The sequence below is a fragment of the Rissa tridactyla genome, chromosome 1 (genome assembly GCF_028500815.1).
Source record: "Rissa tridactyla isolate bRisTri1 chromosome 1, bRisTri1.patW.cur.20221130, whole genome shotgun sequence".
Lineage (NCBI taxonomy): Eukaryota > Metazoa > Chordata > Aves > Charadriiformes > Laridae > Rissa > Rissa tridactyla.
The window spans coordinates 23065979-23138067 of record NC_071466.1 but is presented as its reverse complement, the minus strand read 5'-3'; the positions used below and the strand labels follow the sequence as shown (position 1 = coordinate 23138067).

General features: G+C 40.4%; 1 long non-coding RNA gene across 1 annotated transcript; it reads left to right on the top strand.

The window, feature by feature from the left end:
- Positions 1-15759: 15759 nt before the first annotated feature.
- Positions 15760-54177, top strand: LOC128904566 (uncharacterized). The gene is made up of 3 exons (XR_008464541.1): positions 15760-16036; positions 18273-18452; positions 53480-54177. It is a non-coding gene; the product is annotated as an uncharacterized LOC128904566 (long non-coding RNA).
- The last annotated feature ends 17912 nt before the right edge of the window (positions 54178-72089 follow it).

Genomic DNA, 72089 nt, shown 5'->3' with positions numbered 1-72089 from the left:
CAGAGCCACTTATCTCCCACTTCTTTGCAAAAAAGACAAGACAATCAGGTACTGAGACTGGATTAAAAGAGAATCCCGAGAGACCTGGAAAGCTTCTGTGGTTCACAGAGACTGAAGGAGCTGAGACAAAGCAGAAAAATACTAGGAAAATTTTCAGCAAAAGAGCATCTATGATTTGGAAGTAAGGTTTTGGAAAACTTTGACCAAAATCCTAAGTGACAAAATATTGAAAAGGACATGGAAATTGAGGCAGGGGAATGTATACAGTCCTTTTTTTCTAGCTATCAATATTCCATACACCAATTCCATTTGATTTCTGGAACTATGCAAAGCCTGCATGTTTGTTTGTTTTGGCTGTTGTATGCCCCTGAAGAGATAATCAGGTGTCCAAAAAATCATCTGACTTGGAGAAGAGCATCTGTATTTAACCTATTGTGATAAGTCTCTTAGTCTGAAGAAAAACTATTCATGATTCACAGCAGATAGTAGATTCAATTGAGTCTATTTTGCAAATTAAATTCCCAAGTGTGTTTGCAATTACACTGGATTTAACTACCTAAATAATCTGGGGACAGGTTACATATGAGCATTTTGGTTTTTTACAAGTCATGACAGAAAACCTGCCTCATAACTTAGATGTGGCTTAAAATACACAAACAAATAATAAATAAGGTTTTTTTCTACAACAATAATGTATAAAATCTGATTTCTTCAATTCACATTGTTTTTGTCAAACACCATTGTTAACAGCCAAATTAAGAATTTATCATCATGTTTGCTTTATGCTGAGTGTAAACGATTTATTTCAGACACAGTGAATCACTTAGTAGGTAGCAATTTGTAAGCCTTATGAGTCACTGTTGATATTTTGATGCTGTGGGGGTTTTGTTGGTTTGTTTGTTCTGTTGCTGTTGCCACCTCCAGTGTATTCTGCCTGTTCAGTGTTCAGAAAGAGCAAATCCTTGGAAATTAAATGCTTTTGATTTCTCATCACTGCTTAGAGAATACAGCAGTTAAAGTCACTTCAAAACCACCAGAAAATAAAGCTCAAAATAAAAGCAAAGATAGTTCATAGTAAAGAAGGCGTTAGCCCAGTCCTGGGGGAATGCCCCCACATGCAGCCCTCCTTCGAGCTTCACAGGTCTAGATCCAAACTGGAACCCATACTGGCTGGATTTGGGGGGCAAGAATTGCTACATAAGCCAGAACTGTTAATGGTCTAGATAATCACCACTAAAAGAAAGAGCACAGAAAACTGCAGCACTGGTGCATTAACACTATCCTCAGCTGTACAGCCAGATTCTCATTTGATGTCAACTGGAAATGTTGCAGTGCAGCTAAGATGACTTATCCTTGCTGAAGATCTCTTGCTTTACTGCTTTGGGCTACCCTGGTGAGTTACAGCTACACGCTTATACATATAAGAGGATTTGTTCTACACAAGAGTTATTGATTGATATTTCATTAACATAAGAAAGAAAAGTATGTTGATGTATTGAATGTAACCTCTAAAATCTGGCTCAGAGGAGTTACTGAGATTCCTGGAGTTTTTTAACTCTTCATACCTGCTCTACTTACAGCTGTTACTTACTCTTGAGGAGGAAAAGAGCCTACCTTTGCCACAACTTTTCCTTCCTTAACACAGAAGTCAGGAAGAAGACCTTGGATTCCTGCAGAACCTCTTGCCAGAGTTGCTGTATATAGCAATCTTTTTCAAGAACCATATTCTTAACATCTGAAAGTGAGTCACCCTGCTCATGCCCTGACTCTGTTCGGACTAGCTCGGCACACAAAGATTTGAGTGGGAGTCTGGCGGGTATAAATGCTCGGGGAAATTCAGTCAAGTAGCTGGATGACGGCTTATGCTACAGAGAAGTTCAGACGAGTGCTGGGATTCTCAGCCTGTGAAATGTGAGCCACTCGTGTCCCACAGGCTACATTCAAAACGGAAGAAAAATTTGATCGAGTTGCCTTTTTCCTTCCTGTGAAAAGGAAAAGCCTCTTCTTAGCAGCTGCATGCCTGTCAGAGGACCTGGCAACTCTCAAGGAACATCTCTGCCTACATGAGCCCAGGGCCTGACAGAAAGCCAGGAGATAGTGCTGCCACCACTGTGGGACAACACACCTCCCTCTCCACACTGGTGGTGTCCAAATAAAGTTGGGGCGCCAATGACCTTGAGGATGTGATGATGGTCCTCTCTGCTTTTCAGGTGTATCTGTGAGTCTAAGAGGGAACCTCTGAAGACGAATGTCATTGACCAAAAGGAGCGAGATTTTGTTATTCACAGCAAAGTGTTCTCCGTCGCTCCAAATCAAGTGTGTGTCAGATCAGTCAGACATTCTCGCTGGCTGACCCAACTCAGCTATTCAGCCACACCGATTACTGGAGTCGGTCATCAGATGATGCATTAGAGCTATTACCTTCTGGAGCCTTTCTATCACACACAGTGTCCCAGCCTTTCCTTCAGGGAACACGGCTACAGCCTCTCTGGGTGCTGGGAGGCACTGTGACATTCTAGATACAGTCCAAATAGAGTTAACCTCAGCAGCCAATCTCATTTGCAAATGCAAGTAATCCCACTTCTGCATTTCATGCACACAAATGTTGCATGAAAACAATTTACACATTCATAGGTAAAGAAATACCAAACTGTAACTCTCAGTAACCTGCAAAAAAGTTGGACACAACCTTTATGTTGACAGCGAGAGTTTCGGAGCAATCAAAAATACCTACAGCTCTGCCTGTGTGAGTGGTGGCAGCTCACAGGGTCAGTGAGGTTGGTTTAATAGGGTGCATATGCATATATGAGTCTGTGGATTAGAGACATCTGCAAATGAAGAAAATGGCATTCAGTGCAGATATTCATGATTTGTATAAGTGACTTCTTTTCAATCAATGCCAGTTTTTTGATTAATTGGATACTGTTTAAATTCTAGTCTTTAATTCAAGGTGTTGTTTTTAAGGGGGGGAAAGCAAACACTTTATTAAACGAAACATAGAAAATGACTGTGCTTACATTTCTTAAAAGCAGTTGAAGTGGGACTAGAGAGTGAGCGAAGATGGAAATGCAAGATTTGGTAAGGAAAGATTCTCTTCAGTGAGCCAAGTCCAAACACTGCGATGCTGCACGAGCTCTCTAGCATGATATGGTGAGTCCCGCTGTTTAAGCTGAACACAGAGGAGTGCATAAGCTGAATCTTAACTACAGTGAAAAGAAAATTTTTACTTCCAGTCCCTCTTAATAACCTTCAGTGACAGAAATACAGATAAAAAGATTAAGGAAGGTAAGTAAGATTTTTATCCAGAAAAATCTTTATATCCAACCGAAAAACCTAATTTGAACTTTTCTAGTATCAGTATTAAAATCTTTGTGCAAAGCATATTGTATTTCATTATTCTGTGTTAGTAGTATTTTTGGATGACATAAGCCAATTCCCTGTATACCAGTCTTTCATGACTTTTTTAGGTTCATTAGATACTATTCAAGGCATTCATCAAAGGTTTTGAACTGACCTGTCTGTGATTGGTAATACTGTTTTCAAGACCATCAGGTTCTGTGAGGGTGAGGTTTGAATGCTTCTGTATTACCCACATACCACAGCCCTCAGAAAGCAAAGGGGAATGCTCTTTAAGACTTTATTAATAACAATACTATGTATGTCTGTTAGTTAAGCACCAAGACTGCTTAAATGCCAACAGTACATTCAAATGAGATTTTTCTGTCCAGCCTGAGGAAGGTCTCAGATGTGTGCTCCTCCCCACTAGCAGATTTTTCCTACTGTTGACATTCACTGCTGGGGGTGTGGGGGGAAGCTGTTTAAGGTTTGGGGCTGTTAGGAAGTGGTTTGATGCTAATTCAGCCAGTCTGGGTTCTTCCTCTGAGCCCAGCTGGCAGTGCACTCAGGTGTAAGAGGAGCCTGTAGCCCGGTGTCTGGGTCCTGAGTCCTGAAGCTCCCCAAGTGCATCACAGCATTGTGAAATCCAGGGCCAAGCAAACTCTCTCGCTGCCTCCATTCTTCTGAGATTAGCAGATCTCTTGGGAATGAGGGGAATTTGGAATATTCCAGTACCACCTTCTATGGTATAAATGTGAGAGTGCCTTCTGCATTTGAAAGCTGAGGTATTTGTGAGGATACATTATTGCGCCTTGCTATATCAGAGAAAAATGCCTTGATCAAACAGTTCCTTCTTCTTTTTTCATGTAAAATAGCACAGTACATAACAAGGGCAAAAATATATGCTGGAACTAGTCTTTGTGATAAATTTCAGATCTAGAAACTATTGTGGGGTAGGGGAAAGTGTATGAGCAGAGGTGGCTCACTGGAGTACTAAGAATGTAAAAGACATAAAAATGGAGGCAGTTGCTTTCAGCCTCCTTTACCAGAATTGCTCACCCTTCCCAGGGCTGTACGGAATACAGCTGCACAGCACTGAGGTTTTCAGGTGCATTTCTCATGGAAAAACTGGCTGCTCATGGCCTGGATGAGCATACGATCTGCTGGATCAAGCACTGGCTGGATGGGCGGTCCCAAAGAGTGGTGGTCAATAGAGTTATATCCAGCTGGCAGCCGGTCACAAGTGGAGTTCCTGAGGGCTCAGTGTTGGGACCATTTGTCTTTAACATCTTGTCCTGGTTCCAGCAGGGATAGGGTTAATTTTCCCTGGTATTCCATGCCGCGTGAGCCATGCCCACCCTGAGCTGCCGGGGGAGGGGGCAGGACAGGAAGTCATGGTTTGGAGTGGGCTGGGGCGTCCTAGGTCCTGGCGGTTCCATCATCGTGTTTGTATTCCTCTATCCCTGTTATTGTTGTTTGCTTGTTCCCTTTGCTGTTCTGTTAAACTGCCTTTGTCTCAACCCAAGAGTCTTGCCTTTTTCTTCTGATTCTTCCTGTATTGGGAAGGCCCGAGTGAGCGGCATGTGGATCTCTGTTGCCCTCTGAAGCCAAACCACGACACATCTTTATTGATGATCTTGATAAGGACATAGAGTGTATCATCAGCAAGTTTGCAGATGACACCAAGTTAAGCAGGAGTGTTGGTCTGCATGAGGATAGGGAGGCTCTACAGAGAGACTTGGATAGATTGGATCGATGGGCCAGCATTAACCGTATGAGCTTCAACAGGGCCAAGTGCCAGGTCCTGCACTTGGGCCACAACAACCCCATGCGTCGCTACAGGCTTGGGGAAGTGTGGCTGGAGAGCTGCCTGGCAGAAAAGGACCTGGGGGTTCTCATTGACAAGCGGCTGAACATGAGCCAGCAGTGTGCCCAGGTGGCCAAGAAAGCCAATGGCATCCTGGCTTGTATTAGAAATAGTGTGACCAGCAGAAGGAGGGAGGTGATTGTCCCCCTGTACTCAGCACTGGTGAGGCCACACCTTGAGTATTGTGTCCAGTTCTGGGCACCTCAATATGAGAGAGATACCGAGGTGCTGGAGTGAGTGCAGAGGAGGGCAACGAAGCTGGTGAAGGGCCTGCAGAATAAATCTTATGAGGAGCAATTGGAGGAGCTGGGACTGTTTAGTTTGAGGAAGAGGAGGCTGAGGGGAGACCTCATCACTCTCTACAACTACTGGAAAGGACATTGTAGAGAGGTTGGTGCTGGTCTCATCCCACAGGTAATTAGCGATAGAACAAGAGGGAATGGCTTCAAGTTACAACAGGGTAAGTTTAGACTGGACATTAGGAAAAAATTCTTCACAGAAAGAGTGATTAGACACTGGAATAGGCTGCCCAGGGAGGTGGTGGAGTCACCATCCCTGAGTGTGTTTAAGACTCATTTAGATGTGGTGTTAAGGGATATGGTGTAGGGGAGAACTTTGTAGAGTGGGGTTGATGGTTGGACTTGATGATCCCAAGGGTCTTTTCCAACATAAATGATTCTACAATTCTATGATTTTTTTTTAATCTTTGAAGACATCAGTGGCCACATGAGGACTACCCATACATGTCACTTCAGCAAATACACACTCAAATTCTCTGCTTCCTGGAAAAAGATGTAGTGAAGAAGGTGCCCTTCGCTGGGATTCAGCAGGGGGACTGATTTCAAGCAGAGACAGAGCCTTCTTACTTGATTTGAGACTAAACACTTCATAACTCTCTTCTCCAATTTACCCATTTAGTTAATGCTGGACACCAAATGCTTCCCCAGCCATGGGTACTGCAAGAGTAATTTTGGTTTTACTTGTGATCCACTCAGAGATTTATGGCGATGGGACCATATAAGTACAGAGAGAACAGCTGGGCTAGACATATGCTACAGCATGTGATTCAAAACTGTTTCATATGTGAAGATGCAAAACCATAAAAACAGCTTCCATGAGAGTGCAAATAAGAATTCCATATCCTTCAAGGAAAACCCAAACATTGTGAAAAATAAAGATGGTTCTAGTTCTAGGCTGTGAATTTGCTATTCCTCAGTACCCATTTAAGATATATATGTAATTCAGATATTTTTGAGATATTATGTCTTTCCCTTCTCACTTCCTTGAGGTGACAAATTAAACAATTCCAGTCACTTACTGAAATAAATTTATTTTCTTGCCTGTTCTCATGACACGAGAGCTTCTTCCACACCAAAGAAGGATAAAAAATGTGAAATAAAAATATTACCCATTGCTGTAAGTCTTCAGCATGATGGTCTTGGATAAACTGTGAGGAATTTATTATTCACCCTATGAAATTTATGCTAACATTTCCTTATGCAAACTCTGGCATTTATGCTTCATGAACATCGTGGTATTTGTTTTTCATGCACCAGGTGATGTTTGCAGATTTAAATTGTTGTCATCTTTTTTTTTGTTTGTTTGTAGGTATGTGCCATCTTACTGCAGGTAAAAGCTAAAATATGCTTATTTATTATTCAAAAAGTCATGATGGAAGTTTAGGATAATCTTGAGATTTCAGGGTGGAGGTGTGGATGAGAACATCTGCATAAGCCTTGCTCATGAAGCAACGGGTCAGACCAAACCACAATATTGGCAGGGTTCAAAATGTATGGTATATGCCAATATGACATAATATTTGTTTTACAGTACTCTGTAGCATTGACTGTAAGAGACTTATAGCTCTCACTGGAACCACAGAATCATGAAGCATTTAACAATTTAAACAGTTGAACAAACTTCTTGAGAGCCCTTAACATACCCACATTGGGCTGGAAGCGAACAGCAAGGAATCAACAGTAGCAAAACTTCAGGAAGAGAAAAAGATCAGAAGTCACTCTGTTATGACAGAGACCATTACCTCACATTTATCATCATTATAATATTATAACAATATCCTTTCACTCTGTTGAAAATATCATATCCATTACCCTGCGGTAAAACTCATCTACCTTCAATGATTTTACCCATTGTGACAGACATCAGACTGTGGCTATTTCTTGGCTTTTCTAAAAGGACACTTACATTTCCCACTTTGCCAATTCATTTCCAGGAAAAAATAAAAAAAGAGGTCATGCAATAAGCTCATTTTGAATATAAAAAAATGTGTTATAGTATCACTTACTTTCAGTCTAACTCATGAGTCACTACCTAAAACGGGATGACACCACCACATCACAGGTATACCTGAGTTGAGAATGAGGCACCAGGTGCTTCCAGAAGGACAAGACTGTATTTAATGTGAAAAGGTGGCTAAAGCAACCTTCATTTCAGTTTTGGGAGTATCCACTTAGCTATAATTAGAGGTGCCAGCTGCTAACAAAAAACGGCTTTGCACAAAATTTCTCCATGGAAACGAAGAAGCCTTGCAAAGAAGGTGTCAAAAAATGAGAGATTTTTCTGAGCTTGGGAGCAATAATTGCCTTAATAGGAACTCCTCCTTACAATGGAAAATAAGCATAAGATATGAAAGCCAGCTTCAGCTGCCAACCAGGCAACAGCCGGACGCGAACACTGCTCTTGCCACAGAAGTTTGCGTTTCTGAGTCCTTGTTTCTGCTGACAGTATAGATGTAGCTGGAGAGAGAGAGAGAAAGAGAGAGATTCATAGGGAATTTTTATTTTACAAATCTGGAGAATGTAGGGGTAAAGGGTCTCTTTTTTGTTGGTTTTTTTTTTTTTTTCTTCCTTCTGGTGATCTAACAGGAAACGTGAGACTGGGAGATCTTGCTTTGGGCTGCATGTGCTCCCGGGGAGGCTCAGAGATCCAAGGGCAGAAGTCTGCCTCAGTGCCTGAGTCACTGACATTTGGATGAGACAAAACACTGTTTTTCCTCTCCCTTTTCCTTAGTTACATTTTTTTAACCTTTTTCTCCTCCAAATTCTTTCTTTCCTCCAGAGTTGGCCTTTTCTTGCGCCATCTTTGGCTTCTTCGCATAAAAATTATGGTTGTTGCATGATAGGCGTTTGCCACACAGATGTCCTGTCATTTAAGCAGAAAGACTGAAGGTACAGATTGTGTCTGCAGATCTGTCCCTGGCACACTCCATATGCAGGTATCTGCCAGTGCTAACTACCACTTTGTTTCAGAGTTCTCCTTCCTTTAAAATTTTGCTGTAAAAGAAGAATTTCGAGAAAACAACCTAGGATGTCACCTGGAAGTGAAGAGGTGGTGCTGAGCCGACAATATCTGGAACTTGGACTTTATTTGATTTGAGTGACAGTACAGTGGGTTTTTCAACCCTGGTTTGTCTCCATGTTTACGTTCCCTCAGATGTGAATGCTCGCTTTGCAGAAACTAATATGACAACTTATTAACGCTTCAGTCCTTGATGTGAGCTCAATTTATAAGTGTTTGAGACAGCTATTCTTTACCAGTTTCACTAAATGGTTTCTTCTGAGACTGATTGTTTCATGCTCTTTACACACTTTCCACACCAGCATAACCAGCCTGTTAAATTCCACTTGGCTTTTGCTGGCTCACTGGTCACATTGGTTTCTGAAAGGCTTGAGGCTGGACGGTTTTCCTTGACAAGGAATCAAACCAGGTAAAGGCCTAATAACACTAAATCCTGTCCCACAGACCATCAGGAGAGGCGTATTTGTAATAGCAAATCTGGTAATAACCAGATGCAATTACCGGAGTACTGAGAAGAACGCAAAGGGTATAAATCTCCCTGATGGAAACAGTAGGCTTACAATAGGTGCTACACGCTTTGATCAAATTAAAAATTTTATTACATTTTAATTAAGACCAGCAATTTATGACTGGCAAGCAAAACCGTTGACATTTCCTCTTTGTTCCAATCCATACTGGTAGTACAACCTGCACTTTTAAATCTAATTTGACATTTGTTCATGGAGTACTAGTCATTCAGTAAGACTCATGGTTTTACTTTCCTGGAAGGAGATAAAACTAGCTGTCTTCAGACTTAATTCAGAACTGTAAATGTCAGACTCTATGAGCCAGGACAGTGTAATGGATGTGTTAAAAAGGTTTTTATCAGATCCTACCATCATCACAACACAGTTCTGTGCCCTCCACCTCTGAGTGCAAAGAAATGACCTATTTCGTGAAGTAAATGAAGTCTGTGTAACTCACACAACTGGAAACATGCCAGAAAATAAATAATATATTTAGCCACCCTCAAGAAGTTATTTCAAGTGGTTTATGTGTTGCTGAAAAAATAACTCAAAAAAGACAGTTTTAAGAAACCATTAACTGGAGTGAACTAATTAGAAACAGATCACATGATGATAAATGAGGTAATTTAATCTGTTGACTGGACTGCTAGCCTGTAAGTATGTAGAGTGACCCTGTAGATAATTGTATCAGTACCTGTGCTAATAAGGGTTTATGGAGATCAAAGCTATACAATATTCCCAGACCCTTAAGCCCCTGCATTGTACTAAGATTAAGTTAGTAAATACATATCAGCTAATTTAAAGCAGTGCTATTACAATGTTGCAGTTATGAAATAAAGAGGTCTTGAAAGCTTTGAAATTTGGCAACCAACCTTAACTCTGACCCGGTCCTGCTGCCCTCATTCCACTGAACATGATGGAATGACAGCGAGACAGGAGGAAAGGGGTAGTCCAGCACTGGAAAGTTTTGGTGTTGCTATCTGGAGGTGACCTTCCAAATCTTACACAAAGATACTTCAGAGATCATGCATGTCATAATGGCTTCTGCGGATGACCTGGCAAAGAAATTAAAATTTAGAACATGCAACATTCAGTCCTATTAACTCTCTTTCTGCCTGTTTGGCACAGTGGCCCCACTTCAATAGGATGGGTGAAGACGGCACCGTCCCAGCCTCGCGAGCAGCTGTAATGGGTGTTCTCAAGAGAAGAGAAAGGTGAGTTTGGGACCCACAGCCTGAGTGGCTACTCACTTTCTGCCTGCAGTAGCATTGGCAGTCTTTGAGACCAACATGTTTCATAGAAAAGAGCAAGACCAAGAACAAAATACTGATTTAAGCATCTGCAAATGAAGTTCCAGTGTCCTTTTACATAAGGACATGTCTCAGGATTGCAGGTAGGCACTTAAACCCATGAGAAAAGCAGCATTTCAGACACATTTGTCCCATCAACATTTTCTATGGCCTGGTTTCATTATCTTTCCATCCAGTGTGTTTGCCTTTGTTAGACTCACTTTGAAGTGCTGAACTCTTCTTGCCAGGGATCTTCGTGGCCTACCTTATATTTGTGAGTGCTTTCTCTGATGATTGTCCTCAGCATAGCAACGCTGCCAGTCTCTGGCTATGTCTGCCTCAGTAAATTTGTGTATGTCCAGAACTAATCCCTGGCACTGAGGTCAACCAATACAGAATGATCCACATCCATACTACTAAACTCTCTTACTCACTGAAAATAGCGTAGTCACATGCAGACTGCATTTTGGGAATCCTCCCTACCAAACTGCCTAAACTTGCTTGGGAGGATGCCAGTCTGCAGGGCTGCACATGGCAGAGACCAGTCTCACGTCGCAGCATTCAATCAGGCTCCAGCACTCAGGGTTATTTGCTGGAACTGTGTGATTTACCAGTACAGGAGTAGCCTTTGTGAATCTGGACTTTTACTGATGAGAGCAAAGGGAGTTTGGTGGAACTTCTGCTCTCAGATCTCCAGGACATCTCTGAAAATTGCACTTGCTTTCAATGCTTTTTTCTCTGTTGGGAGCTTTGTAATACTTCAGCCACCATTTTATTAATTTCTTATCCTATGCACCTGTGTAAAACAATGTGCTGAAGAACTGTTAGCAGGAGCCACTTCATGTTGTGATTGTTGATGGCATTAATAGCTCCTCCTCAAGTCACAGATAAAGAGAAAAATGAGCTACAAAGCAAGGACCTGGGAAAAATTTATTCTGAAGTGAGATGTTGCTTCTGCCTCCTCCTCAGTCTATGTTGTTGACATAAATGACCCATAAGGGATATTTATTAAGTGTGACATGAAATACAAGGACCTGGAAGGAAGGCCGCAACGGGGATATTCAGCATGGAGGAACACAAACCAGCTCAAACACACCCAATAAGCTATCTTCCCCACCATGTATGGGCCAGAGAGGGTCAGCAGTAGGCAAACCATTTACTTTGACTCGCACCAATTTGTGTGAAGCAGCTCCCTCCAAGCAGTACAATAAAACTGTCTGAAGAAGTAGACAGCAGAGCAGCATAGTTACTAGACATGCAAATGTACAGGAATTCCAGCTCCATGCATTTTGAAAATCTTCTCAAAATTGCAGCAGCTGACAAAGACATAAAGGCCTTGCAGAAAGTATAGGCAAAGTTACTTCTTCTTGGCTTACTGGCATTGATTTGGATATTCTGTTATTTGAGATGGTCACATATTGCCCAGTATTGCCTTTATCTTCCTCTTTAATATGAAGCTACATTGTAATTTAACATCTTCAGTTGCTGGTGAGGAGCTGAAAATCATAACTTGTTCAGTTTTCCTTCCCCCCCGCCCCTACCCCCCGAGATTTTGACCCTAGAAAACAATGAACACTTCCAAGATATTGTATTTCATATATTATCACCAAAAAATACTTATTCTCATTTCTGATACATAAACAGTTGTCTGTTTTCTTAATCTGTCGTCCAAACACCATGCAGCAATGCAGAATTTTGTTGGTAAAATATGTGTAAAGCGAAGGTCCCCAGTCCTCTGGACCATTTTCAAGTGGCGGGGAGAGACCATTCATCATAGCACCTCCTTTCTCAACTGACAGGACCGTCTGCTCAATCTCATCTCTCATGATCTACATATGCACACAGATCAGCAGCCTCCCTTCAGTGCCAGATTCACTGCTCATGTATTGATCGACACGGAGGGATATTTTAGAAACCTTGTATCCAGGGTCTGGATGTCATTACCTGAGCTATTCACAGGAACTGCTTTGCCACATTTTCCCTAGGGATTCCTATGACTTGCATAAGAATCAAGCAGGAATCCATATCAGTTGTTCTGGCAATGACATCCTACTCTCAACCACGTTTTCGCTTGGCTGCTTCTCAAATTCAAGCTGTGTTGTATGATGGACAGAGTCCCGTGGGACACTCAGAAAGACAGTAGTCAGAAATGTGGTTTTGATCTCATCAAAGCAATAGATGCAACCCAAAACTCACTTCAAGGAGGTTCCTGGGAAACATAATCACCAGAGCAGGCTCTTGACCCGGTTACTTATTCTAGGAGACCATACATGGCTTCATAAGTCATACCTTGAGCCCATTTATTCTGAAAGATGCAAAATCAGGTAGTACTGGAAGAGTTTCCAAATGCTGTTAAAAAGTCCTATTGCAAGGAAATTTGTCTGAATGATAAAACTCTCTAGAGCAGATAAAATCATAATAGAAATTCAGATTATAATGTCCCCCAAAACCTTCAGCTTTCATTTGGAGGCAGAGCCCCGTACTACCTGGTCCGAATACTCCTTGGAACGTCACAACTGCAATACTGTGAGACCTCCTAATCCGACTGCTTTTCCTAGGCATTTCTGGAGCTCCACCAAACAGGGTGGCTGCATGGAAGCTATTACATTTTGCAGAGATTAACTGTGCTGAACATTAATGCAGACTTTCTTCCAGAAAATATTTGGAAATGGTGTATTTGAAAAACTCCCTCCTCTGCTTTTAAAAAAATAATTTGATTGAAGGTTAAAAAGTGCATGTCTGTTATTCAAAGCCACACAAAGGGCATCAAAGCAGATGCCAGTTCTGAAAGGGATCCAGACAACTGTAGCAGGAACACTGGAAACAATAACATTACACAGAACTGTCTTCTTATTAAGTTAATAGTAACAGTGTAAGAGTTAGGAAAACAAAATTCAGAAACTCCACAAAGCACCCATTCTAAAAGATGAAAAGATTTTAGGTCTGCTATTCCCAGCCTGGTATAAACCAGGTATAAACCAATCTATGCCATTTAACCAAGTAATTGTAACAGAGGAGGAGGAAATCATCTTTTTATTTTACCACAGAATCATTTTGTGTGAAGCATGAAGTGTCCACCTGTCAATGACTGTATCACATCTTTCAGTGCAGGTTCCAGACCTGTACTCTCCTCCTGTGTCTACAACTGCATTTTTTTTTTTACCTTTAGCACCCAGTCACTGGGTCTTGGCAAGAGAAGGCAAAATAAAAAAAAGGTGTCAGTAATTTCTAATAATATATTCTTAATCAGGTTTGCTCATTGTAATGGACTGAGTCACTGCCTCAGGGACCACATAAGTGGATATACTTTGCAGGGTTTTGTTATTCAAAGGGAAAATTATGTTAACCTTTGGGTCCCTCTGCATTTTGGGAAATTATTGTACATGTTAGTAGAAAACGGACATGGAGACCAAGTCACAACAAAGTCCTAAAACTTGCCCTACAGGCATAATATTAATTTGTCCATGATGGAGATGAAGGCTAACCTTTCTACCCACCGTCTCTGTGGGAGGCACAACCCTACTCTGAGCTCTGGTGACCACATTCTTCACAGCTATAATAATGCTTTTTAACACATCTGTTACAATGTCGGTATATAAATATGCACAATAGCCTGTTGCTATATCACTGTACTGAAAGAGGGTATCACATTTGTTCCTTCTGCTCCCTGTTCTTCCAGCACAGGGGCAGGTATTTACAGCCAGGACTTTCTTAGACTACAAGTATTCTTGCTTTCTGCACGTTGGCAGCACCTATGGCCCCTCTCTCTTGAACGATACCTGGAAGTGAAGTCCTCTCTTCAAGGGATCCAGGCTGGGTTTACACCATGTGCCTAATCGTGGGCAGGGATTAGGCTGGTAATGTCTTCTGCAGGACACCCAGCCCTGCAGGTGGAAATCCTGCTAGCCATCAGGATGGCTGTACCTTGCACACAGCCTCAAAACAGCTCTTCATATCACCATGTAGATATGGCCCAGAATTAACTATTTGCACAATTTCAGTTTTCCTTTCCTCAGAACATATGCTGCATAAGCTGCAAAGTAGAAATAAAGTCTACTTTATGATTAAAGAAGGGATTGATTTGAAAAAAAAACCAAAACACAACAAAACCTTACAAAAGCAGATATTCTAGTTGTCTACGCATATTGAATATGACATTTCCAAAGAAAACAACCAGAGCAATAGAAGAAGCATACCATCGAGAACACCTGCACCAGAGAGTTTAAAATCAGATCACATGCCACTATAGTGAACATAGTTTGTTTTCCATTATTGCTTAAATATGATGATAACCAATTTAGGGATTGACATAAAACCCATATTGTATTATTCTGAGGCTTTGTTAAGAGCAAAGAATGTGTGACCAAATCAAAGGCTTCACTAAAGCTAATAAACACAGCTTCAGTCATATATGTGGCCTTTATCCACAGCTTGATTAATATCACATTTAACCTAGAATAAGGCTGAGGTTATGGAGTGCTTTAAACAAAAGCCAGATTTGAAATAGGGTAGGGTGAGGGGAGTAATATGTTTAAATTAATAAAGCCATTGATCTGTCCACACACCAAACATTTGGAAATGTAAGCTAATGGCATTAAAGCAGCTGAAAGCCTACGTGTTTTTAAATCCAAGAAAACACTACCTTTCTGGTACACGAAAAGTGTTCCAAATTGTTCAGAGATTCAGAAAGCACTGAGACATGCTGAAGGAATCATGAAGGAAAATGATTGCAGATTTGAGCTGCAAAAGGGGGATTTCATCCACCCGTCTCTTCAAAGGGTAATTAATTGTTTTCAGTACTTCATTTAAATGTATAATTTCAAAAGAGTAAAACCTGATTATTGATTTTTTTTAAAAAAACAAACAACACAACAAATTAGATTAACTTGACTTATCAAAGGTCAGAAGGTTTCTAAATCTGTTAACAGGCCCAGTGATGATTATTTAATGCCTTAACTATTTGTTATGTCTGTTACAATTTAGCCCAAATCTTTAATTCATTAATATGAGTTGTTCTAGCTCTGCTAAAACCTCCTTTAATTCCTTTCCAAATGCTCTCAGATTCCTCAGTCTTTTTTAAAATGGTAATCTAAATAAAATGCAGTTTTTGCTTTTCTCAACTCATCTTTATTTCCATTTCAAAGTTGAGTATAATACCCGAATCATCTGCTATGTCTATTATTTTTGCCATGTCTTATCTCCCTGCTGAGATACTTCAATTTGTCATGGGTCGTTTGAGGATAACAGTTCCTTGCTTTAACGTGACTAGTTGTTACAAATCTGAGCTGACTGGGAATGATCACCATGCAGAAGTTAAGCAGTTACATCCATAGCGAGTGGCATACATCCATTGGTATGCCAACCAGTCCAAGAGCTCGGGGTGGCAGGGCAGACATGTAATATGAGAGCAAATATTTTCCCACTAAAACAGCAGCTCCCAGAATTGCCATAAGTAAAGTTGCTTCTGCTAGAAAATTTCTGTCCTTTAGACAAGATTTTAGAATAAGTCAATCAAAGGAATTTGCAATAAATAGCCGGGGGTGGTTGGCATTTGCTTAGGAGCTTGAATACAATATTGCTGGACCAGCAAGGAAAAATAAAATGGGAGACAGCATGGACTGAACAGAGACACTGAGAATTCACAAACAAGGTGGGAAGAGCCTGACTTGCATCAGCCACAGAGGAGGCGAGCAACTACAACTTTTGGAAGGTCAAACCAGGTAAGTTTATCCCCAAAGTGCTCTCTTCATTCACAGGTGCCCAAAAACACCCAAGAAGGCATAAGCTTACTCCTGCGTCCAATGCATATACTGCACCCAGCCGCCCACACACTTTTATATAACCTGCACAGCTCTTTAATGACAGGCATTTGTATATAAAGCTCACTGACTAGGTTTGTGAAGAGTTGGTTAAAATCATAACTTAGATGCAATGGAATGGGTAACAACAGTCAAGGCATTCACACGAGACCTAAATATATAGTTTAAATTCAGTGACCTGACTGGCTGTGTAATTTGGGGGCTTTTTTTATTTCTAGTGTCCTTCTGCCACTAACCACTCATCTATTTAGTGCACAAGAAATGAGTAACTGAAAAAAGGCAAAATTCTATGCTTTCAGTCAAATCCAAACATAACTGGACAGATTTCATTACTAATGAGAGCCAGCATCCATAGTGCTCAGATAAAATATTAAAAATTTATTAAAAGCATCTCCTCAGAGTTGAAAGCAGAAAATATTTAATCAATCCTGACAATCAAAGCATGATCTAGTGGAAACATACACAAGATTAACTCCAGCAAAGAAAAGATGGGTGGGCACGTCTTCTTAACTTGCACTGATTTATTTCATATGTTTTGCTATGTGCACAGCTCCATTCCCGGGTCTCTAATTGTACCTGTGGACACACTGGAACACAGATCATCCAAAGTGATTCTCTTTATTCTCCTGTTTGAGAAGTTCTGATTAAAAAGCAAATCCAGGAAATTCTATTCAAATGGAGGTGCCAGTATTCTGCACATAGTTCTGTCCCAGATTTGGATGAGAAGATGAAATAGCAGTTTCCCTTTTCTTCCCGTTCTTACTCCTCCCAATGTATCCTGTTCTCCATCCAAATGGGTGAACCTATAGCAAACCCATGAAGTGGACGTTGCAAGGCCAAAATGAACGGTAGTGGTGGGATGACCTGGCTCTACAGGACATTATGGTGGCTCACACCAAAGCCTTCCTTACCGTGCACTTTTGGTTGTTGCACTTGGAGAGCTGCACAAGACGGCTCTGATCACATCAGTTCACACTGCCATTTGTGCTCCAGCCATCCCATACAGAGGCTGGCAGATTAACGGCTTTTCTCTTAGGCCTTCAGTTCCCCCATGATCTACCAAACACTGTCATCCTCAAAGACCTTGTTTAGAGCACTGCTCATCAAGAAGTCCTACCAAACCGAGACCAACGAGTTTAATGTCTCTGCAAGCACATTCATATATTGCAATACGAGCCAGGCTGCTGTATTAGGCCTTTCCCTATAGATGGGACAGGAGCCTGTCCCATCTATAATTTTTATTCCTGAAAGATGTTTGAGTCACTGTCATCGCCACTGATGTTAAAATATTAAAATATAGTTAATACATTTCATAAAAACAAAATGGTCATTTAAAAATATTTTATGTATATGCATGGATTTTCAATGGATCTAGAAAATTAGCAGTGCAAATCTCCTTGATTTTCCAAGACAGTTTGGTTCCTGAGAATATAATTCCAAATCATTAACCTCAAATACATTCGTGCTATGAACTTCAATGAAAACAGGATTACATCTTAAGCAGAAATCAAAAATCCTATTTCACACATTGCTTATAGAGATATGTATATAATTTACTCAGAGAAATAACTTTAAGGCACAACTATAAAAATGTTGGGGGTGTGTGAATATTCATGTGTCTCTAAAAAAGGAAAAACAATCAAATTAATTATATATTCAGAGGAAACAATTAAGATGCAATGATGAAAAGCACTACAAAATTCTGCATATGGGAATCATTGTGGTCACAGGGAAAGTTGGAGGGTATTCTTTGAGAAATTATATGCTAATGGATAATTAAAGACCCATTGAAGACATGATACATCAAATAACACACTAAAGGTTTTATGTTTAATCTCCATGCCTCAACTTTGCTATTCCCTCGTTTATGAATGACTAAATAGGCAAGTCTGATGCCTTATAGACTGCTCTAATGCTTTTTTCAAAGAGTATCCATAATAGACTTGGCTCTGCCATGCAAAAATTTACTCGTGTTGTGTGCTGGCCTGTTTACTGAGATGTTTTCTGAATGACTACACTGGCCTAACACACCAAGCCTCAGCCTGGAAAAAACCCTAATACTTAAAAATCTTTAAGAGACTTAGCCAGAACTGATAGCTTTGATGATGGTTCCACCTCTGGCTCTGTCTAATAACAGCCAGGGACCCACAGCCATCCAAGGACAGAAGAACAAAGGACACTGGTAACATTTCATGTGAGTGCCTCCAGAGACAGCGAGCTGTTGCTTGGGAGAAACAACGGAGGAGCAGAAACTCTTTGGCACGTCTCGGGGGTCAGCCTGCAAGCCTAACGAGCACGGCGGGACTGGGGGCTCTAGGTAAGTGAAACGTATGTAAAATCCACCGTTTAATTTCAATTCTTTTTGGCTAATATCTTTATGGCTACTGCTAAACAACTAAATAGTAGGTGTTTTTTTAAACAGCTTCTGGGTCACAAAATCCTGAGACAGGGTGGCAAACCTGCTTTGCCACTCTGCTGCAGCGGCGCATCAGGCCCACAGGTGCAGGAACGCTGTATTTAAGATAAGACTGAATACAATTATATTGTAAAAGCAGAGAGTCACATAAAGACTGAGTGGGTTATAAAGTAGCTGCTATATATTTTATTTTCTCCTGCTTCGGATGCACACTCTCTCATCTTACTGAAATAAAACTGTGCAGTGGGATGCACTTGCGAAAGAGCAAGTTCTACTCAGAAAATCTGCATCTGCACTTCATTGCCGAAACCTGGGTGTGTTTGCATCTCTGACTGCCTCGGTGGGAATATAAATCGGAGTAGAAGTGACACATGCTGAGGTTCACATCTATAACTCATTTTGTAGCCACAAAAATGTGGGCACACGTTTGGCAGGTGCAAATTGCCAGACTCTAAAAATTGTGGGCCCTTTTATTTATCGGTTTCTATGCCACGCATGGGCTGGATGGGAGCTGGCTCCTGCCCAGCCCACTCACAGCTCAGCTGAGTTGTGTCACATCTCTCGTCTCCCCTTGGCACAAGACACGGGATTACAGCACCTTAACAGAAAGCTGGGGCAGATCTTTCTGAAAACAGACCCCCCAGATGCAGTCCTGTTTTCAGAACATGTCTTCCTTTTTTCTTCCCCTCTTGCACACAGACATCTATAGGTAAGTAATGAAAAATCCTGGGCAGGACACACAGATAATTAAATATTTCATCATTCTTTTGATTTCAAAGCTTGAAACAAGAAGAGGTTACAGAGGGTTTTACGTAAAATACTTCAGATGGAGTCTAGCTGTATAAGAAAATACTGGGATGGATCCAGATACAGATGTGCTATCTACCCAGAAACTATTTGGCAAGTCAGCGAACTGTGATATTGTAAGAAAGTCTGGGCTTCGGTACAAGTTTTCAAAAAAGTGCCTGTTGGCTGAGCTACGATAGTAAAGCTGTTTATTGGCAAAGAAGTTATATGGGAAGCTGAAATGAAGACCCTGCTTCTTTTCCCACTGTGATTTTTTTCTCACCACAATTAATTTATTATAGGTAGTTCAGTCCAGACCTTCTGCATAGTGGTTGAGGGACAAAGTCTAGACATAATTTATTGGCCAGTGCCTGGTGAAAACAGAATTGCAGCATCCACATTTTCCCTCTGTTTCTCTTTTTTCTTCTGCCAGACACATCAAGTACACTATATGCTAACTATCTGGTACGTGAGCCCAAACCAACCGAGGAAGGGTTTCCTTTGCTAGAGCTGTCCTCTATCATATTGTGATATTTTTCCATCATGCTAAAGAGTAAATATCAAACTAAACAATAACAGCAGTAACATTTTGATTACTTGGCATATTTTTTCGGTCTTTCACATGAGCCCATAAAAACATGCAGCAACGTTTATCAAGTCCCTCTATTTCACAATTCCTGTTAGTTGGCTAGATGTTTTTATAACCACTGTACACATTGACAAAGCAAAGCACGGAGCAGTTAAATGACATGAGCACAAGATATCAATGGCAAACTCAGGAACAGAGACCCCCAAACCTACCTGTGTTGTACAGGGTAGTACCTTGGTGTTGCAGAGAAATATCAGAGTAGCAAACACTGTGGTATGGAAAGAAGCCAAGAACAGCAGAAGCTTGGCACTTGGAGGGTCCGCTTCCCGTCTTCAGAATGCTTTACAAATATTAATTTGACAATTCGCTAAATAATCTTTAGACGAAGGCCTAGTATAGGTTTGTACTAAGTGGGAAGACAGCTGGGATTGAGCATCTGCTCCGGGGTCATCTGTCAAATCAGCAGCACAGATGAAATTAGAACTAAGCCTCTCTGCATCCCAGGGCCACCATGCAGAAGGTTAAATAGCCCTGCTTGCTCTGGAGACAGAATGGAGACTCTTTTCCACAGAGCCACGCAGATGGGGCTGTGAAGCCCTGTCCCCCCACCACGGCCACCACAGAGGACCTCGGTGGGTCCCCGCTCACTCCAAGCCCCACAGGCATGGCAGGGACTGAGGAGACAGGTCCCACAGCCTGAATCCAACCTAGAAATGAATTCAGACTCCTTCCCTTGCATGCGTTTGGCCAGTTAGTCCAAAGGCAACGCAGCTCTGAGACAGGGCAGTGGTGTCTGTCGCTTTTACCCATAGCCCAAACAGTTGTGTTACTGCACTGGTCCACCAAACCTCTACCAGCAGCGATGGCACTTCGGGGAGGAATGGCCCCATTAGCCTCCAGGCCATGGCAGGGTTGCATGGCTGCCAGTCAAGGAAAGCCTTATCCATTCCTTTGTAAAATGGGTGTATGTGGTGTATAAGCTACTGCAAAGATTGCTGTGATAAGGCTGGTTCATGGGATGGGAAAACAATTTTGCTTTAAATAAAAGCAGGTAGTATCCAGGCTGCTTGGTTCTTGACAGGAACACTTTCACAGGCTCCCTCAAAACACTGCTGCTCTCAGCTCAGCCCAGCATGCCCCCAGGACTGATATTGGCACAGGGTCCCTCTGTCCCACCTGCTTGGTGCACCTGCTCCGAGCTCCTCTCACCTGCTCAGCAGCCCAGATGATGGGTCCAAGCTCCTCTTCAATACTCCCTTCCCACCCACCAGCAGGAAGCCATCCTCCTGTGCTTTTTAGGTCCTTGTTCTCACCTCTAGTGGAATCATTCCATTGGGGAAAAAAAAAATACTATTCAGCCACTTTCAGCTGTTCCTAATTCCCACCCAGGCAAAAACTCAGCATTAATTCAGTGGAAGAGTCATTTGAGCAATAACTTATGGAGCAATAAACTAGATGTTTTCACGTGGTGCTTTGACAAAGCTGATGCTGAGATATAATTAGCGCGTTTGTGAATAAAAATCAGGCAAATTTGAAAAAAAACCCATATAACTCTGGAAGTAGAATAATAACGAGACCCTTATACAAATATGCACCCAAGTCTTAATGATGATACTGAAAACAGTAAAAGCAGCTATTCAAGAAAAAACAAAAGCCATGCAAGGAATTTCTCCTAGCAACCTTTCCCAAGGATCTAGCATATAGTGGCTGCAGTAAAAGATGACCTGAAGGAAATAAGAGTCAAGAATTGTAAATTTACAGAACAGATGATAGTCCCCAAATACCCAAGAGTTCATCTACTCTTTCATGCAGGATTTGGAAGAAGCAATGTGGACTGCAAAAAAACTTGAAAAAGAAAAGCCCTATCAATAAGGTGAACCAGAAGTAGTTAAGCAGTAAATTTATCAGAAGAAAGTTCATCAAGTTTACTAAATTTTTCATGATAATTGAGGACAAAGGCAGGATGTGGATAACTGGGGGGAAAAATCTCACTCAATAAGCAATAAACGGTAGCTGAAGTTCTGTGTAGACAATATAAAGTGATGCAAAGAAATAATGATTACATAAAAGAGAAAGGACTTAGGGTTACCATAGGCGGCTCATGAAAGCATCAGATCAGGTCTCGTTAGCAGTCAAAAAGCCCCAGAGTTTTAGGAGAGAGAAACCAAAACAGAGAACATCATTATGTTCTGCTGCTGTAAAAGTTCCCTAGTTCGACCAAACCCTAGATACTGAGCGCAGTCCTTGTTCCCTTGTCCCACTACAGCTGTAAGTAAAATAGAGAGATTCACAGAAGGGCAACAATTATGATCAAAACTATGGATTGTACAAGGAATGGCTAAGAGGACCAGGAGCCTCAGTCTACAGACAAGATGATTTAGGGAGAATATGATAGGAGCTTATAAAACCATGAATGGCATGAAGAGGGTAGGGACTGAGCTTCATTGTGTTCTTGAATGCAAGAACCAGAAGTCTCCAAAGGAGCTAGCATAAACCATGCTGAAAATGAAAAATTAAAAAAAATTTAAAAGCACGTTTTTCACACAGTAGTCCTCCAGTGATTTTGTGGTTCCTAGTAGTTTACATAGGTTGAAGAGTAGAACAGACAAGCATATTAAAGAACAACCCTCTGAGGGTTAATATATACAAAACCACTTCCAGTTTAGAAAGCTTCCTGAGCTGCAAATAGTCAGAGGCTGAGAAAATATTCGTACATGCTTATCCAGATCTTGTTGAAGATACTGAGCTAGACAGAACTTCGGGCTGGCAAAGTATTCTTGTGGTTATGGGAAGTTAGGCTAGGTAAGCACATCTCACAAGGTGTTTTAAGATTTTGGGGGAAAACAATGAAGGGGCAGACTTTCACAGTGATCGAAGTGTTTAACACCTTTTAAAAAAAAATAAATCTGATTCTAAACACTCAAGTCCAAAATCTATATTTTGCCTCTTGAAAAATTCAGTCTGAAGTCAGAACAAAGCAATGATACGATCTAGTGTAAAACAGTGACCCACAATGCAAGTGGAAGCGAATGTTAAACATCCCAAATGAGTGCTGAGGTTTTTTGTTAACTGCCATATTACTCACACATTGGCCATACGTCATATGTATTCCTATAGACTGCTTCTACAGAAAGGTGAAGTCTTTTAACACAAATAAAGAAACACATCTCTCTTACTGGAAGGCACTGTTGTGTTCTGCCCTCAGTAACAAATGTCCAACCAACCAATTACAGTAGCAAACACAAAAAGCTGAATCTTGCAGTTCCATGGCCATACAAATATGTGACTGTTTATCTGAAAGCAGCATATAGGTGGGTGTTCAATGTGACCTTCCAATAACAGAAGCCAAGGTATAAGAGTCTCTCTGTAAATTAACATCTGACCTGTATTTTACTGTTTTATTCTTTGCTTGTATTTGAAGCAATGATTTGGGTAGCCTGACCTGGACAGTAATATCCTTACCATTATTATTATCATCTGCTTAATCACATCGCCTTTGCTCTGCAAGTGGCACAGGAGCTCCACAATGACCCTCTGCCTATCCCCATCCTTGGCTTTCTAGCTGATTTCAGGCTAATCAGCCCAGACTCTTCACACAATCCTTGATAATTCAGAGGGCTTCTCTGCTTGTGTGTTGCCTGAAGTTCCCAGCTGAGCTCCTGAATCATGAAAATCCTGTCCAGTTTCCTCAAAGTTTAACTAACCAGTTCTTCTTCTTTAAGACTAAGCTCAACAAATCTATTCTGTGTATGTCTTTGTTTTCTATTTCAGCCACTAAATCTCTGAAAGCTAACAGGGATTTAGATTTTTGGACAGGCTTTCAGACTTTTTTATTTCTTCATTCTACCCACCATAGTCATACGTACTTCACATTTTTACTGAAGAAATGAAATGTCATCTTAAGTAGTAGTTTTTATTATTGTTTTATCTGTTGTCAGGAGACTTAAAGTTACTTGCAGTTTTCCATTTCTAGCTTTCATATCTTCATCGTTGCTACCAAACACCACGAACAACCTAGAATTAATAAGCAGCCCTGGGTATTTTTCCTAGTCACACACACTTTCTATTGGGTGATGAAGTCATTTGTGATTTCAACATTCTGCATTCTGTGAAAAACACCTGCCTAGTCACCAGGCTCAGAAGACACTGCAATTCACTAAATTTGACCCTTATCACTTGATTTTCAGTGATCTAATACATTATCGCCAAATACTTCCATACTGCTAATTAGAAATCATGGAGAAATATTTCACAGGATGTCTTCTTGAGAAGCTCCACCAGGAGCCCTTACACTCAGGGAAGCTTGGTCTTCCCCAGCCTAAGGAAAACCTAAGAGATGCATATTTGTGTTTGCAGTCCTGCTGAAACTTCTCCAGAGTTCCCAAGTGGACCTTTTGTGGTCTGAAAGGGGAATCATCTGATTGTCACGAACAATCGTAACTAAGGCACCATGAGAAATTTTACCAGAGAGTTTTGGAAAAACAGAGGCTTTGGCAATTTACCACACACATACTAAAGGGACTTCATTACATGATTTTACAATTAAGGAGAAAACATCAAAACATATTGTCACATTCAAGTTAAAAACAATGGCTTGTATTGAAAAGCATCTGTTTCAAGTTAACTACAGATGTGAACTGTTAATAAAAAACATGACTATTATCATTGGTGTTTTTGTTTTAGCTCACTTTGTATCACAGAGAACTTAACTGATTCAGGCATCTTTTAATAAAGTTGATCTTAATCCAATTAGGCAGAAAAATTCTGATATTTTAAAGAAATGGGTATAGTCTGGAGCCCTTTCAAATACAATTTTTTCCCTAATGTCTTTTGAAATACAAGGCATTTTTATCTGTATAGTATATGAGCTATATGACTGCTGTAGACACTTTGGGTTGATTCAGCTCTGACAAACACCTATTCTATACCTTTCTTACTTTTGGAGCTATTTCACATGCGAACCAGCATGAGAACTGTAGCAGAGCATTTGATATTCCACCATCAGCAATTTGCAAGAAAAAGAAAAAGAGGAAAAACACTCTACTCCTCAGCTAATGCCAAAGTGCACAGTCACCAGGAAGCGGGAGAGAAAACTCACGCAAGACAACGTCGGTCACAAATAAGCACATGGACAAGTTTATGAGTGCACAGAGAACGTAGCAAAAGGGCAAAACGCAGTTGACCAGACGCTTTTAGGAGCCTGTGGCAAATCTGCAAAGTAGCTTGAGAAAACTTTAAGAGAAAATATCTTTTATTGGATCAATAGGACTGCATGCAGCAGTGCTTGTGTGTGGAAAAGTGTCCATCTGGGGCACTGGGTTTTTTCATGCGTAGTGTTACTAAAACAGTACTCTTTTTACATACTCCAAAGTCCCAGCAAAATGATCTCAGAAGAATAAAAGAACATTAAAAGGTATTCAGCTGCAAGAGATGCATCATATATGTGCAATGTAGGTTTTCTCTTGATGGCCGTAAATCACTCTTCAATAGGTTGAAAAAAAAAAAAAGACTGGAGAAAGACTGAGAATGTTTTCCTTTCTGGAAGCAAGGCATGTATCTGGCAAAGCTTTTAATTAATTCTTAAAAGAAGATGAATAGGATAGTCTAAGAAAATAACAGTATTTTTAACTAATGTTATTAATGGGCACTTAATTAAAGGAAAGGTTTTCCCCATTTGATTTCTTTTCTAAATCAAATAAAATTCAAGTGGGTTTTTTTTTTCTTTCCTTCTAACAGATCAGTAAGTATTAATGTTTTTGAAACAAGTCATTATTTTTTAAATAGTATTTATAAGGTGACGTGTTTAATTTGAAGGAATTTCGAAGTTATTTCACTTCTGTTGAAGGCAGCATAGAAAAAGATAGGCAAAACATAACCTAATTACTTCTGTCACAAACCACTGTGTATTAATACCACTATTAACGGAAACAGTTTTAACACCTGGTAAACAGCAATTTCCTACTAATTCATTCCATGGTGAGGTGGTAGCTTGTAAAATGCTCAAATGTAGGTAAGAGCTGAAAAGGTTTCATAAATTATAACACTTTGCATGTTGGTAGGGTGGATTGCTTGGTTCATCATCGATAGAGTAGAAATAGTTTCCCTGTATGTTTTCAATGGCAGGGCTAGGATAAAAAAAGAAATTTTTGTTCATCTGAAGCTCCCAAAAGCTTCCTGTAAGGATTTCTGTGTTATACAGTGAAATAATTTCTGCTGATCTCTGCATTTTTAAACTTCATATCATTACATTGCTTGTCTGCAGCCAACACACAAATCCCAGACATATAATGCGATGTGTTTCTCAAGGACTGTGATAAAAATTTACGTTTTTTGAGGAAACAAGTATTTTCCACATATGAAAATGCTTAAACAAAAATTTAATGACTGGATACAGAAAGTTCCCTTTAGGCCACAGAAAATTACTTTAATCTGTGAATGCGATTTGCCTCCATCAGAAGACAAAACTTCTCAGTCAACAGTATAGTTAGCTGAAAATGTGTCTTTATATTTGTTCTGCTTTAATAGCGCTTGTCTGTGTCCTGCAAGGAAAAATTAATGCCTCTCCCGCTGCTCAAGGAGATGGTTGACTGAACAAAGGTGTTTATTGGCAGAACATTCATTCATTTAACAATACCTGCAACTAGCCACACTATATCCCTGATGAAAGTTTAGTCTAAAAATAATGCTATGCAAAAGCACAAATTTAATTCTGTTTACAAATATGACCTGAAATATATCACAGAGACCTTTGTGGGAAAGGAGATGCACATTCAAAAAGAGTTTAAAAATAAAGTGTTTAATAATCCTATACCTGTTTAAGAGTATTGTACAGTGTCAAAAGTTTCCATGATGAATTCAAGGCAATTGAGGCCAGCTGTCTTTCAGGGGTGTAGTGATAAGTACAAACTTAGCCGGCTTAACACTCCAGGATAGGTGGTAAGGAATGAATAAACCCAAGGTGCCCAGTGAGCCCTGTTATCTAAAAACTGTTCCACAGGCAGTCTCAAGCACTTGAGAATCTGGCCCAAATAACTTGTCATTAATTTAACTTGCGTAAAATACGCATTGACCAAGCAGAAGGCAGAATGAGCTACTTAACTTACAACACTTCTTTTATTTATTTTCATGTCAGGATGCTAACGAATGTATGTTTAGGTAGCACTGCAGCTTTAAAACTTTCTACTGTCACATAATAATAGAATCAGAATCATAGGGTTGGAAGGGACCTCTGGAGATCATCTAGTCCAACCCCCCTGCCAGAGCAGGGTCACCCAGAGCAGGCTGCACAGGAACGCGTCCAGGCGGGTTTTGAATGTCTCCAGAGATGGAGACTCCACCACCTCCCTGGGCAGCCTGTGCCAGTGCTCTGCCACCCTCAAAGTAAAGAAGATCCTCCTCATGTTTAGGTGGAACTTCCTATGCTCAAGTTTGTGCCCATTACCTCTTGTCCTGTTGCTGGGCACCACTGAAAAGAGCCTGGCCCCATCCTCCTGACACCCACCCTGTAAGTATTTATAAGTGTTGATAAGGTCCCCCCTCAGCCGTCTTTTTTCCAGACTGAAGAGACCCAAATCCCTCAGTCTTTCTTCATAAGAGAGGTGTTCCAGTCCCCTAATCATCTTGGTAGCTCTCTGCTGCACCCTCTCCAGCAGTTCCCTGTCCTTCTTGAACTGGGGAGCCCAGAACTGGACACAGTACTCCAGGTGCGGCCTCACCAAGGCAGAGTAGAGGGGGAGGATGACCTCCCTCCACCTGCTGGCCACACTCTTCTTGATGCACCCCAGGATGCCCTTGGCCTTCTTGGCCACCAGGGCACATTGCCTGCTCATGGTCATCCTGTTGTCCACCAGGACTCCCAGGTCTCTTTCAGCTGAGCTGCTCTCCAGCAGGTCAGCCCCCAACCTGTACTGGTGCATGGGGTTATTCCTCCCCAGGTGCAGCACCCTACACTTGCCCTTGTTGAATTTCATAAGGTTCCTCTTTGCCCAGATCTCCAGCCTATCCAGGTCTCTCTGTATGGCGGCACAGCCTCCTGATGTGTCAGCCACCCCCCCAGCTTTGTGTCATCAGCAAACTTGCTGAGGTGCACTCTATCCCCTCATCCAGGTCATTGATGAATACATTGAAGAGGACTGGACACAGTACTGACCCCTGGGGAACACCACTTGTCACTGACTTCCAACTAGACTCTGTGCCCCTAATCACGACCCTCTGAGCTCTGTCTTTCAACACGTTACCTATCCACCTCACTGTCCATTCATCAAGCCCACTCTTCCTGAACTTCCCTATGAGGATGCTGTGGGAGACCGTGTCAAATGCCTTGCTTAAGTCAAGGTAGACCACATCTACTGCCCTCCCCTCATCTATCCATCCAGTCATGCCATCATAGAAGGCTATCAGATTAGTCAGACATGATTTCCCCTTGGTGAATCCATGTTGAGTACTTCTGATAGCTTTCTTTTCCTCCGCATGCCTTGAGATGACACCCAGAACAAGATGTTCCATCATCTTTCCAGGGATGGAGGTGAGGCTGACTGTCCTGTAGTTCCCCGGCTCCTCCTTCTTGCCTGTTTTGAAGACTGGAGTGACATTGGCTTTCCTCCAGTCCTCAGGCACCTCGCCTGTTCTCCAGGACCTTTCAAAGATGATGGAGAGCGGCCCAGCAATGACTTCCGCCAGCTCCCTCAGCACTATCGGGTGCATCCCATTGGGGCCCATGGACTTGTGAATATCTAACTGATCTAATTGATCCCTCACTCAATCCTCCTCAACCCAAGGGAAGTCGTCTTCTTTCCCCGTTACTTCCCCCAATGGCTGGGACTCCTGAGGGCTGGGCCGAGCAGTAAAGACCGAAGCAAAGAAGGCATTCAGTAACTCCGCCTTCTCCACATCCTCCGTCACCATGGCTCCTGTTTCATTCAACAGTGAGCCCACAACTTCTCTGGTCTTCCTTTTGTTTCCAATATACTTGTAGAATCCCTTCCTGTTGAGCTTGACATCCCTGGCTAGGTTTAATTCCAAGGCGGCCTTGGCTTTCCTTGTTTCATCCCTGCACGCTCTGGCAGCATTCTTGTAATCCTCCCAAGGGGTCAGTCTCTTCTTCCACTTATTGTAGACTTCTTCTACTTGAGCTTTTTCAGAAGCTCCTTGCTCAACCATGCAGGTCTCCTGTGTCCCTTGGCCGATTTCTTTCTCTTAGGGATGCACCGATCCTGAGCTTGGAGGAAGTGGTCTTTGAATATCAACCAGCTTTCTTGAGCCCCTTTGCCTTCCAGAGCCCTAGCCCACGGGATCTCTCCAAGCAGTTTCTTGAAGAGGTCAAAGTTAGCCCTCCTGAAATACAAGGTGTCCAATCCAATCCAATATTGCAGGTTTGTTCATTTTATATTATAAGCCTAACTAGAAGACAAAAAAAACCCCACCCAAACCAAGAAAACTAACAAGGAAATGATGGCTGTTCCCACCCTTTTCCTCCACATGTGGTGTTTCCACCTGCCTCAGCTATTCCAAATGCTGAACCAACTGATTGTGTAGCTGAGGAAGGTACTGGGGGGAAAATGTGGTTCTGAAGGGGGGGAGAAATAATCTCTTGGAGTGGAGATAAGGAGGCATTTGACCACAGATGTTTCCACGCAGGGGTCTCTACCTCACAAGGACTGGATGGCAACAAAATGCAGGCTTTCAGCGGAGGTGTTCATTTGTCAGACGGAAGAAATACAAGGATAAAAGAATGGGAGGAAAAATACTTTAACCCTCTGGTTTTTTCATGCTAATAATCACTTTAAGTCAAGGTATTTATGCTCATTCATTATATTAAGCACACAATACTCAGCTTTGTTTTGCCCATGAAATGGAGTTTGCGATATAACACAAACAGGCCACCAACGGGGAAGCCTTCATGCAGGTAAAATTTGTTGTTGTTAGTGAACTGCACTTTATTTGATTCTATTCAGGAAAGTACATGTATCCATGACCCAAGTTAAGCTAATACTTAGGTACCTTCCCAAACTGAGATGGAAATACTCAGTACTAAGTACCATAGTTTTTGTTACAATGAGAATAACAAAGCAGATCCAAAACAACAAAGCGAACGCTTTAAAGTTCACACACACTAAATAAAGTGCACCAAGCAAGACATTTGACACTAAAATCTTCACTGAAGTCACTTTCTGCTCACAGTTCATGAAAAGTGGTCTTACACGGTAGGGTAAACCAGGAAGCAACTGCAAAGTCTTCACACATGTGAAACCTCTTAGTCTCAATATTTGCTCCTCCAGAGGAGTTTTACTTCAGCAAAGACAGCAGCACTGAGCCTTACACCTTAGACAGGATTTACAAAGGAAAAAGGAAAGTTCTTTCCACTTAAAGTTCCTATCAGCTGCACTGGCAGTAAATTCCTCATCATGGAGGGAATCCTATAATCCTACATAATAAATCTTTTACAGAGTTTAATCTCCATCATGAAACCCATTCATATGCAAGGACTGATCTTCTGCCATTCTTCAAAAAAATCAAAGTTATGTACTGTGAAATCAAGCTATCTCAAGCTAAAACTAATATTAATTCTCTATCTCTTATCTTTTTCTTCTGAAAGCACAGCAATTATTGTATGATGGGTCCTTTTGGTATTGTCAAATTAGTTTTCTCATTCACCTAGAAGTCCTTACACTGAGTGAACTAGAGCAAAACATCGGGTTGAAGAGGTTTCTTTTTCAGTGGTTTGACTATTTCTTAGCATCTGCAAACTTGCTTCATTTGCATCATAGCTTTAATGACAAAAAAGTAAGGTTTTCCAGCTGCAGAAATGAGAGATTCCCATATTAAAATGGTTAAGGGGCTAAAACATGGATCCTATAACCTCTCCTCTGGCAGCATCCAGTTCAGGTAAGCAGTTGAAAAGTGCTCAGTTTGGCGAATGGCTAAACCCACTGCAAGTATCAACTGAGTTAGAAAACAACAAAAGCTGGAAGTACAACCATATCCTTTGCCATTTTCTATTAATTTTAAGATTGCAGAAAAAAAGTTGAAACTCTTATCTTCTCTACCATGCCTCCTCCAGGGAAGGCCATGAAGAAAAACCACTGAAATACATGAATTTATTTTCTTGTCTTTATTTGTGCTTCCATTTTGATCATTTGATGTATGTTATTATCTGCAAAGTATGATCTTCCCAGTACAGGACTGAGAGCCAATTTATAGCACCAGCATTACAAAATGGGATTTGCAGGAGGAAATAATTGATAGACAGTAATTAAAATTACTTCATTGAATCTAGCATGGTCCCTTTATCACTACATAATTCTTAATTACTTTTTGATAACACGGTATTGATCCAAGAAAGCCCAACACCTTGTATGAATATTAGCGCCTAACTAATGAGTTTTACTTACTTCCTTTGAACTTAAATATATTGTATGTATGACTAAAAATTATTTCAGTTTCCAAAGAGGCAGTCACGTGGCTGGGCATTATTTAAGCACCTCTTCAGTGACTCCTAAAATGCTAAGTCACCATCCAACCGTCACCTATCAAATTTTTTGTGGTGACTATCCACCCCAATGATTGAAATTTGGATTATGGAGATAAGTGACTCAGAAGGCCATAGTCTTGCGGGCCATCAAGTAGGAAAGTTGGAATGCAGAGATAAAAATTTCATCATCATACTGATTCTCTGTTCCAGACTAGGTTCATTCTCCTACCTGTGATGCCTCCTAATAAATGGTGATTATTAAATACCTCTGTAAATGTGAAGTATAAAAAAATATAAAACAAGTATTTTTAAAAAATAAAAATAGCACTAGATGCTCCTAAGTACTCATCACTTCCTCAGCACACTCTAATTCCCATAATCATCACACTAAAACATACTTGAGAGATGACAGCTTTGGGACTCAGTGCTTGAAGTGTGCTTCTAAGTACCTCCGCATCAAATTCATCATCATTACTGAAACAACAGCTCAGCTGTATCTATGATCAAATAAGCAACTTTTGAACAACATCTGCTAGCCTGGAGTGGGAATATTTATACTGGTCTTTGCATTGCAGTTATTTCTAATACTATAATGCTATGCGCCAAGCTACTATGTAGTGCAAATCTTTGGTAGTCCATTACTCCAGGATTGTTGCTTACAGCATCACAGGTCGCTCCGGATGTGTGAGTGCAGTATACTAAGGGATACCGAAAGAAAGAAAGAAGGAAGGAAAGAAAGAAAGAAAGAAAGAAAGAAAGAAAGAAAGAAAGAAAGAAAGAAAGAAAGAAAGAAAGAAAAGAAAGAAAGAAAGAAAGAAAGAAAGAAAGAAAGAAAGAAAGAAAGAAAGAAGGAAAGAAAGAAGGAAAGAAAGAAAGAAAGAAGGAAAGAAGGAAAGAAAGAAAGAAGGAAAGAAGGAAAGAAGGAAGCAAAGAAGGAAAGAAAGAAGGAAAGAGGGAAAGAAAGAAAGAAAGAAAGAAAGAAAGAAAGAAAGAAAGAAAGAAAGAAAGAAAGAAAGAAAGAAGGAAAGAAAGAAGGAAAGAAAGAAAGAAAGAAGGAAAGAAGGAAAGAAAGAAAGAAGGAAAGAAGGAAAGAAGGAAGCAAAGAAGGAAAGAGGGAAAGAAAGAAAGAAAGAAAGAAGAGAAAGAAAGAAAGAAAGAAAGAAAGAAAGAAAGAAAGAAAGAAAGAAAGAAGGAAAGAAAGAAGGAAAGAAAGAAAGAAAGAAGGAAAGAAGGAAAGAAGGAAGCAAAGAAGGAAAGAAAGAAGGAAAGAGGGAAAGAAAGAAAGAAAGAAAGAAAGAAAGAAAGAAAGAAAGAAAGAAAGAAAGAAAGAAAGAAAGAAAGAAAGAAAGAAGGAAAGAAAGAAGGAAAGAAAGAAGAGAAAGAAGGAAAGAAGGAAAGAAAGAAAGAAGGAAAGAAGGAAAGAAGGAAGCAAAGAAGGAAAGAAAGAAGGAAAGAGGGAAAGAAAGAAAGAAAGAAAGAAAGAAAGAAAGAAAGAAAGAAAGAAAGAAAGAAAGAAAGAAAGAAAGAAAGAAAGAAAGAAAGAAAGAAAGAAAGAAAGAAAGAAAGAAAAAGAAAGAAGGAAAGAAGGAAAGAAGGAAAGAAAGAAAGAAGGAAAGAAGGAAAGAAGGAAAGAAGGAAAGAAGGAAGGAAAGAAGGAAAGAAAGAAGGAAAGAAGGAAAGAAAGAAAGAAGGAAGGAAAGAAGGAAAGAAGGAAGGAAAGAAGGAAAGAAGGAAAGAGGGAAAGAGGGAAAGAAAGAAAGAAAGAAGGAAAGAAAGAAGGAAAGAAGGAAAGAAAGAAAGAAGGAAAGAAAGAAAGAAGGAAAGAAAGAAAGAAAGAAAGAAAGAAAGAAAGAAAGAAAGAAAGAAAGAAAGAAAGAAAGAAAGAAAGAAAGAAAGAAAGAAAGAAGGAAAGAAGGAAAGAAAGAAGGAAAGAAAGAAAGAAAGAAAGAAAGAAAGAAAGACACAATGTGGTCAAGTCTACCTTGAGAGGAAGTATGATGAAAGTGTTTAGCAAAGGTCCTAGCAACTGATATACCCTATACAGTACGGCTGACTTGTGAATTTGAGCATTTCCACATGTGCTAGGCAGCTGGCACATGTGTCACTCTGTGCCTGCTCAGAATTACTGGACTGGGGAAATTTACCCTGTGAGAAGGGAGCAGAACATAAGCAGAACTCTCTCAACAAATGTAACCATCACTGATTAAACTTAACGTTACTAGGGAACCATAATAAGATGACATTAAATAGTCATTGACTCATTTCCCAATGAGCAATGAAAACTGAAAGGATTACCATATGCCATTAATTTAAACAATATCAGAGGGGCCTCATAAGAATGAGAAATGAGTACCATGGGTAATTTGTACATATATTAAGTCAGGTTATTTTTGAATCTTGAGATTTTTGCAAACAAGAGAAAAAAAATATTTCAGAAATTCTCTTTTCTTACTAAAAGGTTTTTTTCTTGAATTGAACTCTGAGAGCAGAGAAGACACCATTTGTTGTCACCCCAGGTGGATAATAACCAGGTTGAGACCAAAATATCAGTATGTTGATAACTAAGGGAACTAATATTGACTCTGATTTACATACATGCAGACTAGATTCTTGGCTGGCATAATAATCAGCATATCTCCGTCCAAGACAGTGCTATTGAGCTGCATTGATTTACAGCCATTGGAAACTGAGACAATGTAGACAATAACTATTTTTAGAAGGCATTCATTGGAAGAAACCATTATGATGAGGCCAAATTCTACACCCCTTACTCAGATGCACAGTCCCAATGGGATTAAGAGTAAGAAGAGAAAAATGCAGCCCATCTTCTGAAGGTTACATCTGAGAGTTGAACATAAATTCTGATGCAGCTTAATAATGGTCACATTTGAGCTACATACATACAGGTTTAAAGTGCCGTAGAAGATAGATTAAATTTTAAAAGCAGTGGTGCTTGAAACACAAGTAGGCCTGAACTGAAAAGATAAGAAACCAATCCAAGGCATAGATGCTAACGTTGTTCTCCCTCTCTTACTCGACAGCTGCTTGTCTGAGGATCTGTCATACGGAAAATATGTGAATGTGATGAAACATCTGTTAACGTATCTCTGCTCCCACCCAGCTCCTTAAAAGCAAAAAGTGTAGGCTGGTTGCTATTTTCAACAGTGCCCAGACACTTGTTCTGTGCATCGTAGCACAGGGATGGTGATGTCTCGGGGCTGCCTGCCTGCTTGGGGCTGGAATGGCAGCGCGCTGCAGTCATCCCAGGCATGTGGGGTAGTACAAAGACAAGGTCTTAAAGCAGTGTGTAGCCCTAAAAAGTGCCGTTCCAGAGGATTTCCATTTAGGAATACTTAGCACGAGGAGACCTAAATGCACAAGCAGCTAGTTTAGTTTGCAGTATGCTCTAGCTAGGGAGATAATTACTAGCCCAGCTGCTTCTGTTACCTCTTTTCATCTATAAGACAGCCACTTCCCTGATCTCTTGCTTGTTGACGACACATGGCGTTCATACCTGCTGGAGACACTGACAAATTATTCCTGGCATTTGTTATTATTACCTTGTCTTTACTGGAGAAATGGGAGAGTGTCAGCAAACTGGGTGCAATTAGGAAAAAAACAAGGAGGCTCCTTTTTCAGATAGAGAAGGGGAATAAAAGTAAGAGTCCAAATGCTTGTTTCTGTTGGCTTTAGCAATAGCCAGGCAGCTTCACAAACTTAATAAAATGTGCTCCCTTCTCCTTAATGCCTATAAAATATAGAAACAGAAACAGCAATCTCACACCAGACTGAGAATGCAATGAAAAAAGTATATTGGTTCAACTGAGCATTATTTTTCTACTGACAGACAGGGTACTTTGTGTCATTTCAAAATCTAATACTCAGTATATTCTCATTTGTCTGGTTTCTTTCCCTGTCTGTAAACACAGCATTAGGCAAGTTTAACCACATTAGGAAATTTTAATTTTCAACCTGAAGATGAGATGACAATCTGTCTCAGTTGCTGTCATGATCTTCTATCTCAAGCTGACATGTTTATTCTTGGACATTTACACTGTGGTAGAGAATGCCACGAAGGAGCTGAGTTATAAATGTTAATTTTGATTGAATATGACACTGCAAATAAACATGCCAAAACACTCTATAACATTGTCATCCTCTTTCATTCTCTCAACGCTGCAGCTGATACCCCTGGGCATCTGCTGCCAATAAGTCCATAGAATGGTGTGGACATCAGACAGGCATATATGAAAATGACCCATGAATACCAGCTAATAAGAACAGAATTTAGATGTGAAACCATAGCACCATGAAAAACAATGTAAAAGCTCTGGAAAAAAACAGTTGATGTTCACTGCAAAAATCTCTGCTACCCAGCAGTCGTATCCGTGTTTAAAGAAGAGGCCACATAGCAACAGGAAGAGAGAACCACACAAAATGTGTATGATCATCCTCAGATCAGCCAGTGAAAGATTCCTTTTAAAGAGCAGTCTTTATTGTGTGAGTCCAGCTGTAAAATGGGTGTAGAGGCAAATCTCATACAATGACGAAGGTGGAAAAATCATAGCAAATCTCCATGTCAGTGCCTTTTGTTTTTACTGCTTTGGATGTGCATTTTGCAGAGCCATAAAAGCATGGAAAAACCTACCAAACAAGCAAACCCTCTTCTTTAACCCTTTGGCACTGGGCAATGAATGTCTGGAAATCTTGACTTTTTCGTGTCAAGTGTATCAAAACAAAACCCACAAAAAACCCCAGCTCACAACTCTCAAAGTCTGGCAAGAGAAACGGAGAACATAAAAGTTGTGAAAATGAGGCTGGCTAGACAAAAATAAAGGATTGGCACTAGAAAATATTAGGTCTCTGACTGATTTTTGAACAAATACAAAGGAAGTTGTTTTTTAAAAAAAGGATGCACTATTTCTGCTTTGTAAAAGCGTTATTTAAGGCAGACAGTGAAGAACTTGTCTGATGGCTAACAAAATAGCAACAACTAGTCTTCATAAGCTGTTGTCTTATTGTCATGTTACACCATTCTAGTCAAAGTAAAAGTTCCAAATAAAGTGACGTGACAAAGTGTTTCTGAGTATTATAAGGTCACTTTCTTTCCCAAGCTTGAAAATCCAGGATTCAAATAACTTAGCCACTATGTTTTCAGAATAAGAAAAGGTAGAAATAATCTGTATTTTGACGCAAAGTTATGAATGAAGAGAAAATTAGCTGGTGAACTCCTTTTAGCCCTGACACACAATCATAATAATGGTCTTGCTCAAGTGGAATCAATATGATTATGTCAAATGAAACTAGTAGACAATTTGGTGCAATACTGAATGTTCACCATATTCATAATGTGACTAAATATAGGCATATATTTTTACATATGCATGTGTATACATGCATACATGTGTAGATCAACTCCTTGACTTTACCAAGATATTTTGCATGCCCTGTATTGTCCTGGTCCCTCTAATTCCCATTCTAGGAATTTTTCTCATCTCCCACAGGTTGGTGGCAGTTAATTCAAGATTATCAGGGCTGCTGGACATGTGGCATTTGAAACAGCAAGTATCCAGTGCTCGAGAGGTTTAACCTGCACCTCCAAGCTTGGCTGTGTCCCTAACTTGATGGCTCTGGCTATGCACTAGCTCCCACTACTTGTAGGAGCCCCAGTGCTCCAGCGGTACCGCTGCCCTCTTTCCTTCACTTGGCACGCTCAAGTGCAAAATGCTGCAAAAGGGGCTGACGTGGCTAAACAGGTCGACCATCCAGCAGGAAGCTGTTTGCTGGAACAGAAATGTGAAACTCAGTCCAGGCACCCCACTGCCACACTGGTGCCCTCACTTCTGAGCTAGCACACACCTCGTGCCTTAGTGCTCGGTCCACATCTTCTCCAGCTGTGGCCCTGGGTTAAGGGGAATGTAACTGCTTCCCTTCAAACCAACCTCATCCCTTTCTGAGTGCGTCCAGTGTGCTCAGAAAACCTGCATGGGATGAGGTCCCTCGGGAGATGGCTGTGTCGGGCGACTCTCGATCTGTCCCTGCTCTGCTGGCAGACAGAGTGAGCAGTGAAGGGAGCAGGTGGCAGCATCCATGGGCCCCACGGGGCGTCTTTGTGGATCAGAGGACATTGGGTGGCTCCCAAAGGCAGGCAGGCCAGTGAGCTTTTCCCAACCAAAGTGCCTAAATCCATCTTCAGCTTTAAATCAAGCAGTTCAAAATAGTGACGGCAGTTTGCGAAATGAGCATAACAAACACATAATCACTTGAAAGGGCTCTTACGAGGATTAACATGTGAAAGTTTGAGAGGAGCTCAGATATGGGGTCAGAAATCCCCAAATGGGGACCATTTCTGTAAAAATGCTGAAGTACAATGTGTAACACTCATGACAAGAAAAATCTTCCTGCTCATTCTTCTTTCAATGTTTTTTCTGTCCAATGAAAAACAAGAAAAGGGTTGGACATACTTACGGATGCAGAGCTTCTTCCTTTTTCCGAGGCAGAAGAGTAGGAGTGTTTAGTTCTGTGTTTTGTGTGTGTGTCACTAAAAAAAAGAAGAAAATAGGCTACAGGAACTGTGACTACAAGATCTGCAGGTGTGTGTCCCATGATCACAGGCAAAGCAGCTGGGAGGTCAGAAAATTGCTGGTTTCAACTTTGAAGAGGCTATATAATAAATTCAAACTAAAATTAAACCATCTCTCCCCCTTGGAAAAATCAAAAGCATTTGTTAAACCTGCAAATCAACAGATTGTGTATTTTACCTGGACTGATGTTGAGCTATGTGACTTTTCCTTCAAATTACATTGACATTAAAGGACATACAGCTACTCTGTACCTTTTTGTTCTTTCAGCTTTCTGCCTTGATGACTACTGCGGTTCCTGTAGGTACCAAAAGACTAAATAAGAGGCACGATATTCTTTAAAGGAGACATGCAAAGTTCAGATACAACTCTTGTAAAAGTATTTCCAATCCAGCAAGTAAACTAAGAACTTGATAGTGTCAGGAAAGCCAAAGATCAAATGCGATTGAGACTTGCAAGGGATGTCAAGTGCAACATGAAGAGCTTCTACTACTATATTAGTGGAAAAAGGCTGAACGAGGGAAATGTGAGCCTGTTGCTGAATGAGACAGACAATTTAGTGAGAGCAGACATGGATGAGACTGACATACTCATTGCTTGCTTTGCCTCAGTCTTCACCAACAAGGTCTCCCAGGCCTCCATGCTTATTGAAAGGGTTCAAGAAGGATAGAACAACCAGCAGCAAATAAGGATCCAGTTATGGAGTACTTGGGAGCTCTTGACTCACACAAGTCCTTGGGACCAGATGTGCTGCATCCATGCATCTGGAGACAACTGGCTGATGCCCTTACAAAGCTGCTCTCTATCATCGTGGAAAGGTTGTGGAGATCAGGCAGATCCCCTGATGACTGGGGAAATGCAAACATTGCACATATCTTTAAAAAAGGTGAAAAGGACAATCCAGAGAATTACAGGCTGGCCAGCCTCACTTTTGTTCCTTGGAAAAGGATGGATCAAGTCCTCTTGGAGCTAACTCTAGGGCACAGGAAGGAGAAGAACAGCCAGCATGGACTTACCAAGGGTAAGTCGTGCCTGACCAGCCTCATTGCATTCCATGAAAAAAATCACTGAGTTTGTGGGCAAGGGGAGAGCAGTAGATTTCATTTACCTTGACTTTAGCAGGTCATTGACAACGTCTCCCCTCAGAATTCTTGTATCCAAGTTGGGACAAATGGTGGGGTGGTAGGTGGACAATAAGATGGATTAAAAAACACGGTTGGATGACTAGGTTCAGTGGGTAGTGATTAGTGGGTTGTACTCAACCTGGAGGCCAGTAAAAGTGAACTGAACAAAAAATTGGTTCTGTTTTACCTCAAACTAGGACAGTAATGCAGGGGTCTATCCTGGGACCTGTCCTGTTTAACAACTTCGTCAATAACCACAGATAAACCAGTTCAGCCACCTCTGTATGTAAAGTTTCTCTTACAGAAAGCAAATATGGACAGAAACCATCTCTTCTTCCCTAGCACAGGGTAACACAGAGTGGTACAGTAGTGCAGAACAAAGACAATTAATAATTCTTAAAAGTCAATTGAGCAGGTGATCCTAAGCATCAGAAAATGAAGCAGCCAAGTGATCTCCAACAGCAGAAGAGAGAACTAAGTTCTTTCTCTCCTTATTGAATGATAAAGTAATTAAAATGGGACTGCTGTCTCAAATCTAGGCCCTCTATATACATCCATCCACCTTAATCCAAGAAGCAGCTATGCTCATTAAGGATATCCAGTGATTTGACCATATTCTACCAGCTTGCAAAAGGGAAAATTTTAAGACAATTCCAAGAAAAATGCAGAGTTTTTATCAAGATCTGAGATTTGTTCATTTAGTATTAATGAAACATGAAATATGCCAGCTGCCAAACTTACCAGTCTAGGCAGGTTTCCAGATTAGCCTGCTTTAATACTCTGTGTTCTTTCTTCTTTAGTGGTGATGCAAAATAAAAATAACATTGGGGATTTTGTTTTGCTTTGCTTATTTTTTGTGACCATCTGTGGAGGCTTTGTTTTTAATGTTCTTGCTTAATACCATATTCTCCAGAAGATCCAGAAGTAACATAGCCAAAGATAGCTTCAATTATCCAATATAAAGTATGCAGGAAAACACAGTATTATGAATCCTTTTTCTCCGTTCTATATTTTGCATCTGTAATCAAGCTCATGTGCAAATAATGACACTTAGACAACCTATTACTTGATTGTGCCTTTAATTCGGGAAGTGAGATAAATAAGTGGTATCAGCTGGGCCAGCAATTAACTATGCATTGAATTGCAGTTTCAAAAATAGAGCCTAAGTCAACCCTTTTAAAAAGACTGGTGCCAGAATATCAGTATACCATGCGCATTTGTACATGTATTGTTAAAATATATGCCGCCATTGAACATTTCCTAATATGCACAGGATAATATGAGGTGGACATGTACTGCTCAGCATGAAAAAGCATTCAAAAAGACAGGAATGGACTCAAGGGGTTGCAACGTGAGCGACCATCCGACATCTTCAGGTCTCTGGTCATGTCTACGTGGTAGACTGTGGTTCTGTGCACGGACACACAGGCTTGCTGAGCACCAAAAGCAGTATTGCTACAGTGCCAGGGTTCCCCTGTGGTAGCGTGCAGAGCATCCTTTGTGCTTCTGGCCAGGCCTGGCTTGCTCAGAACTAAGTAGGATGGATAAGCCAAGAAGTGCGTTGCATTAACAACATTTGCAATGTGAAGGCAGCCAAAGTACAATGCATTCCTCTCTAGTCAAACTGGTGTGGAAAGACCACAAGCTACTCCATTTCCAGACAGTAAAATACATACACGTATATACTTTAGTTGACCCTGCTCTGAGTAGACGGTTTGGACTAGACAATCTCCAGAAGTGCCTTCATACCTCAGCTATTCTATGATACCTGACATGGGGCAAATGTCAATGCTATCCATCTCCTCCTCAAAATGCCAAGATACCGCTACTTTGAAAAAACTCAGAGTGAGTAAATGGAGGAGGGGTTGGGGAGAGGGAAGATGTAAGTGGAACGTCTGAATAGAGAGATCTACAAGCAAAAAAGAAATTTGAAATAGAAGAGCTGGATAGTGGCACAGGCAGCTGGTCTAGAAGAAAGCTAAACCCATTTTTAGCAGTCAGGTTTTCTGGCAAAGAAATGGACAAAAGAGTCATTGTGAATAAAGTATCTGAAGGCTTCAGCTGTATTTTTCTGTCAGTGAATCATTGGCAAGTATCTCCTTAATTTGAGAATTTGCCATAGCTAATTGTCCTATAATTTATGCAAATCTATTTCCATCATGTACACAGAATACTGGCTATTAGTTATTTATGAGTAGTAGTCAGCTAGCTCTGGGTCATGACTGAAACTGTTCAAGCAGGAGAAAACAAACAATTTAGGAATAATGAGCAATAAATATTCTTTCTTTGTGCACAGTACTATCCCTGTTTCTAAGTGAATACATACTGAAATTCACCATTCACTGAACAGATATTAACTAAAATCCATTTTAACAATGTACAGAAATAACAAACAGGAAAGGTTTCTATGTATCAGTCATCAAAATGCAAAGAACTTTAACATATTCTGGGTCAGATACTCTAGACTGGTGTAAAATCAGCATCTTTCTAGTGACAACAGTGGGATCACTGAAGTTTCATTGATTTATACCAGATGCAAGTCTGGACTTTATTTCTTTTCTTTTTTTTTTCCATTGTTCTACCAACTTCACTGCAGAAGATAGAAAGAAAGGGCTTAGGAAGACCACAGTAGCAGGCATTTGGAGAGATGAGATGCAAATTGATTAAGGCATGAATTGGTTATTGCAAAGAGACAGAGGAAAGAAAAGCCAGATTCTGGCGATGTTACTGTGGTTGTGAAATTAGATGGAGATGAAGGGCAGAAAAGAAAGTCTGCGATTAGGGATGTCTCCAGTTCTGCAGTAATTTGATACTAACCTTCAAGAGCTGAAAAAACTCTTAACAAATTTAACTAAAGAAAAAGTTACAGAAACAGAATGACTCGTCAACAGATTTCACCCAGAGCAAATTTAGAATAAGTTTTCTTCACCAGATTTACTCTGGTGTGATTTTGGCTAAAACTACTTTTTTTTAAATCATGAATTTGGACTGACTGCCTTTTTCCCGCTGCCTGGCTTTATCACCCTGATAACCAACAAGGTATATTTCTAGTGATATTAGATAGCCTGGACATGTGAAGCCCTTTCCCAAATTTTTCCAGCTCAGAGAAACCATGCAATGAGAAGAAACAAGCTTACCTGAATTTAAGAAAAAAAAAAAAGATACTGTCTGCAAATAAGTATCAATGACAGAATCAAAGGTCCACAACACTTCCTTCACTCACCACCTCTGCCATAATCCTGCCTAGATACAGGTGTGTGCCAGCAGGTACGTACATATATACATGTTTCTTCTTCACCATCAGATAAAACTAAAAGGAAAAAAGAAGAGGCTAGGTTTGATTTGGTAAAATCCTTTAAACCACAACACTACGGAAAACACATGGGAAACAAGAAAAAGCAGAAATTTTGGAAGAATAACCACTTCAAACCCATATGCAAAAAAACATCCTCAGAAATGCACTGTTTAATAAATTGATACTAGTCATATAGAAAAGTTAAATGTCTGAAGTAAATACAACCTACAGCAATGCTAGTGGGAAGTAATTTACACTGACAGCTTTTCAAAACAGCTGGTTTTCCTTGATCTAAAATAAAATTTTCAAGAATACCCCACAGCTGTTTTTAAACCTCCACTGCAAGTTCCTGGGGGAGAAAAAGAAATAGGAAGAAGAGATTGAAAAATTACTATAGAAAGGGAAAGGCACAGTTCTAGACAGACCTTTTTCTCTTGTTTCTCCCTGTGACTGGGTAGCTCATGGTAAAGGAAAGGATATACAGAATGGAGCAGGAGAAAGGCCTGCAATCTGGTGCCACAGATCAGAACAGCTGGAGGTTGTGCGTGGTCAGGTTAAAAATAAAGAAAGAGCAAGAGAAAATCAGGATAGAGCAAGTAAAGAAACACCTAGAAACAAAACCAGTAGCCAACTTGGAACAGAGAAGAAATATGAAATGTTCTCCCTTTGCATGGCCTGAAGGAGCAAAACCAGGATATACTTCAAGTAGTACAGACACAAAAGCATCCCTGACAGAACCTGTAGCCTGAAAGAAATCACCCTGCTCAGAAGAGTGGTAGGATCTTGATCTCCACTCACTGCACCCTCACAGTTCTTCGTGACTTAACGCCAGTTCAATTGCATGATAAACCTCCTTGCAAAGATACAAGGCTAAAGGCCAGCCAAGGCTCACGGAGGAGTGTGTCACTCCTCCCCTAATTAATTCAGGCAGAAGGAACCTGATCAAAGAAGTGCTGACATTCAATCAAAAGTCAGACAATATGCTCATGAGTAATAAGCACCGTCACATTGTCAGGATGTGCCAAGACTTCCACTGAAGTACGTACTGGAAAAGGGGGATGAAGGCCAGAAAGGCAATTGCACAACATATGTGACAGAGGCTCAACAAAAATAAATAGCTCCCCAGCCAGAAAATAACCTTTCACAACTCCCCTGTGCACTGCAGTAGGGACAGAGAAAGCACCTTTCACACTAAGGCTGTGTTTCATCTACTCTAGTAGCCGAATGCAGGAGATTCTAGGTGCCATACAGTTATCCATAAGCTGTGTGGAAAAAAACTTTGTCCAGCGCAAAAGAAACCAACTCAGTATGTGAATTAAGCACACCAGAGGTCTAAAGGACAAAGAAAAGGTTGGCAAAAAAATTGCCCCGTTTGGAAAACAAGTCCAAAAAAGAACAAGTCACCTTTCCAGTCTGCTAGCCCAAGCTATTGGAAAACTGCCTTACCTCACTGGGGTGGAGCAGGGACAGGTCTCCAAGTCTTCACCATCCTGAGTCTGTCCTGATATATATATATATATATATAAAAGCAGATGCAGAAGAAAAGGAGCCTGGTAGGGAGTGCCTATGAGTTTCTGCCTCCTCTCAAGGCAAGGAAAGCATGTGTTTCTAATGGCTACTTTTTATAAAGTGCATTCAGATAAGGTTAGGTTGCTTTTTTTTTATCAGTGCAAATCCTTATTATAAGCTCTTCCATCTCTATCTGGCAAAATAATCAAGAAAAGGTTGTGCTTTTAGTACCTGCAGCTCTGACTGTAAGTCAAAGTACAAGTCATCGCTTGTAATTTTTTACAATCCTGTATTATTTTACCACTTTCAGACACCGGCTATATTCTGTGGCACACGCAGCGTATTACTTTCCACAGGTCCAATGAGACGTGTCTCTATTTGAAATTTTTAAACTAACGTTAACAGCTAAGGTCAACCCTACAATATCAAATATGCCATGGACATAAAAGTTCAACATTTTCAAATATTCAAATATTTTGAAGTTTGAGAAATGATGTTCTATTGAAGTGAGTATTCATCTTTTCAACGCAGACTGACACTCAGCAAGTCTGAAAATTAAGAACCTAATGTTACTGGAGTCTTTTCACAAATGTGTCTGCAACTCCGTTCAAATATATTTTAGATTCAGGCATTTCAGCAACAAGATAAGTAAGAAGAAAATGTGTTTTGTGCCCATTCATCTAACACGAAGTGCTTAAGTTTTATTATGGGAAATTCTTAATGTTTTAAAAACATTAGCCAATGGAAGAAAAGAATATTTGGAGAGACATCCATTCATTCAAGTGTAAAATCAAAATATTTGGGGCAGTATTCTTCTCATTTTGCTCTGGAAATTTCCAGTTACGTATCTAAATCTAAGTAAGTCACTCTAGGCTCCTATGAAGCCAGTAGTGAGAAAGTAATTACTTCTGAAGAGATAGTATTTTACTTATTGTTACTCTTATTTTCCCTCTAAAGCAAGAGAAGTGTATTCTGAAAGTACTTGGTGCTCTGGGAGAACACAGCATAAGAGCCTTATACTGCACCTACATTGTAAGGAAAGAGGGGAGGTGGACTCCTCTGCTGAAGCTCAGACGGTCAGAGTAGCTGAGGTGGGGAGGCACATCTAGAGATCCTCTAGTCCAACCCCTCTTGAGGGTCACCTAGAGGAGGTTGCTTTAATAAATCTGTGAAACTTTTGGAACAGTGGTGCCTGGAGGTGTCAGGCAGGACAATCACTGCCTTAGCAGCACTGCTGTGCTTCACAAATTACAGGAGAGCGACAGCAGCAGTGAAGTTCCCAGGAAATTTCAAGTGGCAGAACAGTTCCCTTGACCAGAAACACAAACATTCAACAACAATGAAAAAGACATAAAAAATAAAAAGGGGTGGGGTGGGGAGGAGACAGGAAAGATGCAAAAAAAGTCATAAGTCATCCCATGTAATGGCTTGGTAGGAAAATGTTTTCACACTTCAGCCCACTGAAACTAGGCTGAAGCTCCACCCTGTATAATGTCTGTATTTTAACTGTTGATAATTGAAATGGAACATACCAGCCTTTACTTATCCTGCCTAATGAATGTTATCGTGTGGAAAAGGTAAATCAATAACAGCTGAGATCAAACATACCAATCTCCTTTTGAGTGTACAATGCTCTCATTTATATAAATCTTTACAACCTGACTGCCCTTCTCGTTTAAGCACAGCGAGTGAAACATTACTCAGTACAAAAGACCTTCTCAAGAATTCTCCATGCTGTTTGAAAGGGTAGCCCAAATGAATTGCTGGAATGACCATTGAAAGGGCTACTCGTTAGCTATGACTGTCCTTGGGAATTAGCCAGACGTGAGCTAACGAGACCACAAAGTGCTGTTGGTATTGGCAGTGAAGCCAAGGTTCATCATAGTACCTCTTGTCTAGACTAGGGATGTAAAAGGAAATAGAAAACAATTCTTCGACTATATGCGCTTGATGTTCCATCCCCTTTTTCTATAGAAAAATGTAAGACATTTGGAATTTTTCTTTTTTATTTGGGAAAGACAAATTTGGAAACCAGAATGACTCATGCTGGAAAGTGTCTGACTGGTACGTGATAGCTGGCTAGCTCCAGAAAGTTAAGGCCGTAGGAAGAGTTTGAGGAAGGCATGTGGATTCAGATTTTAATTTGGTTTAACTCATCTCTGACCCTCATCATTCATTTTGCTTTATTCACAGTGTAAATGACAGGGAGGTCCCTTACGTGGACAATGCTTGTTTACAAGCAAGTTGGTATATATCAAGAAGTCCACATACGCTGAGAATAAGAGGGTCCATTCCCAAAGGTATTGCACAAATCTCCGATCAGGTAATTCTGCAGCACAGATACCATGGAGGGAAAGTTCAGATCAGACCCTTATTTCTGACTCACTCGGGCAACTGCAAAACAATTACTTTTCCCTGCAGAGCACCCTGTCACTGTGGTATCCCTGTCTGGATCGAGATCCACCCACCCTTTACACAAAATCCCTTCTCACTTCCAGCTGCTGCACTTTGTCCCCTGGCCCACTCAAGTTCAGATACAGAGAAGCTGGCTGACCCAAAGCTACAGACTGAAGGAAAATATATAGTATTTTCTCAGGATTTTCCCCAGAAGTGGAATCACACCTGTTTGGGGATTTTTTCCATCCAGTGGCAGCTTAACAGCACTTCTCACTCTCCTTTGCCTCCTTTCCTTCGTCAGGGTGCTGACATCCTCCTCTTGCACCCATCCCTCATTTCTTTTGGAAATGGTAGGCACTGAATTTCTTCAGCCACCACATCTATGCCCTCAGCATTTACCCATAGTCTCATTTTGTAGTAATAAATCCAGGAAAAATTCATCGTCTACACCCTAGGATGTTTTTAGTGTCCCTACCAATGCAGGCTATCGGGAGGGTAAGGGGGCATCACAGTTCCCCCTGCTTTACCACCACCTCCTTATACAAAAAACATTTTGTCTTCTGTTTCGGTTTCCAAAACTATGTCTTGTTGCCTGTTTTCTGTTCCAGTGCGTGGTGCCCATGTGTCCTTTGTACTGAGAAGCACAGAAGCTGATCTTTCCTTCTATTTATCATTCCAAATAAAAATTGACGTTCTTGTAGACAGGCATGGTCTTAGCAGCAGGACTGATGGGACTCACACGACTTTCCTCTAAACCCACCTATCACTGTGTGCATGCTCCAGATCACATGACACTGTAACACAATTTCCACATACACACACCTTAAAAGGCTTTTTTTTTTTCATCATTCTTACATTCCCATACTTCAGTCCCAAAGTGCCACCATTCAGGCACAGAGGCCAGGAAGAGCTTCCTATGCCAGATACTTGCTATATCAAAGTCCTACCAAAGCAGACCTGCATGCTGCCTGTTTCATGGACCTCCCTGCTGTTCTGATCTGTGATTGCCACCTCCCCACAGAAGTGGCACCCTCATGTGCCATCCATGAGAGGCCCTCAAAGATAGGCCAATGCTTTATATTTACAGACATACTGAGCAGACACGGAGACTTCAAGGAGTGCCAGGTACCAAACACTCCTTATGCAGAGAAACAACCACACAGATGTGGGCAAAATGGACATCTACACCCACTCCCCGCCTCTTTCTCACACTTCTATTACTATCTGAGATGAGGTGGAGTTTCTTAAGGAATGAAGGGCCCTTCCTTTCCCTGCTCACTCTCCTGCTCACTCAGCTCACTGCCCTTCCATGTCCTTCTTCAAACTTCTCTTCACGTGATCTGTGAAAAACCATCTCTTCGACAGCTTCCAGACCTCCTTGTCATGTAAGCAATGATCTCATGAGGTGCTCTACAAGACTGTCCATTACCAAATTGCTCCCTCTCAGATTCAAATTTGTGCTGGATCACAATAAGCTCTTTGCATATGTGTAGGGAAAATCATCCAGACTTAATGATGTCTTGAAACACTCTTGACATTTCAATCTGATATAAAGATTACAAATAAAAGAGAAAGTGCACGTGAAGTCTGATGCTTGACAAGAGTATGCAGCATGTCTCCTATGTGAAGCAGAATTGACAAGTTATCCAAATCATCACAAAAACCTTGAAAAGCAGGAGTTCTCCCTCACATGACTGTTATATGAAAAGGGATGGCAGAGTAGACAGGGAGAACTTTTGGTAATGACAAGACAAGAACTGGAACAAAGGCAAGAACAGAGAAATAGAAGAACAATCTGTGCAGCTGCAGCAATGAGATCCTAGTCTGGCTCCCAACTTGCATGTTAACAACTGGGGTGCCAGACATTTTTATGCTTCACGATTGCTTGGTTTTCACTTAGGGATTTGCACATGATTGAATCTATTGAGAGACTGTGCCTTGGCCTTATATTTCTAAGATATATTTCATTCCTTTTACACACACATTATGCATCCTACGCAGGGCCTGGTGTTGTACTCGATATACAATCTGTATTTAGGACGCATTCCTTTTGGTTCACCCAAGTAAGAAATGCCATCCCCATCTGGTGTCCTGAAAAATACATGGAAAATTCATCCATCTTTTAGTCTGCTCTGAAACTAGTCTTCATCTGATACTTTGGAGTGTTCAGGACATTTCTTTCTCTTGCATGTCTCATTTCTGATTCTTTCTGGACCAGAGCCAGAAGTCTTACAGGGAAAACATCTCTACGTGAGAATAAAAGCCCATTTTAAAAGGTTGGAATAGTCTTTGTCAGGTATATGATCTAAAGCCAAAAGCCTCTCTCCAGCAGCCTTATCATTATTTATACTTGATCACATGTCAAGACCATAAGTCAGATCTGCATAACTAACTTTCGTTCTCTCTATTAGCTACAGAAATGACAGTAAAATATCTCACTCATCTAGGATTATTCACTGGCTGTTGTCAGGTCAGCTGAACAAAAAAAGAGTTGAAAAGCTCTTGCAGAGCTGAAACAAAGACAAAGCAATGATTTTGGTGTAGTTTATTCCATTACAGAAAACTAGTTTAGCATTTTAGATTTTCAAAATTAGAGTTGAAATTAGAAAATAGCAAACCCTAAAACAAGGAGAAAAAAACCCTAAATACATCATCATAAAAAGAGACAATTCTTCTTCCATTTCACTTGTATTAAGTTTGAGTGAAATAAAGTATGTTTTCGAAGAATAAGACAATTGCATTTGGCACCAAGTGTTATAGCCCACTGAGAAAAGGTGTTTTTTTTTTTATTATGAGTATAAAAGAAGATGTTTTTTTTAAATTAATTCCACTTCTTGTTTATTTTTTCTATTTGGCTGTTGACTGAAAAGAAATCAATTTATGGTGCTCAAAGGACTTTGAGATCGAGATGTACTTACCATCCTCTTGATGGCTACACCTGCATAACTGTTGGTTCTTCTGCCCTCTGAAAAATGAAGAAAGCTCCTTCCTCCCATCTTTGTCTGCTCTCCTGACCAGTATGTTAGAAGGAAATGATAAAAACTATATCTAATGGTTAATACTTGTAATGTTGCCTGATACACCTTTCCCTTAATATTTTAAAAAGAATGTAAAATTCTATGTCTGAACATACCTTGTTGGTATTTTGTAATGCTTTTCATTCACTTCTCTTTTCTCTTTTTAATCAGGTTATCACTTGGATCTCAGCAGAGGTACTGCTCATATCCTGAACCCTGTTGTGTTGAACTCTGTGTGCAAATATAAAGGGCAAGTCCTTTCTTAAAGAATCTGTACTTGCAAGTATTTTTCAATTTGCTATCACAAACAGTGAGCTGTATTTCAGTCAAAGCAAAGTTTACTAAATACATACATACCTGAAGAATTAAAATGGGAAACAAATTGTTTTGGACAAAAAAATTAGGAGTAAGACAACCTTGTTTTGCAGTGATCAGGTAACTCCTGTAAGAGAGCTGGGCTGTGCTTCTCTCTGCCAAATATTATTTTAGTTATCTAAGATAGAGTAACTAACCACAAGAGTTCTCTCAGAAGTCAGTCTCTTTTTATATCATGAGTGGACATATACTATGTCTTGTATAAATGGCATTAATATCTCTATAACTATTATTAAAGGCACGTATATATATACATAGATATGAGCTTAATATAGGTCTTTGTTCAGTATAAGCCTTTGGCACAAGCCTTTATTTCTTACTGAGATCCATGAATGACTTCTGCATTCTAATTCCACACTAAGCAACCTGTGTAACACTGTATGATCGCAGAATCAAACATCAACAAAATAATTTAGGTTGGAAGAGACCTCCGGAGGTCATCTAATCCAACTCCTTTCTCTAAGTAGGGTCAAATAGATCAGATTGCTTCGGGTTGTGTCCAATTGAGCCCCAAACACTTTCAAAGATAAAGGGTTCACAGCCTCTCTGTGCAGCCTGTGTGACCACCCTCATAGTGATATTATTTTCCTACCATCCAACAGGAATTTCCCTGTATTGCAACTCACGTCTGTTGTGCCTCGTCCTCTCACTGTGCACCCCGAGAAGGAGCCCAGCTACATGTCTATATGAAGTAGTTGAAGACAGCAGTGAGGTCTCCCTTTTGCCTTCTGTTCTTAAGGCTGAACAAGCCCTTTTCCCTCAGCCACAACCTGTATGTCCTTTTTCCAGCCCTCTCCCATCTTGGTGGCATCCGATGGACTCACTCAAATTTGCTGGAGTCTTTCTTGTCCTGGAGAACTCAGACACAGCACTCCAGATGGGGTCTCAAAAGTGCCAAATAGAGCAGAACAATGACTTTCCTGAGTCTGCTGGCTACAGTCTTACTTATGCTGCCCAGGCTGTTGTTGGCCTTCTGTGCTGCAAGGGCACGTTGCTGGGTTATGTTCAGTTTATTTTCCACCAGGACCTCCAGGTCCTTTTCTGCAAAGCTTGCCTGTTAGTCCCCAGCCTGAACTGTTGCATGGGTTTATTCCCTTCCAGATGCAAGGCTTAGCATTTTCTTTTGTTTAACTCATGAGGTTCTTGTAAGTCCATTTCTCCAACATGTCAAGATCCCTCTGAACAGCAGCCCTACTCTCCAGCATATCTACCACTCTGCACAGTTTGGTACAGTATGTGAACTTGTTGAGAGCATACTCTGTCCCTCTGTAATTATCCACATTATACATGTCAAAAATGACATTGAACAGTACACATTATACCTATATATGAATACCTATTATTACAATACGGGTATATACATTGTTTAACATACTTGCCCTGCTCAGTTATCAACAGAGGTAAGGTTAAACTATGAATCTTTAAGCAGAAGGCTTCACACATGTGGCTGCCATCACTACTGGAATTTCTGGAGAACTCAGATGAAGGGAAACCTTGTTGAATTCAGTTAGAGAAAATTATTCTGCCACCATTTGAAGGGCTAGAAGACCAGTCAGTATAAACCATGTTTTGCCTTATTGTTGCTTTCTCAGAATTTAGCCTGGCCATGCACATAAATCTCTTCTAGGATATATCATATGCAAGAAATTATTTTATCTTCACCACAGTGGATGGGGAAAAGTCCTTTTATGTATAACTTGCTTTAGGAAACCTTTAGGCTTCATGCATTTAAATCTCAAACATGTGCACTCTTCCTCCTTCACCTACCTTCTTTGCAAAAAAGGTCAGGCTTTAGGTGATCAGGACAAAGCTCCAAACACTCTAGTTCTTCACACTGCTCTTCCACAGATGCAGGTGGTCCATAAACTAATAAATGCACTGTGCAAATCTACTCTTCCTTTCAGGAGAGAATGCACCATATATTCTGTCTTGCAAAGAAGACTTTTCTTCCTCAAAATAGGAAAGGTTTGATGACTCATTTTTGGCACTACAACTTTGGGATTGCCAGCAGACATCCAAAAAAACCTTTCTTTCTGTGAGGCATGGAGTTGATCCTCCGAGCAGGCTGAATGTTTCCTCTTAGTACATGTCCATGCTGTACATTCCTCACACCACATTCTGCAGTGTTAAAATGTGTTTCTATTACCTTGTGAATCCTCTTCAAAAAGCCTGCCCACCTTTTCTTATCACTGTGGTTTGTGTTGCATCATCACTTAGCTATGGGCACTCAGTCTGAGCTCTACCCTGCTCTCTTTCCAACAATCTTAACACCACTGATGCCCCGAGTCCAAATCATGGCTGGCTGTCAGCCAGGGACGCTAAGGCCAGAGCCATCTCGATGAGAAGTCTTGTTCACTTACCTTCACGTCCAAATCAAACCTCTTCCTGAGACATGTGTGCTAACAAAACCTGATCACAGCAATTTTGCCAGGAATGCAAACAAAAGGGGTACAAGTGTGACAGGACCAAATTGTGACTTAGGTTTCACAGAATTGGCAGGAAGTTGGCTGTGTTTTAGTATTTACTTACACAATTGCTCTGCTTGCTATAGTCACTCGAGGTCTAGGAGCGAATGGGCTTTCATGCTTGTTGTCTCACTCTCTCAATTATAGTTGGGTCAGTAATGCCGTGCTGACTGTGACAGGTTATGGTGAAACCAAAATGTCATTTGCAACCACACAGTCAGGAAATCCGCCCTGAAGATTAGAGTTTAGTTCAAGAAACACTGAATTTCTCCACTGTTTGCTTTCATTCCAGTGCAGCAGATTACTTTGAAAAGTGATAGTGATACTTTGATGAGAATAATTGTTTTTGTTAATTCATTTACACATTGTACCTTGAAACAACAGAATGTAAACAAACAAGTGATGTCAGTGTGTGTAGCAGAGAAAAAATAGTCTATGAGAACATATCCTTTCTTGCATATAATGACATGTTTTTGCTGCAGAAAGTCCCTAAGGCTGTTTCTTACTTGCAGTTTCAAAACATCGTCATTAGTAAAACACTGGGGAATAGAACTGTTCCGTGAATCCATTTATGTCTTTACTGAAAACCTCACTTTTCTATGTGAAGAACAACAACAACAGTCACTTGCAGTTTTTCCCTCACAGCTTTTGATGTGGGCCAGAAGACCATTTCAGGTAATATGCATAACATACCCTGCTAATCTATGTTGGTTTACTAGCTACCACAAAGGAAGGAGCCAAACATAAAATCCATTGTTATCCTCACGACTGGTCATATGTTATTTTTACTACTGTAGAGCTTTTTGTTTAAATTTGACTTTTGTTGCCTGCATAGATATTTTGAGCTTATACTGAATTAGAAGACGCGTATTTACTAACTAATTCATTGGTGAGGCAGGAAGACAATTTGGCAAGGTTCTTTTCTCCCCCTCAGGCTTATAAATTCCAGAATTTTTTTGCCCCACCTATTCGGCACATTTTTTTCTTTTCTTTTTTCTCTTTTCTCTTTTTTTCCCTAAGAGCAGGAATAACAAGATTAACCCTGAAAAACACAAAAACACAAACCAAGGGAAATGCTGTGGATTTTTCTCCCCCCCCAATCCTTTAATGGGGGCCCAATCCTAACCCCCAGAATCTTTTTACTCAGTTCAGTTAGTGCTGGATCCTAGACAGGATTGCTCCTGTTCCTTGGCATGTTTCAGCTGACAGCCAGGACTGCACAAGAATGCATGAGAGAACCCTCTGTCCTTGGCATAAACTGGCTGGGGTGTTAATCATTTCTCACTGACTGACATTTTTTTATGCCTTCTGACTTTCCAGGTCATCTGTTTCTCTCTTCCTGGTGCTCTCGGACACACCGCATTCTGGTTGCTTCAGGGATTCCAGCTGCTTTCCGCAGTGTTTCGTGTCTAGCAGCTTCCCAGTCGCTGGTACCTCCCTGGTAAACAGGGCTCTGACAGCCTTTGACTGGCTCCAGTTTGTGCAGCTGCACTGCACTGGGAGAAGCAAAGAATATATTTCATTTAAAAGTGAAAGAAAGGTTAGTTCAGTAATGTGATCTGTTGCAAAACTGCTCTCTCCTCCGAGGGCAGTCAGGTAAAATCCATTACACAAAGAATTTCAAAGGTTCTTTTTTCTGACATTGTCGGTAACAATGCAGCCCATTGTTTACATTTTAATTAAATGCTGTTTCACTGATTTTTAAATAAGATTAATTAATCTAATGTTTTCAGCTGAATTATTGTGAGTTGAACCTATTCAAGACCTACTCAAGATCTTCAAAGACTAGCACGGCTTGTTTATGTAGAGGAAGTCAAATTAATGATACCTTTATTGTAATTTAGTAGCTCATGGACACTGCAGTGATGAGAAATATTTCTTGGAGAATCTTTCCTCAGCAGCCTCTGGTCTTAAAGGAGTTTTCTTATTTACCTTTGTAGTATGTACAACTGTCCCAGCTACTTAGAAAATGAGGAAGGGGAGGTTACTTGTACAGTACAGTAAAAGGTTAACATTGAAAAAACACGAATAACCCTCCACTTGTGCCAAAAACAAAGAGCACACCTGACCTTGAAGTTATTTCAATTAAAATAAAAGCAGAGAAGATACATTGAGTGCCACTGTCCTGTACTTACTACGCTCTCATCTCTGATTTCACTGCCAAAATCGTAACTCTGATCAAGAAGTGTGTTGCTTTTACGTTATGTTTTTCAAATACAGTTTTCAATACAGTAACTAGCAAATGTGCAACAAATGTACATAGCATTGGGGGCACACTGTGTAACTGTGCCTCTCTGAGAACAACGTTGTGCACCTAAAAGGAAGTGTGTGATTGACTCATTTATAGGAAAGATATGTGTGTATATAAAATATGTCTGCATTCGCGAATCCCCGATATGAATCAGTATGGTTTCTTGATGGTATACATGCAGAGCCCTGGATCTTTGGCTAGGACTACAAAGCATATTACACAACATAGGAAACATGTGAAACGGGAGTTTCAGGCCAAATTCGCAATGTGCCACTCCCAAACTAGTGACGTGCTGATCCGATCTTCCAACAAAAGTTGTTTGCGTTAAATTATCCCTCCTGTCAGTAGCACAAAAGTGCTGTGACAGCAGCTAGGAATTGGCAGGAAGAAAGGAACTTCCCAGCTGTGCCATCTTTTTTCTAGCCACAGTCCCTGCATGTACATTACTTTTTTGCCTGGCTTCTTCCCTATCTTCACCCAATCATCAGGCCTTTCCCATCTCTTTCCATTTTTACTCTTTTTTTTGGCATGTATTTTTCTCAGCTGAATCTTCTGACTGTCCATGTAATCCACCAGGAGAAGAATTAAAGCAACCAAGCGTTGATTCACCTTTGCCCCATTGCCCAGAGAGCTTCCAGAGAAAAACCCATCCCTTTCCAAAAGGATTTGCCCAGTCTGGCAGGCTCTTGACAATTTTCATACACTCATAGGCAAATCTGAAGAATATTTTGGCACCCATTCCCACATAGCAGTGATGAGTTCACACAGGTAGTTAGTTACTAGACTGAACATAGAGGACCTAAGAAACTCTTTCCAGCTCTGATGAAATTTGCAGTCTTATGTCCATTCCACCCAGGAAATGACCTACTGAAATTTATTAATGTTGCAAAAAGTTTCAATTTTTCATCACACCCTTAGAGGATAAGACAGACAACCATCAGGCTTAACAAGGCACAATCATCTGGTGACCTCAGACAGTAATGCCTTGTCCCCTCGCACTCTTCTCTTTCACAAACCAAAAGCATCTCCACAGTTCACTGATGGATTTTGACAAATAAGGGAAAACTAGATAGGATTACCTGTGGTACCAAAACCATCCTGAATCTGTCTGTTCATAGCATGAGGAATAAAGGAAACCTTTTACCTAACTATCGTTATATCACAGAACCATCCCGATGAACCAACTAGTCCCATGGCCACATTATAAACTTCAGTCCTTTCACTCTTTGGCCTCGTTCACCAATAATGGGTGAATTGGAGAGGAGTTCCCCAATCATAATAATAATTTTAAAAGGCTAAGCTATCCAACTTTATCCAACAAGCTGCTCTAGAGCTTACCCTCTAATAGCTTGAGGACTGAACACCAAAAAGCCTTGGAAAATACTGAAGTCACTATGCCAAGCAGAATAACATGTGCTTTTGTTCATGAATAAACAGGAAAGCCCATGTTTGCTTACTACTTGGAGATATTATGGCCACAAAATACCTCTGCAGTCATCTAGCCTGATTTTCTCCTTAATAGATGCCATATGTCTTCCCAATTCTATGACTAACTTCATTTCTAATAGATGTAGCAGGGTTAGACTCTATTACTTAAAAGAGGTCATTCCATGAGTACCAGAATGGGTGAAACGGGTTTCCGGTTACTCCTAGCTGATTGACTGATTAGTTAGGTATCTTTAACACATCTGAACTCTGATGAGAGTTTCTCTTTCAAGAATGCACTCTATTTAGAGTGATAATCATAGTGGGAGTCAAATGTTTGAAACTCAGACTATATACATTCACTCCAGACTTACCATCCACAGTTTTAGCGGTGAGAGAAATTAACAACCATGTGGATTCTTTGAGGGTAAAAATATGTGGACACACACTGCCATGTCAGGGCACATCTCTTTCAGGCTGCCTTCTTTTCGTAACATGACTGCTGTCTGTGAGAACACTGCCTTCCTGTCAAATGGACAGAAATCAGCCAATAGGTTCAAAACTGGGCAGGGAACACACCAGCAAACAGACAAACACAATTAGTATGATTGCATAAATATCATTTCTACATCAAATCATGCAGATGTATCTCCAGCCTTGACTTAAAACAATGTTTACTGCACTGGAGAATTCATCACAATGCCTGCCAAACTCCCCTAAAAGTTAATTTATCTCACTGCTAATGACATGAACCTAAAGATTAAACTGAACTTCTTTTACTTCACTTTTTACCACCTTATTCATACTGTACGAATGTTACTCTGAATTATTACCATCAGATCTGTTTTTCACAATCTGGGTATGTGGAAGATTAGGAGCAAGCTCTGATGACAGGCTACATCTAGTAAGCTGAATGGGTTGCGCTTCCTGAATTGTTCTATAATCCTCTAATCTTTCTTGCAGCTTTTGCCTCCCCAATTTTTCAACATACTTCTTGAAGACTAGACACCAGAACTGAGCTGTATATCCCAACGTCAGTCACATCAGAGCCAGCTATAGAAACAAAAAAGTTGTCCCCTCCTGACTCTTTCTGAAACACATGTTAGCACATTCTGTTTTGTCTGAGATTTCGTTTACTTAAATGACCGTGACTCTTAAGTCCTTTAGAGTCCCTTCTTTACAGAATACAGTTGCTTCTCTTCTATAAGGGCTGTTATTCTGTTTTTATATATGTAACATTACATCTGGTCACGTTAAAGGCCATATTATTTGCTTGTGCTTGATTTACTAAGTGATACAGATAAGCCTGTATCAGGGTAAGATCTATCTCACCTACCTTTAACCAACCCGAAGTCTGTCCTTTTGTTTATGCTAGCCACATAGGTTCCTTTTTCAGCCTTTGGAAAGTCAAAGCTACTTCCAGAGGACACTACGTCACATCTGTTTTAAATAATGACATGGGATGGATTGTCCCCTGGAGATGCCAATAACTCTCCTATGACTCTACAGGACTGTACAACCAACATAGATTACACACCTGATGTTATGGCTGCTAACGATGGGACATAAGATAAATCCCATCCCCAGTGACATCTCAGCACCATTATTTAGCTCTACCCTGATCTTCATGCACTTTCCATGTGTTTTTTTAAGAGTAGTTTTAGATCTTTGTTCAAGCTACAAGTAAAAGTTTGAAATGAAAGAAGGCCAAGGACTTATCTCTACAAGGCTCTGCAGAGATAAACACATACACTAATGATGATTTGCCTGTTTCCAATTACACTTAATGAACTGTTTTATCTTTTTCTTGTTCTTTTTCCATCAAAATGCAGTGTGACATCACATCAAATTCCTTGTAGAATAAAAGCGTCTTATAATAGCCCTGATGTTTGACCAATTATCCATAAACTCATTGTGATTGACACATACACAGGTTTTCCTTTCTGAAGTCCAATTCTACTTATTTTTGGGATCAGTGTCAGGCCAGTACATCTAGAAATATGTGACGCAAAATAAATTTTCATCCATCGCTCCAAAGCTTCCCTATCATTACAAAACTTATAAAAAAATCAATAGTAATAGTTCAGACAGTTCTCTTTAAAGTTAGATATTTCAAAATGTCTAATTTCAGCTTCTGTAGTTTAACATTTTCTTCAGTCCTTAAAGCAAAAAAATTATCATCCACGTATGATGTAAATGCCTGCGGTTTTATCCAATACCGAATAGAAATATTTAATAATTTTTTTGCCTTTTTACTAGCATCTCTGACATTTTTATCTATAAATTAATGTTATATTTGTGGGGTTTTTCTCTTTTAAAAAGGCTTTAAAAGCTGCTACTTTTTCTTTCCTGTTCAGAAAAATTTCCATCTCTGAAATCTGAAATGTGGCCAGCAGGTCGAGGGAGGTGATTTCTCTGCTCTCATGAGACCCCACCTGGAGTACTGCATGCAGCTCTGGAGTCCTCAGCACAAGAAGTACATGGACCTGTTGGAACGGGTCCAGAGGAGGGCCACGAAGATGATCAGAGGGATGGAGCACCTCTGCTATGAGGACAGGCTGAGAGAGTTGGGGTTGTTCAGCCTGGAGAAGAGAAGGCTCCAGGGAGACCTTAGCAGCCTTCCAGTACCTGAAGGGGGCCTACAGGAAAGACGGGGAGGGACTCTTTATCAGGGAGTGTAATGGTAGAACGAGGGGTAACAGTTTCAAACTGAAAGAGGGGAGATTTAGATTAGATATTAGGAAGAAATCCTTTCCTGGGAGGGTGGTGAGACACTGGAACAGGTTGTCCAGGGAGGTTGTGGATGCCCCATCCCTGGAAGTGTTCAAGGCCAGGCTGGACCTGACCTAGTGGCCAGTGGCCAGTGGCCACAACCTGCTCTAGTGGGAGGTGTCCCTGCCCATGGCAGGGGGTTGGAACTAGATGATCTTTAAGGTCCCTTCTAACCCACACCATGGTATGATTCTATGATTCTATGAAATCTGCTATTCATAGACTTTCTCATGTTCTTTTGCTTCCTTTCTTTTCTCAAACTATTCCTTTTTAGTTTATATCCTTTCCCCTTCTTCATTATTAATATTCCTATCATAATAATCAGAAACCTACCTCAGACAAGCACCTTAAAATATGCAACAATCCACCCAACCTTCAGTAACCCAATGTAATGTAGAAGACACTTCCAACTGTCCCATTCCTTATCCACAGCCATCCATAGTCTTTGGCCCCAGATACTGTAGCAAAGTTCTGCAGCTTGTGGTATCTGCTACTGTGCTGAATGCTTTGCTATTGAGATCCAGAACGGTGCACAGTTCCTTCTTTACTGGAAAAAAAAATATGTGGTTTTAGCATGTCCTCAATCTAACTTTTTTAAAAAGTATCAAAGTGGATACAAACATCGCAAGACCTTTTAAACTTCCTTGCTTAGCTACAATAAGATGGCAATGATCTCATAGTATTGCATGCTAAATTTTTGAGGTTCGGAAAACCACACTACTGGTTTGATCTCTGTACAGGTTTTTGAACCCATATAAGACCCTGAATAGTTTCAGTTCCAGATAAGAGAGTATCATGAAATTCCTAAATCTTAGCTTGGATGAATTGGGAAATTTGAGGAACTTGGATGCTAAAAGCAGAAATAGAATAAGAAAAATATTTGCCTAGAAGAATTAAGTGTTCAAGCCTAGGGAATCCAGAGTTGTATAATGTAAATTATGAGAAAAGACAGAGAAATAGAATATTCCTTTTAAACATTTTAAGCCACAACTCCTTTTTTTAATAGAAACAAATCACTTTTTGATTTTTTGTGAAATCCCCTTGCACATAGCTCAGAACCTAGCACCAGGAAAAACAGCAAAGTGGACAGGTTTCCCAGAAGTAAAGACTGAAATGAAGCAGAATTGAAAGATTTACTGTGTTCAAAGTAGTTTCTGCACTGAATGTTTTCCAGATTCACTATTCTGGACTAGTACAGTTATCTGAAATTATATCCAGTAAAATGGGATTAAACGTTAGGTAAAATATATATTTTCTGTGCAACAACACAAACATTTCTCTAAGCTTGGCTATAAAGTTAAAGCTTTCACTATATTCTGAAGCTGCGCTCTCTTGCATGTCTTATCTGAACTATGAAACGCATGTATAACTGTGGTCTGTAAATCAGCATGGTAATGCTCTACCCCAGAACACTTGCCATCGTCCACCTGAGCACAGCACCACTACCTCAGCTGTAGAAGCTCTGGGACACAAAACACTTGATGTACAGCAGCAAAGCAAGTCAACATGTCTCTCTGTGAAGTAGGTACGTTACTGTCAGTATACTTCAACTTATCTGTAGTTACGAAAACATAAAAGTACCAAAAATTCAGAAATCAATACGCTCTGACCTGAAAATGTTCTGAAAAAGGAAAGTTTTTGGCAGCAAAGAAATTTCAAAAATCTTGGTTCGAGCTGACCAATTTTTATTTATTTATTATGGCTTGATCACTAAACTGAAAATTAAAAAAAATCCCTATTCACATAGCTCAACATCTGAGCCTGAGACAGATCCAGCAGAGAGAGGAAGAGCCCCCAGCCTGGCCCAGCCCTTCTGTCCTACCTCCTTCATATTTTTGCCTCTTGATGAAGCAGAAAAGAAAGCAAAGGAGCTTCTGGGCAGAAAGCAAAGTAAGGAATGGCTGAGCCAGAGGAATTCACTTATGAGGAAACATTACAAGTAGATAACTTGGCTGATTGGTGGATTGGAGGTGAAATAAAATCTACAAATATTCGAAGTGAATGATCTCAAAGAACAAAAGACATAATTTAAAGTAGCATAATCTACTGGGGGAGGGCGGGGAGTGGGGGAACGGAACAGACGTAATAAGATGCACAGAAGCTCAAAACGTCCATTGCATGAAATGAGTAGGGAAAAGTAGTATTTGCTTTTACACTGGTTCTGGTGAATTGTTGTGAGGTTGTTTTCTGGTGAATTACTGTCATGGAAGATTTACGGTAACCAGCCATCAGCATACAGCATACAGCCATTAGGGGTAGAAGACTTAACTTCCTAACTAGTTTTAAGTTGATAAGTTTATGAGAGGAATATATAACACAGTTGAGAAACATGCCTGCTAACCGTGTTAACCATGTTAGGAGTTCCAAAAGTTCATTGACAAGAACTCATTGTCTCCTCTCTGCCTTAGCAGATATTATGAAATACTTTTTTACTTGGACCTAAGTGCTGAGAAAAATTAGAAAAAGTGAAATAAAAAGGGATGAGTATTGTCTTTCATCAACCTTTTAGTTACAGATAGCTGTTGATTAGCACACCCACATTTTTTTCTCTTTTTTTTCCTGTTTTTGTATAGATACTCATATTGTATCTTTACTGAGATAAGAATTTCCCCAGTGAGAAAATCAATAGGACTTTTCTGTGTAAGTGGGGTCAGCATTTTCCCCACTCTATTTTCAGTCCATCTGACTGCAGCAGAGAGCTTGATAACCGGGGTCAAACCACTGATAAATCTGTCCTTCAACAGTCGAGAATCTACCTGCAAGTTGTTCTGGCTGCGGAACATTCTGGATGCTCCACTGAGCCATCAAGAGGTCTCTCTGATGCTCACAGATGTGTGATGGGACTGCAGGGGAGACGGCAGCTTTGAACCCTGTTCCATGAAGGAGAATCAGTGGCATGTACAATGCACAAAGGTCTTTATTGATTAATTCCTTCAAGAAGAAGGATCACCACAAGAGGAAGAACAATGATTTCTGTACTGGAACTGACTTACAGTCCTGCTGGTTCAGTATTTTGTCTCCAACTGTGAGCAACACTGACAGGAGACAAGGAGAAGTTACTCCTCTAAGCAAAGGCAATAGTATGTCTCCCACAAATGTCCTGCTGTAATTTTAAAGATCTGCCAGGACTCTGACACATATGGTTGATATTCCTTCCAAAGTGTTGTTATATTAATTAGTTTTTAATACACCATTTTTATAAGCCAGGATGCCTTCTCTTCCTGCCAGTGCAGTACATTCTATAGACCAAATTCCCTGCAAAAATGCATTCATTTTTATAGCTTTGATTTGGTCCCAGCAAGCTTCGTTGTACGTTCCCTTGGTCAGGTGCTGCAAACCAGAGAAAACAGAAGCTCCAAGCCTGCCTTCTCTGTATCACTCATACAAATTGTATTTTGTTCTCTTGGTTGTGTTGTTGTCACGATACTATGTAGGAAAAGTCCTACCTACAACTCATCCAAAACAGTTCCACTGGAAGTAGCTTCCCTGGAGGAAGGGGAACAATAGGAGACTCAGGAGAGGACATGGAAGTTAACTCTTAAATTATCCACAGATTCATGCAGGAGATGCCCATGATGCCCATGTAGTCTTCATTTCTGTATAACACAGTCATTTCCATTCCCTCCAGTAACTCCTACAGCAGCCTCACAGTTTCTAGCTAGGAAAGAAAGGTCTATAGGAAGGACACTCAGTCCTGACTTTTGGTGCTCCTTTGCCACAACTCAAGACACCTCATAACTTCAGTCATGAGAAAGAAAGTTGCATAATGGCAGAAAAGTAAACATGGAAAACAAGTTAGTATTTCTAATTCTTTTATACCAGCTCTCTTGAAATGTTGCTGATTAAAACAATAAACTCAGCTGAACCAAAATAATAACAGATGTATTGTAAGTGTTCCCAGACCTAAACACCTTGGAAGGTTTGAGGTCACATGTATTAAAACTGATCCCTATCTTAAGCAGTTTTGACACATATTCTTAGCCTCGGTGGTAAGCAAATAAGTAAGTCCTTTGAAGCGTTCTGAAGCAGGCAAACAAGGATCTGCCATATAGGGCTCTTTTGACCTTATATTTTTGCACAAATTTCTCCAACTTAGCTAAAGTCATGGGGATTTTTCAAGTGATACTTCATGGAAATGACATTTTAAAGCAACAACCTGACTGCCTGCGCATTTGTATGTAGAAAATGGAAGACAGCACTTGCATATTCAAAACCCAAGTAAAGTGATAAAATTGGAAGTAAACTGGAGGTGACAGTACCCTCAAATAACTATAAAAGTATTCTCTAATGACTAGATTGGAATATATTTTCAACTAAGATATAGTTCCTTACTTCATAATTTTTCCTGATTATTGCTAAACCACTAAATAAGTAAACAATCTTTTATAATTCAATATATTATTGAATTCAGCATAGAAAAGCATAGCCACTATTGCAATATGACATGGTGCATATGATGAAAGCCATCTGCTTCCAAAGGCTACAGTTCAGAATTTCACTCACAATGCTATGCAATGGTTCCAATTACGAATGCTGACATTCATGTGCCAGTGGCATAAAGAGCATGAGAAGTCAGTCTCACCAGATCCGGTCAGAAACAGGTTCATCGTAACTTCCCAGATATTTGCAGACAACCCCAAAATCACAGCTGGCCAGATCTTAGGCCACCCAAGACATTTCCACACCACCAGCTGGCATTTGTATGTCCTAAGGCATTGATTTTTTTAACTGTGGCTTTACATTTCTGTTAACCTACTTGAAGTTTTAGAAAAAAAAAAAACACTTTGTTGAAAGTAAATCTTAAGGATCAAATAAAAGAACCAAATAGAATAACTAAGTATATGTAAGGTAATGGTAACAGTAAGGCAGTGGGTTTTTTTAATAAATGTATATACAATAAAAAGTTTTAATTATTAAAAAACCATCAGAAAGTATAGTAGATAGGTACATGGTTAGAAAACTAATTCTAATGGTTTGGCGTGCAGCTCAGTAGGATGGATGTCATGTCTTTGCATGTAATAAGTCTGAAAAAATTTAAGAACAATCCATCTGAAATTTCTATTTTCTATGACTATGTAAATACATCCCTTTTACCCCTTACTGTGTTCCATCTTCTCTAATGTTCCTGTTTTCTTGCTGCGCTGTTTCTTTCTTCTTGGCTTGATTAGGCCGTGTTCCTTGTGTCTAGAATCTTCTTTTGAGTTACAGAATGAATAAGACAAATGGGATTGTGATCTTGACTTCCAACAGCAGATGCTGTCATAGCATAAACTGTCCTGGCCAGTCGCAGATTAGCATCCCTCATCCCTCACCCTTGCAGGGGACATTATGAGCTGTTCTGTGGGAAGGACAAAGGGTGAAGAAAAGCCACCCTTCCTCCCACTGCTCTCTGGGTTAGCACACAACACAGCGCTCTCTCTAAATTCCCTTTATAGCAACTCTGTGGATTAAATAGCTATGGATTTATTTTGTAATCCATAGGTTTCTACTGAGATGTTTCTAGCATCTTCTTTAAAAGTCGAAGATTGCTGGTGAGGCGAAGCCAAGTCTCATTCTAAGGCTTTCTTTCAATATGTTTGGAGGATAAGTAATGGGTAGTGAACAGTAACATACCAAAATACACAGAAAGGCACAATCCTAATTCACATCTAAATTTGAGTGCTTAAATTAGGCAGACAGGGTCTTGCTTCAGAGGCATTCACATCATTTACCGCTTTCCATCAGCTGAGGAAGGAAAACTGGGCTCTTATCTAGGCAGAGCTGTCTCACTAAGGGCCTACAATTCAGCCTCAAGTTAAGCACCTTACTTATGGAGACTGGATCCCATCCAAAATCACTTCAGTTAGTCAGGAACAGACAGCTCTAAATTAGCTGCAAGTATCACTGATAAATGTGAAGTAAAGCACATCGGAGGATAAAAGTTAAATTACTCTTACAAGGCATTAGAGTCTATATAATGTCTCAGTTCAGAAGGAAAATGTAGGTACCACTGCAGACAGCATATTAAGAGCATGCTCGTGGTCCAAAAAGAAATCTAACAGCATTCAGATGCTGTAGAAGCATAGAGGAGAGGATGGAAACAGCATGGAAAACATCATCATGCCTTTACATATAAAAATGAGAGAGCATACTTCAGATACTTCTCGCAGCACCAGACACTGTGTCCCATAAAACAATAAGACAGACTTGGTGAGAGTTCACAGAAAAATGACAGAAATGGAAATGTGGTCATATGAAGAGAAATTGGAAAGACAGAGTTTTTTCCCCTTGTAAAAGGATGAATGTGAGGCAAAACGAAAACATTTTACAAATTAATGTTATCATATAAAACAGCAGAGGGAAAGCAGATCAGGGGCTTCCACTCTGGCTCTGGAAGGAAGAACAACAAGGCATTCACAGAAATTAAAAGGTGGGCAAGTCAAAACTGATAAAAGGAAATGCCTTTTTATATTACGTGTAATTAAATTGTGGAACTCATTGCCAAAGGAAGTTGTTGAGACCAAAAACTTAACCAGATTCATCAAGAGATTGGATATTATATCAATATCATGGATATCCAGAGTTATCATAATTAAAGAAAATAAAACTTTTGGAAGAGATACTAAACCTAGTGCTTCAGGGCTTAAGCTAATCTCTGACAATTAGTGAGCAGGATCAGGATATCTTTGTGGAGCCAGATTATTCTGCCTCTGCATCCTGCAGGGTTCTTTTGTCGTTCTTTGTAGCATCTGTGACTGGTTATATCAGAAGAGTAACAGACAAAATGGCTCTTCACAGAATCACAGAATCCCAGAATGGTTCAGGTTGGAAGGCCCCCTGTGGGCAGGAACAGGGACAGGGACACCTCCCACTAGACCAGGCTGCTCAAAGCCCCATCCAGCCTGGCCTTGAACACTTCCAGGGATGGGGCATCCACAACCTCCCTGGACAACCTGTTCCAGTGCCTCACCACCCTCCCAGGAAAGGATTTCTTCCTGATATCTAATCTAAATCTCCCCTCTTTCAGTTTGAAACTGTTACCCCTCGTCCTATCATTACACTCCCTGATAAAGAGTCCCTCCCCATCTTTCCTGTAGGCCCCCTTTAGGTACTGGAAGGCTGCTATAAGGTCTCCCTGGAGCCTTCTCTTCTCCAGGCTGAACAACCCCAACTCTCTCAGCCTGTCCTCATAGCAGAGGTGCTCCAGCTCTCTGATCATCTTCGTGGCCCTCCTCTGGACCCATTCCAACAGGTCCATGTACTTCTTGTGCTGAGGACTCCAGAGCTGCATGCAGTACTCCAGGTGGGGTCTCATGAGAGCAGAGTAGAGGGGTAGAATCACCTCCCTCAACCTGCTGGCCACGGTTCTTTTGATGCAGCCGAGAATGCGGTTGGCTTTCTGGGCTACAAGTGCACATTGCCTGCTCATGTTGAGCTCCTGGTCCACCAGCACCCCCAAGTCCTCCTCAGGGCTGCCCTCCATCCATTCTCCGCTCAATCTGTATTTGTGCCTGGGATTGCCATGACCCAGGTGCAGGACCTTGCACTTGGCCTGGTTGAACTTCATGAGGTTCACACAGGCCCACTTCTCCGGCCTGTCAAGGTCCCTCTGGATGGCATCCCTTCATCTCTTCAGTCTGTCTTAGTCAAGGATTCCTCTATACTTACACTCGTCTGAAAAAAAGCTCTGCCCAACAGTGGGTGTGCATATGTATCTTAAATCCTTGTGCGAAAGAACAGGATGGGGCCACAGGTGAAGGATAGGTAAACACATGATCACATGCTTCCAGGGATTGATTGCTTTCCAGAATTTAGCGTGAGGTTTGCCCAGCACTTCAGGATTTGTTCTTCTGCACAAAGATGCAAAACAGTCTTGAGAGACAGGTAAAAGAGTTATAAACAGCAAGACAACCCAGATAATATATGACATGTTTGTGGCTCCAAAGTAACAAAACCTGTGAAAATAATAAATTGAGACAAGGCATTGTAAGAACCATGTTTTGAAGGAGGTCATTAAAAAGTTGCCTATTCCTTTTCACCTTGGTTTAGTTTTGCTCTATCTCAACACAAAGTATGATCCCCATCCTGGCATGGGCATCTTGGAGCCTGGGCAGTCATATAGAGCAACTATGAAGTGAGGAACTCATTGAGTCCCTTCCTCAGACAGGTACCCTATACACTGTGTGCAGTTTAAACTTAAAAATCATCAGCAGTGAGCTCCTCTAATCTAGGGCTGGCAACAGGCAGATGCCATTATCAAGGTTGGAGAAGACATCCTACAGTGGACTGTCAATCAATGGGAAAATACATCTTTTGTGTTATTTGCATAGTATAAATGGGGGGCACGGGAAAGCTTTTGGAATTAATCCAGACATAATTTTTACCTCTTTTTGAACCAACAATAATTGACCTAGTTTTACTCCAAACAATAACTGACCATTACAAACATAGGAAGAAGTCTTTAAATGCCGCCTTTTCATCTCACCCACCCACGAAAGCACTTTCTTTCTTGGGAGAATTAAATTGCCTCAGTATAAAGAATTCACACTAGCTTTAGTTTTAGAAATCTGATCCTACATTTTTTTCCCATGAAGAATAATTCCTTGATCTGTTATCTTTGGCACTTTTCCTAATCCTTACAAGCATTCATTATCTATTTTGTTTGGTTGGTTTTTAAGCTACATTTGGAGATATTATTGGCAAGTACTTGCAAATATACAGTAGCCTAGGTAACCCCTTCTTTTGTGTTTACCCTCACCCACAGGGTTCGTTTAAGCTACCTCTGTCAGTGTGGGCGGAATTTAATAAAGTTCATAGCTAGATCTTTACTCCATTTGACCATCCTCAAAAGTAATTCCTTTAAAAAGCAGTAACTGCAGATATAAATTGGAAGCATTAAAGACAACAATTTTTACCCTTTTAGTTGTTATTTTTGCCTTTGCCTGGGTGAATTTAAAGATATAATTCTTCTGCCAGATGAGGCTTTTATCCTCAAGTGTAAATTTTTTCCTTATTTCATTTTAAAAGCATTTTAACAATGACAGGTAGTTAGAAAATTACTTCTGCCACCTTGCAAAATACGCACTTTTAAAAAAAAAAATTGAATCAAAAAAGTCAGGTTTTATTCATCAGTCTTGTAACTAAAATGCATTTCAAATTCCTATTTGCTTTGTCTTAACTTCTAGTGTCTTTTTTAAGTTTATGTGAACCACAACAATTTGGATTTCTTTTCTTTACTCATGGATCTTTGGATTTTTCCCTTTTTTCTCATCTGGTTTGAACTCCCTCTACCACTATATAACCAACAGAAACAAGGACAGAGGAGGTAAACAGTGTGTGAAAATGGGGGAAGAGAACAACTTCTGCACTTATTTATGTCTCCCAAGTGGAGAAATTGAACATAATATGAGTGAGAAAATGATGTTTGAGGTGATAAGTAATAGCAAAAGCAATAGCAATGCAACTCTACAGCTGAATAAATATCTAAATATATAGTTGTGCAAGTACTTTGACTTTATGAATATAAATGAATTTATACAAACTTCTCTGCAAGCCCCCCAGCCTGCCTCCTCTGACCCAAGTATTACTGTCAAATAATGCAAAATTTTAGCCTGGAGTGAATTTTTATAAGTGACTCATAACCCACTGAATATAGGGGCATTTTTAATGGGAATGCTGACACGATCTCATCTATTCTAGCTCAGACAGTGATACTCGGTTTCTTGTACATAAACCTCATTTAAATGCAGTGATGACAACAGCTTGTTTTTCCACAAGCCCTATAAAGTTCAGTTCAAACAAATACCTGTTATCAGGCTATTCAAGAAAAGGAATGTGGGAGGGGGGGGTTGTTTTAATGTTTTCCTTAGTTTTGAAGTGGTTGAATGGTTCATCAACCCACTGAGTAGTTTCCTTAGTCATTTTCTTTTTAATTAATAGACTTGTGAACAACCACAACTGCCTTGTGGGACATCAGAAATACTAAACAGATGACTAACTTGCAGTGAGCAATCTACTCAATGCAGCCTGCCTTAATTTGAGCCATACATGCTGAAAAATAAAAGCGTGGCAAGTATGCAGGTTATCGTATAGTTTTGTGTCTGTTTTAAGTTAAAACAAGTCCCTGGTGAGCAGAAAGTAGCAATCATAAAACTGAGAGGAACATTTTAGATTTATTGCCACCTGTTAGCATGATCTTGAGCCGTGTTGGGGACATGTATTATCAGCTCGGTTAGTGTCACAGTGCTGGTGCTGGTGGCAACCATGGCTGCAGAAAGGAACAGCCACCTCAAGTGACAGCTCTCTGGACTAGAGAAGGCATTAGCGCTGGATTACAGGAAAGATAGCACGTGTTATCGCTGTGCTGCTTCTGTCCTGTTTCTGGATAGGAACCATCTACCGGGGGTTCATTAGAAACCAGCCTCGAGGCAAGCCAGCTCTGTAAACTACAGCTGTCTAATTGGTTTTGCTTGTGTGCACTGTCTTTGCTTTTATAATGGGGAAAAGCAACACAGCCTTTCTAATTAGATTGTTAAACATAATAGCTGAATGGCACAGCAGTAAAGAATTTGCCCTATTCTTTGTAATTCCAGAATAAGGCACAGCAAAGATCCAGGATTTTTCCAGCCCATTTCCCCCATCATCATATCCAATGGTAATGAGACTGGGTTTTGTTTTTTTTTTCTTAAAATAATGCAAACGGTTGTAGGCCTTGCTAAAATCCAAAATAAATGTCAAAACAGAATTCCAGGAGCGAACACATCTCTCCCTTTATTCTGCTGTCTCTGCTTTCATTTGCTTCAAATGCTGAGGCTATGCACTAATTGGTGTCTTTGTTGGCAGTGAACGCAGGGAAAAAAACATACAGGCATGGAAGATGAACTCCCCTCTGCCTGGAGGTGGTCCCCCTCAACCAGGGCTGAAAAGCACTGGTACGGTGGGGAAAGCTCCAAAATCACCATTTGCTGCACCTGTTTTGTATATTAAGAAAGGAATTTGGTCTGTCAGTTCAGCACCTTTCATAGGCTCTAAATTGATTCAGAAAGAAAAAGAAAGCTCCATGAAACCAGTTTTCTTCTCAGTGCCTTAGATTCAAAGTTCTTGCTTCTTTTATAGGTCCTTGCTGGTTTTCACATAAGGACTTCTCCACCAGCATGCTGAGCATATGCTGAAGGATGCAGAGAGGCCTCTGTTTCCATTTGCTTTCTACAGAGTAATTCAACGCATATCCTCACAGACATGATGTAGACACTTGGAAGGATTCCTAATACAGTTGCAACTTTTCCCTTTTTTAACAATCATACTCTATTTTCCTTTCAGGAGTCTACCCTGGTGCAAAGAGTTGCTGAGTCTCCTCAAGATAAACAGAGCACTAGGCAAATAATTGAATATCAAATAACTGTGCAATTTGTATTGATTCTAAGTCTCTCGACAACATGCCAGTGAAATGTTACCACAGTCTTCAAGTTATTCAGTGACTCCTCTGTCAGACACCCTTTCTGATACCCCAGTTAGAAAATAGGGAAAAGGAGAATGGTTTGATAGAATAACCAGAGATGATCTTCCCCATAAATCCTGTGTTTGAGAAGGTAAATTCTTCAGTACTCATGCAAAATAGTCATTTTTCTGGAATAGCACAGAAACTGATGTTTGAGGTGTATGAAAAAAGTCACGAGAAATAGCAAACTATTCAATGTGCAACTGCAGTAAATAACAGCAACAGGAACCAGCCGTGCAACTTTCATGTGGGTGTCTCAAAGGAAAAAGAAAATGAGTAACAAAAGCTCAGTGCACCACACTGAACTAGTAGCATGTATTGCTCTCTACTGCCTTACGCCTTCTGAGTCAAAATTAATTTGATTTCTAAACAGTGGCACTTGCTTATCTCTCGGGGTTGCACCTTGCTCTGCAGAACATCAGAACTAGAAGTCTGAAAGGAAGAGGTTGAACCTTATCTTGCACAGTCTTTTTCTATTATGTCATGGTCACACATCTCTCTATTACCAGAAACACTCAGAGCAAACAAAAACATCTATTCCTTTTGTTTTCCAAATCAGACACTTTTCATTTCTCTTTTATCTATAATAGGAATTTACATCTGCCGTTGTTGAACTCCGTGAGCTTTCTGTAAGCCCACTTCTCCAGTGTACTGAGATCTTGAGAGTGTATTTCTTCCTTATTCTTGCCACTGCTTGTAACAGAAAACTTGCCCTCCCACTACTGATTGCCAAGGCTGCTGGGGAAAACCTTCTATTAAAAATAGGTGAAGAGTTTTATCTTTAGAACCAGTTAGAAACTTTCAAGGAAGTTCAATAAGGCCTCTGGGACAGCTCCAGGAAAGAGTGAGATAGGAATCAGGAGGAGCTGTGATACCTATATGCTGCGCTTGGTTTGTAGGGCCTGGGAGGAATGTGCTGGTGGCACCATACTCCACGGGCACAGAGAGGGCAGGAAAATGGAAGCTGCACAAAAGTGCATGAGCTGTTAGACGCTACTAGACAGGAGTAGAGAAGCTGCTGCCCACTTTCACCTGTTCAGCTAGATATTTGTCAAATGGAAGGAAAGCGTGTTTGAAACCATTGGCTGCTACTGAAGAATTCTTGTTCATTGCCAAAGACTACCACAGTTTGGCAGTGAGAGCTTTTTCTCTGCAGAGTATAAAGCAGTCAGACCGGAGTGTTTCTTGTGGAAGATGAAGTTGGTATAATAAATAAACAAAAGTGTTCTGCTCATTTACGTTACAGTTTATGACAAAATTTTAGTGAAAAGTAAAAAAGGAAGGAAGAGAAAGAGAAGGTTTTTGGGACTGTTTGCCAGGACCTTCCAGCATCATGCTTTTTCATTAGAAAGTGTCAGTTGTCAAAACCCAAGAATTTTGTGTCACCATATCTATTTTAACAAAATTCTGTGAGATTTTCCGTAATGAATGAGACAACAGGTGAGAGGTGACTCGGTACTGTAGTGAGAAAATATTTTTCCATAGGCAAGAGGTCCATCCAGAAGATACTACTCAGCCTTGATTCAGGTCCTTTCTTCCTGATCCAATGATATGAAGTGAAACAGGCCCAAAAGCAGACACAAAGCCATTTGTTAGGGCACTCACCTACATTAAGTAGCCTTGATTCCTCACTGTGAATCAAACCAGGCAAGGGCTTGGCTCTCCCCCAAACACTCTTCAGCAGCAAATGCTTTAGCCAGAAGCCTACTGTTCTGGGTAAGATTCTCACAAATTCCAGAATTTCAAAGAATGTTTCTACTTTATTCATAAGTGAAATGTAACCATTGTTCTCTGGCCAGACCCAGACACAGGTTCTGCCAAATATATAGAAGACAACAAGGCTGGAATTCATTTCATTTAACCCTAAGCGTGCTCTTTTAGTCTAGGGAAAGAATTTTCTGTGGTAAGATACATCTGGTCTTTCTTAGATACCCCAGGTAAGATTTCTCTTACCAGATGTACTGGAGTCCAAACTGGTCTCCCAAGCCTGCCTTTTGAGCCAGTGG